The sequence below is a fragment of the Solanum verrucosum genome, unplaced genomic scaffold (assembly GCF_900185275.1).
Source record: "Solanum verrucosum unplaced genomic scaffold, falcon-dt-bn FXZP01000120.1, whole genome shotgun sequence".
NCBI lineage: Eukaryota > Viridiplantae > Streptophyta > Magnoliopsida > Solanales > Solanaceae > Solanum > Solanum verrucosum.
The window spans coordinates 1,782,444-1,854,532 of record NW_026020714.1 but is presented as its reverse complement, the minus strand read 5'-3'; the positions used below and the strand labels follow the sequence as shown (position 1 = coordinate 1,854,532).

The following is a 72,089-nucleotide window of genomic DNA, read 5'->3' as shown; positions in this document are numbered from 1 at the left end:
GTGAATATTCTATAAGAGTATTAATAAGTGTATACTCCTAGACAACAACTTTTTACGCCAATAAATCAAAAAGAGTTCGATTAGTTAGGATAAAAATACATTGATTGGTGTATAGAATTTGACAAATATTTCAAGTCAAAAACCCTTTAAAGTTTTGATTGGTGGGATAAGAGTATTACTAGGTGTATAGACCTTGACCTAAAGGTAAAGATTCACAATTAATTTGTAACATCCGACAATTTGAAGTGGCTTTGAAGGAGCTTGAAATTTGGAAATAGTCATTTTTGGAAAAATTTAAAAATCTGGAAATTTGGCTAAGTGTGGAAATCAGTGAGTTTTTGGCCAACTTTGAGCAGTCATAACTCCTAGGTCAGGATGATCCAGGAGTAGTTCCAGTTATGTTTAGAAATCCCTTGGAACGATCTTTTCAACTCCACTGATTTACTCAATTCCGAGTTCTTATGAGCGAGTTATGCCCTTTAGAAGTTGGGCAGTTGGAAGGGAAATCCGTCCGGAAATTTAAGGGCATTTTGGTCTTTTCACAAATCATTTCTTTTGAGCTCATATTGTTGTATTAGTCTGATCTTTGGATCATTTTGTCCCATTTTGAAAGAGAAAGAGTTAGGGTTCTTGAGAGTGAAGAAGAGAAGAAGGAGAAGAAGAAGAAAGAGGAGAAAGGAGATCAACAAGTTTCCGTCGTGGATTATCGTCGGGGGTGATCCCTAATAGGTATGTGAGTTCTTTGTGTGGGTTGATCCTTTCCCCCACACACCAAGCTCATTTTATGAATTGAGAAAAGATTGGAATTGTTGTTGAAGTTGTTAGTTGTTGGTTGTGTTGTTGAAATCTATCGTATGTTGAGGGAATTATGATTCTAAGAGTTATGGCCCTTTTGTAGTTAATTCACCATCAATTCGCAGCAAATTCTGGGCTATCGATCCTCATCTACGGGCGTGACCTACGGACCGTAGATCGATTGACGGCCCGTACTGGTCAACCGTCAATCGGGACAGAAGTTGGGTTTTTGGGGCATCGATCTACGGGCACGACCTACGGTCCGTAACCTGACCTACGGACCGTAGGTCAACACTTGGTCATTTTTATCTGAATTCTGGGGAAGTCTCTAACGCGATCTACGGACCTGCAGGACGGACCGTAAGTCCATCTACGGTCGTCGATGGCGTCCGTAGGTGCCATCTGTGTCACCAGAAATCTGAAGTCTCAGCCAAGTTTCCCCATTTCTTTTCTCCCTTTCTCATGCACGTTCCAAAGTATTATACTTATGTTGTATAGTTGTTTCCGAGACTCCAAAGTACGTCTAAGCATTCAAGAATTCCTCCATAACATGTGATCGAACACCTTGAATTCATAATCCCGTTTCAAGGAAAGATAGTTTCCAAGTCAAGTGAAGTTAGAAGTCAAGTAAAAGAGTATAGAGTTTCAAGTCGAGTAAGAGTCTCAGTTTCAAGTTAAGTCATGAGTTAAAGTTGAGTTCTCTTTTTAAAGGTTATTAGGGAACTAAGTATTCCCAAAGGAGTTTATAAATGTTGTTACATTTGAGTAAGAGGGGAACCATGTTTTCTTGTTTTCCAAAAGAGCCTTTGGGCTAAGTTTTGAGTAATTATCTCAACTAAAGAAAGATGTGTTTAAAGACAATTATGGCCAAAGTATTTTTGGGAGTAGTATTGAGCACCGAATTGGGGACACGAGTTCTGATTTACTCAACTCTCCATAAGAACCATGCGCCAACATGGGATTTCTCGGATCATACTTTTTAGATGATCACGAAAGTTAAGCTAGTGGATCCACTAAGTAAAGTTAGCTTCCTATATCACGGCAAGGTATAGGATGGTCCTTGGGCAACGCGAGGTAAAGCGTTGTATCATCACTAGGGCTCATAGTGGTGGTTGTCGGTTAAAGAACCTCCACATAAGTTATATCACTTTTATATAAGTACAGTTGAGTTGTTATTGTTTTATCATTAACAAGCTAAGTTGTTTATACTGTTTTACAAGCTTTATATTGCATGCGTCTTATTGCTTTAAATATTGAGTTCAGTTAGTCATGAGTCGTAGAGAGCCGAGGTAAGTGTTCACTTGTATTTCCTTTCAAGCTTAAATTGTGTTTTGGCTTTCCCGCTCGCATACTCGTACATTCCACGTACTGATGTCAGTTGGCCTGCATCGTTTGATGATGCAGATTCAGGTACCCCAGATCAGCATCCGACACGTCGTTGATCTAGCTGAGCACTCCAGAGTTAGTGGTGAGCCTCCTTGCATTCCGGAGGACTCAATTATTTTGTGTTCTTAGTTTTTGTCTTATTAGGATGTTGCGGGGTCTGTCCCAACATCCATCTCAGTATTTTAGAGGCCTCATAGACAGACAGTCAGTCAGCTAGTTTTGAGACCTTATCTATGTATATATGTAAATATTCTATTTTGAGATTCGGGTTGCCTTATGGCCATATTTTATACGTTAAGTTGTTTTGTAATATTTCATTGCATTGAGTTATTCCGTTGAGTTAGGTTTCCGCTGAGTTAAGAAAGCCAGGCCAAGGGTTCGCTTGGGGCCAGAAATGGTCTCCGGGTGCCGGTCCCGCCCAGGGTGTAGGCTCGGGGCGTGACATAATTTTTTTGATTAGTTAGGACAAGAGTATTGCTTGGCGTATAGACTATAGACCTTGACAAAAATTATTTCAAGTCAAAAGTTCATTTTTTTATTAGTTAGAATAAAATTATTATTTGGTTTATGCACCTGATTGTATACTAACTTGATGATGATCAAACTAATATTATAACTTCTAATAAATTTACATATTCCTACGTCAATGCACAGAGTCATTCCAACAAAAGTTCAAATAAAATCTACAACAAAAAATTTCTATCACAAAAGTGGCTCCCATATATCTATGCTCTAATAACAGTGACTCACATATATTCCTACCATTATAAAAGTGGATCACATATACATTTTCATCAAATGGAAGTGAAAAAAATAATTTTATTTAATTTTTTTATTTTTAATGTTTGGGCAAAGAGGCAAATATACCCCTCAACTTGGGATTTAGAGCAAATATACTCCTCGTTAAAAAGTGATACATATATACCTCCATCTACTAACAAATGGTGCATATATACCTTCACTGTCTAATAAATGGTACACATTTATCCTTTTAATTAACAGACTGAAATTTTTTTTTAAAAATCTCAAAATTGGTTTCTCAATCAAATTTATTGTTGTGGATCATAAATGCAAATTCAAAGGTGTGATCTTTCATCAATACATACCTATGAATTAATTAATGTACTTATCATCCATCGACGAATGTAGTGGATGAATGAACCACAAATTAAACAAAGAAAAATCTACTACTTTAGATGTCGAATCAACTTTCCATATTTCTCATGATTTAGTCAAACGATCATATTATGACAAATCAACAACTTCAATAGCTGGCCCACGGAGAAAAGAAAAGTCTAAGAATATTAATTGGTGCATAGAGACCACATCAACAACATTTTTCTTAGTTAAAAAATTCATACAAATTTGATTAGCTCTTAAATTAAAATATCAAATCCAACTTTTAACAAAAGAATGAGATTTTGTTCCAATTAAAATATCAAGCTCAACTCAAAACAGATAATATTACACCATGTAATTAAAAAAAAAATTGCACATAATTTCATGTGAAAGCAATGTCAAGTTAAGTCCCATCACATGTAAAATATCTTTGTTTTGTTAGCTTAGCAACCCTCCACACACACCACACAATTTTCCCTTTTCTATTACCAAAAAAATAAGGGAAAATGCATAAGTACCCCTCCAGCATATGCCCAAAATTTCTGAGACACACCTAACATTTACTAAGGTCCTATACCTCCCCGAACTTATTTTATATATAATTTTCTACCCCTTTTCGACCTACGTGGCACTATCTTGTGGACCCAGCGCATGTTGACAAATTTTTCAAGGATAGTGTCACGTAGGCCCAAAAGGGGTAGAAAATTATATATAAAATAAGTTTGGGGGGGAGGGGGGGGGGGTAATAGGACCTTAGTAAATGTTAGGTGTGTCTCAGGAATTTGGGTATAGGCTGGGGGTACTTATGCATTTTCCCAAAAAATAAAAAAAGTTGGATGGCTACATAGACGATACACATTATTGATTGGTTAGGATAAAAGTGTTGGTTGGTGTATAGGCCTTAATTTCCAAGTAAAAAATGCCAACTTCTTTTTTTCTGATAATCTAGAATAGAATTTGTTAATTTAAAAAATTCTTTATATTTTTAGCGTGTTCTGTTTTATTGTCAAATATTTGTACATCAATATGAATATCAACCAAAATTATAGGACTGAATTAGAATAAGTTCGATAACTGAATTTACGGAATGCATACACACACATATGTAATTGCTTTGATTATCTATACCTTAGTAATCAAACAGAAGCATTTCTGTTTTACTGAAATGCTATTAAGGTAGTATGTTCCCAGAGTTTTCTCTCTCTTGAATTATCTCGTACAATAAGATAAGAGGTAAGAAGCAAGAAAAACTGTTTATGTATAGAAACCTTTTCTGTTCCAATGCACGTAATGGGAAAAATCTGATATCGATTTCGGATTCTAATTGTTTGAAGCAATGTCACATGAATTCGGACTTGATCTACAATGAAACATTATGGTTGTGTGGTTGATCCACTACAGGAAGCTTATGACTTCATAAAGAATTGAAGATGCCTTTTTTTTTAAGCTGATGCTACTGTCTTGGGTGCTTGTAGACTTGGTGGAGCTATTGAGTTGGGAAATGAAGTAGCACAACTATTGCTTCAGTTGCAACAGAATCATTTGATTCAGCTTTACCAATAGGAAATAATTATTTAATCAATTTCTATTTTTCTGAGCGAGAGTACAATAGTATTCATTGGTTGGAATAAGAGTGTTACTTGGTGAATAGAACTTGACCTAAAAGTCTATTCACAAAACTTTTGATTGGTTAGGATAAGTGTATTGCTTGGTGTATAGACCAATGAATACTATTCTACTAAAAAATTATTGGTTAGAAGAAAAGTGTTATTGTTTATGCACAAAATTTTTAAATTTATTTTCTTGATTTTTAATTTTAGGGCAAAGGGGCAAATATACCCCTCAACTTTACGATCTAGAGCAGATACACCCCTCGTTAAAAAGTAATGCATATATACCTTTGTCGTCTAACAAATGGTGTATATATACCCTCGTCGTCTAATAGGTGGTGTACAATTACCCTTTTTATTAACAGACTGCAATAAAAAATGCTTAAAACTGGTTTTTAAATTTCAAAATGCCACGTGGTTTAAAAAATTAGCTCATTCAATTTTTATGCACCCAAACCCGACCCAATTTTAAAAAAAAAAACTCAATTCTTCATCTATTCAGACCCGATTAAACTTTTTTATGAGTGAGTAGAAATGGAATTGAGCTTTTTTCATTTGGGTTGGGTCAAGAGGTATAAGAGGTGAGATAATTTTTGAAAGCCACGTGATATTTTTTAAATTTAATATATATATATATATATACACACACACACATGTTAAAGAAAGGGATAAATGTTCACAATTTGTTAGACGACATGGGTATATATGCATCACTTTTTTAATAAATGGTATATATGCTCTAAAATCGCAAAGTTGAAGGGTATATTAGCCTCCTTTCTCTTGATTTTTTAAATAATTATGTAGGGCTATTTATGATCCTTCTCACACGTGATTTTTTTTTACTTATTTCATTTTTTATTGTATAAATATGAGAAATAAAAAGAAAGAAGTGTGAATGGAAAAAAAAGTAAAAGTAAGAAAAATATTTAAAACCATTTTTCGGCTATATTGTAATTTATTTTTTGTATCTATAAAAAAATTGGGGCATCTATGATAAATTTACAAGAAAGTTTGTTAAAAAATATATTTACCATCAAAATAACAAATTCAAATTAGTTGTTGAATCAAAAAAAAAAAAAATAAAAAAAAAAAAAAAAAGAAAGAAATGTGTGAGAAGGACCAAATATACCCCTACAAGAATACTTTTTTATCTAAAAATTTAAAAAATAATTTAAAATTAATTTTTTCACTTCCGTCAAAGGAAGATGGTAAATATGAGTTATTTGTGTAACAGTAGGGGTATATATGAGTCACTTTTATAACGAGTGATATATAAAATCTAAATGATATATCAGGTCCTTTTCCCTTTAATAAATTTAAATTTTAGAAAAAAAAAAAAGAATTGTCTATAAGAGCGGATGGTGACATATGGGCCTAGACAAAAACAATTAAGTTGAATTTTTTTTTTTAAAAAAAAACTTGTTTAGTTAGGATAAGAGTGTTAACGGATATAAAGACCTTGACTTATAGGTAAATAATAAATCTAGTCAAAAATCACTTTAAATTTTGGTGGAACTGATTTAAGTCCAAAAACACAAATACCGTGAAACACGAATGTGATGTATGAACGTAATATTGATGAACCACAAATTACGCAAAGAAAAATCTATTATTATTGCTTTGAGTAGTCAATTCTGAGGAGCCCACCTAGTCACTTTCACTCAAATTTTAAATTTTTAACTTTATATTCTCAAGTCAATGCACGAGTCATTGCACAAGAATCCAAATGATTGTTAAAAAATATCAAAAGTTTCAAATTATTAAGTCAAGTCATCACATAGAAAGTTCAAATGAAAGGTACTACACAAAATCATATCACTTGTAATAATGCAATTTTCTTTGATACCTTGTATCAGTCTAAACCGTCACAATCCCAAGTCTCTACAAATAGTCTTGACACAATTATTACGCACTGTTAATCTTATTTATCAAATAGTACTACATATAACTATCCAACACAATGCAGAAAAAATCACCCTTTGAATATTATCTCAACAGTAGGAAACAATTATCAAATAAATTTATATTCTTAAAGGAGAAAGAAAAGTGAAGGTAGCCTTGGAACCACAATAAAATTGTCTTTATTGTGAACCTCAAATTAAGCAAGGAAAAATCTACTACAGCTAATCAAGTCCAAGTTGCTCATCTAGTCACTTTCAGTCAACTTTTGAGTTGTCAATTACGTATCACAATTTTTTGTGAATTGTCATTTAATAATCTTTTTTTAGACTATTATGAAAACAGTTGTAATAACTCAATTTTGTTTGATACATTATCAGTCGTAATCACAAGTCTCTACAAGTAGTTCAGACCCACATTGTTATGCATTATTAATCTCATTTGTCAAATTTGTACTATCAAACATAATGCAGAAAAATTCACCTTGAGAATATTATGTCGAACAGTAAGAAATAGTTATTAGATCAATTAAAGTCTTAGAGAAAGAAAAGTGAGGGGAGCTTTGGAACAACACTTAAGTGTCTCTGTGTGACGTCTAGGTCATGTGTTTAGAATTTTTAGACCCTACAAACGCGGGATGCTTTGTGCACCGGGTAGCAGGGCCGACTCAACAACATTGGGGGCCTAAAGCGAAACTTAAGAGAGGGGCCTAATATCTTTTTTCGTCATATATAATTTTATTTAAAATCTCGTTTTCTAGCTATTTTAGATGCGAAGTCATTAGGTACTGTTTTATAATCAATTTGTTTTTTAATAATTCCTTTTCAAATAATAATATAGCTAATTCATTCAATATCTCTTGAGACATTGTTGATCTTAAAGAAGATTTAATCAATTATAATTTCAAAAAAAACTTCTTTCATCTAAGGCAACGGTTACAGGAACTGTTAACATTATACTATAAGCAATATGTGTATTTGGAAAAGAATCAAGTCTTTTTATTTGATTGAATATTTTCTTTAGATTATTATCTTCTACTTGTATTATTTCACTTAACTCTTTTAATTCAAAAAATAAATCTATACCATCAATATCAGAATAACTATTATGTGTTAAAGAAAGTTCAAGGTTAAGACAATATTTTTAAATTCTCATCACTAAATAAGAAACTAAAAATATTTTCATATGCTTCAATTGGTTCAAATATATTTTGAAGTGAAAAAATAGTTTGATCTACTCTACATAATCAACTCTAAAAGATTCTTCAAGGGACTTTGTGATTTCGCTATCCATATTATCAAATTGTTTCTTACAAAATTCAGATTTATTTTCATCTCATATGCAATTTTCTTAGTAGAAATCATAACACTCATAGTGTGTATATATATATGTGTGTGTGTGTGTGTGTTTGTGTGTGTATAAAAGAAAAACATATATAAGTAATTGTTTTTTTAAAATGGGGGCCCCAAAATATATGGGGCTCCAAGCGATGACTTTAGTGGCCTAGGGGTTAAGACAACCCTGCCGGGTAGCCTCTTCTTTTTTAAAAGGAGAAAGAAAAGTCTATAAGAGTAATAATCAGTGTATAAACTTTGACAAAATATCAGTAACCATCCAAGTAAGAAATAATTATTTTATCAATTTAAATTCTCAAAGAAAAAAGAAGAAGAGAAGAAAGAGTCTATAAGAGTATTAATTGGTGTATAGACTTTGTCAAAAAAGTTTAATTAGTAAAAGAAAAAAAAGAGTAATATATTGGTGCATAGACCATGAGAAAAAAACATTTCAAGTTAAAATTCCAAAACAATAGTAATAAGTTAGGATAGAAGTGTTGGTTAGTGTATAGACCTTTAATTTCCAAGTAAAAAATGCCAACTTTTTTTTTTCTTTTTTGATAATCTAGAATGAGATTTTATAATTTTAGTGTGTTCTTTTAATTTTGGAGATAAAATAAAGTATGAGTCACGACAGAATGCTTCGATGTTATGTTTTTTGAGTGTACAAATAAAGTCCGGCATAAGCAGTTGATAAGAAGATATGTTAAGAGTGGTGATTGCAAAGGAACCTCATGTATTTATTAAAACGTTCACGAAAACTTGATGAAATATCATAAACTAGAAAAGGCAAAAGGCTTTAAGTTGCTTCTCTTGAAACCTGCAATTTCCAAAAATGAATTAAGTAAATATTTGAGGTAATAAACACTTATTACAATTAAACTAACAAGAGAAATCTCAAGTCAATGCACAAGTCATTGCACAAGAATGACTTGAGAATATTAGCTTTAACAATCATCTAATCAATCTAAATTAGGAAAAGCCACAAGTATCCCCTGAATTATGACAGAAATTTAAAGACACGCTCTATATTTACAGGGTTTCTATTACCCCCTCCCCCCCCCCCCCCACTTTTTTCCTCTATATCTTTTTGCACCTTATGTGTTGACGTTGAGCCGCAACTCAATTCAATTAGTTGCAGTGTTATACACGCGACACGACATGTATATATGTTTTTTTTTTTAAAATAGTATTTTTATTTCTTTGCCTGATATATAAAATAAGTTAATATACATACTATGTTTTTTATTTTTCTTTGCCTTGTATTTGAAACTTTCTCAAACACACGTAATTGTTTTTTTCTTTTTCATTTTTTTACCTTCTTTCATTGGTTTCTATTTATTTTATTTTCAGTGTCTTTGCTTTGAATTTGATTTCAAATTTAACACTAAATTTTTTATATTTAATATAAGTTAATTTTGGACAGATACCAAAAACTGAAGGAAATCAAATAAAACATAAAAAGAATAAAGCGTTAAAAATAAATGCCACTTTTTTTCAAAAATAAAATAAAATACATGTAATTGAGAATATCAACTTTAACAATAGGAAACAATTATTTAATTAATTTAAATTCTTCTCAAAGCCACCGTCGAATAGTATTAATTAGTGTAGATGTCTTGACAAAAACTTCTCAAGCCAATAAATCAAAAAGAGTTTGATTAATTAGGATAAGAATATATTGATTGATGTATATAGACCTTGACAATATAATTTTAAGTAAAAAATATTTTAAAATTCTTGATTGGTTGGGATAAGAGTGTTGTATGGTGTATAGAACTTGACCTAAAGGTAAAGATTCCTAAAACTTTTGATTAGCTAGGATAAGAGTATTTCTTGGTATATAGACCTTGAAAAAAAAATATCAAGTCAAAAATCATTTTTTATTTGATTAGTTTGAATATATATATGAGTGTTATTTAGTTTATACACTTGATTGAATATTGATTTAACTATGATCTAACTTATATTCTAATAGTACTTGTAATGAATTTACATATTCCCAAATTAATGCACGAGTCATTGCAATGAAAAGTTCAAATAAAAGCTACAAAAGAAAAAAACTATCACTTATAATGCATTTCTTTGATATTTTAGTAGACGAAAATTTCACAATTTTCAAGTCTCTGCAGGTAGTCCTGGTCCAATTATTACACATTATTAGTCTTACCAAAGTATCATACAATACTACATAATGTAGTATAAATGCATCGTGGAGATTAACTTTAATTTAATGGTAGTCAAGTAGAAGAAGAAAAGTCTGTAACAGTATATAGTGATGTATGGGCCTTGACAAAACAATTGATTTGAAAATTCAAAAACAAAGTTTGTTTTTATATTCTACTATATTATAAAAGAGAGTTTATGTCCAAGTATAATATATAATATTCAAGATTGAGACTTTTCCCAATCTTGAATATTATATATTATACTTGTGGGACTTTTAAAATTCTATTGTATACCCAAGTATAATATATAATATTTCTATTTATTTTATATATATTATTATATTATATTATATTATTTTCTACTATATTATAAAAGAGAGTTTAGGCCCAAGTATAATATATAATATTTAAGATTAGGACTTTTTCCAATCTTCAATATTATATATTATACTTGTGGGACTTTTAAAAGCTTTTATAATATAGTAATATATATATATATATATATATATGTCACAAATGGAAAAGTCCCAATCAAGGAAATGGAAAAGCCCCAATATATCATTTACAAATGACTTAAAAAGCATTAAAAATTACAATAATTACCAACTTAAAATATTTAAAAGCTATATAATAAAATAGGTTGACTCTCAGAATTCTATCAGGCTCAAATATATTGCGACAGAAAAAATAACACATATCATTTTAAAATTACCAAAAAAGTATTATAAATAATAATAATAATCAACTTAAAATATATATCTTTCTACTATATTATAAAAGGGAGTTTAGGCCCAAATATATATATATATATATATATATATATATATATATATATATATTGTCACAAATGGAAAAGTCTCAATCAAGGAAATGGAAAAGTCCCAATATATCATTTACAAATGACTTAAAAAGCATTAAAAATTACAATAATTACCAATTTAAAATATTTAAAAGCTATATAATAAAATAGGTTGACTCTCAGAATTCTATCAGGCTCACATATATTGGGACATAAAAATAGTCCCAATATATCATTTACAAATGACTTAAAAAGCATTAAAAATTACAATAATTACCAATTTAAAATATTTAAAAGCTATATAATAAAATAGGTTGACTCTCAGAATTCTATCAGGCTCACATATATTGGGACAGAAAAAATAACACATATCATTTTAAAATTACCAAAAAAGTATTATAAATAATAATAATTAACAACTTAAAATATCTTAAAGACATTTTAAAAGGGTTAATTTTGTAATTTTATCCATATCACATAAATTAGGACAAAGTGACCAGTAATGTACGTTATTTCAAAGTTACATAAAAATATTATAAATCACAATAATTAATAACTTAAAATATTTTTTTTAAAATATGAAAATTTGGATGACTCTCCAAATTTCATTTGTGTCACATAAATTGAGACAACAAAAATAACATATATTGGGTCCATTTTAATTTATTTGTCTTATTTTTTTTATATTTAAAAATTACGTAAAAATACTATAAATCATGATAATTGACAACATAAAATATGTTTTGAAAATAATACAAAAAATTCCACTGATTCTTGAAGTTAATCTATCGTAAAAATACTATAAATCATGATAATTGACAACATAAGATATTTACAAAATGTTGTATGCGGATAGCCTTATTATGCCATAAATAGCGTCAAAGAAAGTACATGTTTGTGATAAAAAAAACTTATTCCTTTATCCAGGCAAACAATCGCTTCAAAAACTCGGTTATTAGCCCCAAAACATACCATTTATATTATTGGGTCCGTGCATAGCACGGGCAACATTATCTAGTATATTATTTTATTTTATTTTATTTTATTATTATTATTATTTATATATTAGAAGAGAGAGTTTAAAGTTTTTCAACATGTCAGTTTTTGGGTATTAAATAAAAGCTTGAGGGTATTAAAGTCTTTACAAAGTTTTATTAAATAAAGTTGCTTAGTAGAGTTATTTTTTATGCTTTATTAATTGGACTCCATCAAGAGCTCTAAAAAAAGCCCATCCTTTTACCATTTAATTACAAAGCATGCCCCTTTAATTCCATGGAAGCGGAAGATAGGATGGTCCCATTAGTCTTTATAGAGTATTTTTAAATTTGTTTGGTGAATAGAAGCACACTATTTTTATGTATTGGCCATAAGTTAAATATTATTTTGTGTGTTAATTTTATTTATTCATTATTAAAAGATAGATTTTATTTTAACTTGTTATTATTAAAATGCAAAGTGAGGACAATAATTTTCTTATATTTTATTATTAATTACTTTTTTAAATTATTTTTCAACACCTAATATTAAATATTAATTAATAGGAGTATTTTGTGAAAAAAATAGTCATGTTAATCATTATTTTCTTATTCTTAATAGATAAACATGACAAATAAAATTGAACAAGAGAATATATACTTCAAAGTTATATTGAGAAAGTAATTTGTGGAAATAAATAAATAATGAGGAGAACTAGTAATACGATGAAAATGTTATTCTCCAATTTGTTGGGAGTTTTTTGTGAAATCAATTCATATCAATTAATTATAATTAATAACATATATAATTTTTTTTAATTTAAATCTTATATTAAAATATTTGCTCTTACACTTGTTAATTTTAGCAAATTAAGTAAAAAAATATTTTCGTATAATATATCTTTTTTATTAAATAGTTATATGAAATACTAATGGTCAATTTTATTAATATTTTATAATTTATTTTTATAAAATACAAATCTATCTAACCTATAGTTTTAATTAAAGAAACCTAATAATTGATCTGGTTCAATTCAATGTGGTCATTATTTTAGTTTCTGGAATTTGACTATTTGAAAAACATCTTTCGCAAATGCATACTATACTCCTAAATAATTAGGAATTTAGATTTATTTAGAACATTAGTAATATATATTAGAGAAAATTGTATGAAATAGCAAACTGTTAATTTAAATTAAATGTTATAGCCATAGTTTATTTTAATTGTAATTCGCAGCAAACATTCCATTTTTTGTCATCTGATTCGGTATACAATCAGCCATTTTCGGTATACAATTAACCATTTTATACATTTCGGTATAAAATGTATAAAATGCATTTGTGTTTGTATAAAGTGAGAGAAAAGTGTATATACAAATACAAATACAAATACATATATTTTCGTCCTATACACTTATAATTATACAAATATAGATCTTATTATACAAATTACAATGTATAAATGAATCTATACAAAACTGAACAATTTATATAAAATTGAATGTTTCTAGCGAATTATACAAATCAAAAGCTCCATAGCAAACATAAAATTTGCTAGGGAACGCAATTATGCAAACTATAGCTATAACATACAAATATAATTTTTATGCTTGCTATATGTGAAGGTTGCTCATATATTAATGTTCCATTTTTTCTAGTATAGTTAAGATAAGAGTGTTAGTTGTGTATGCACCTTGACTTGAAAGGTAAAAAAGAAATTCAATAAAAAAATCACTTCAATTTTTGGTGGGACTAATTCATTAAGTTCAGATAGACAAATACTGTAAGCCATCAATAAATGTGATGGATTGAATGTAATTTTAATGAGGTATATTGTGAACCGCAAATTAAGCAAAGAAAAATCCACTATTGTTGCTTTGGAGTAATCGATTATGAGGAGGTCACCTTGTCACTTTCAGTCAAATTTTGAGTTGCCAACTTTATATTCTCAAGTCAATGGACAAGTCGGTATAGTCCATTTTTGCAGTAAAACTTTCAAAACTTGTAACTTGGTAGAGAAGAAATCAAGAAATCTTTACTTGTTTTGTTGTTCAATGATTTTGATGAGGTATGTATAACACAAATTAAGCAAAGAAATTTACTAGGGAAAAAGAGAAAATATATCCCTCAACTCTGTGATTTAGAGTGGCTATATCTTTCATTAAAAATGAGGTGCATATATACTCACGCCATTTAATTAATAAATCTTTATACTTCTTTTCTTCTGGCTCACAACCTAACAAATAGTGAAGGGGATAAAAATCATCATTTAGGTTGGAAAGAAATCTTATGTCTCTTATACCGGCGTTTATAATTGTAGCAGATTGCATAGATAATGATTCCCAAATGCAAAATAAACCATTAACGCAATTCAAACGAGAATCTACAGGGATATTGAAGGGGAGTTCATCAAAACTATCCATTTGAACAAGGTCAAAAGCAGAGGTTTGTCCATCTTCCTTTTGCTAATCAACAGTGTAACAAACTCCTCCTGCTCCATGGATTAGGAATTTTGTCACACCAGAATAGGTCATAGAACGACAATTATGGATATCCACAAAATTTGAATTGAATACAAGAGAATTACAGGATCTAGAAATGTACACGCATTAGCAACTTAATAGAAAGCCATGAGAATATTTCAAACAGTATTTCGTGAGGAATTGATACTTTTTTCCGACAAAATTCATCTTCTTACTGACGGCTAAACTTTTGCCTCTCCATTTCATTATAACATTCGAATTAGGATTGCAAAAAAAAAATTGTACGTTTTTAATTTGGATGTTTGTTTTAAAATCCCAAACACAGTATTGCAGTAATTTTCTTGACATTTAAAATAAATAATTTATTTCAAGATTATTTTTCTCACCGTTTATACTAAAATGACAGATAAGTTATCCCCGGCAAAGTCCATTTATATAAATTAACAATGGAGAGAGTGTTTATAAATAAATAAATGAATGTTGGAGCTCCTAGAATCAGCTACTTAGACTAATTGGGAAACTAGGAAGGTGGTATGGATTGGGGTTTTTTCTCTGTATTTGACAAAGCTAACTAATTGGGATTTGCAATTCTCATTTGGATGATTAATAAAATAAGTTAATTGTCTAAAATGAAATAATCATTATATATTACTTCAAAGTTAGATTGCAATTTTACCCTTTAGCTTAAAAATTATTCCTTTTACATTTTATGTTTAAATAATAAAGACAGAATTAAGCACATTCATTTTCTGTACAAAATTTGGACATTTACTCTTAGTTATTATAACATAACTAACGTTTACCATCGTATTACATTATAACACAATAGAATCACGCAACACACGTTACTAGTGTGCTTCCTGCTTGCGAGAAAAACAAAAGAAGGACAAGGTTCAGTTCAGATTTGATTGTTTGTCGCATGTGAACAAATGCCGTAAAAAATATGTGCGAATTTTAAAAAGTTGAGTCATTATCAGTAATGAAATAATAATTAATAGTCAGTCTTTTCCACTACCTAAATATGAATATACATGTAGAATACATAGTATAATTTATAATATTTTTGTATCCCAACAAAATTGATGTAATGTCTGATATTGAGTGTATATAAGTTGAATATTATATTTTAGATTTGATTAAATGAAGGTAATAATTATTCATAGGGAAAAATCTTTTTGGCCAGAAAATTTGGTTAGAATTTGGCCAGAATGATATTTTATCTATTATTTAAATTAATTGAAGTACTAGTGGTCGAATTTGAAATTTCAAAGTAACATTAATAAAATTAATTTGGTAAAATAATTATTTAATTAATATTTTTTGTAAGAAGAGTGCAAAATATAAACTAGACTAATTAATATAGAAGCATGAAGTGAGTAATTCAAAACTTCCTATCAAAGAGTACTACCATATGCAACAAGGAGTACCAGAGAGTACAATGAATAGTTCCAATATTTTGACTTCATCATTATTGTAATTTTCATATCTTCTGTTTATCTAATTAATTATGTCCCTTTTTTTCTTTATTTTCAATTTATGGATCATCTCTAATTAATTTTGGAAGATTATAATTAATAAGATTAATGGAAGCTTGTTTATTTTTCACCATAACTTAAAAGCCATTTTTCTTTTCCTTTTGTTTTCTTATCTCTCAAACATAATATATTTGACTAGTCTTTGGGCACGTGCTTCGCACATGTATCCTATATCCATTGTCACACAAATTTGTAGAGAGGTGAGCAAAATACAACAAAGAAAAAAAGTAAATTGTTGTAGAGAAAAAGGAAAAAAATCAAATGACTTCACATTTTGGTATTACTTCTGTAAAGTGAAAATTAAAGATATGCACAAATGTTATTGTAATAATAGAAATTCAAAGGACGAATTGATAACGTTGAAAATGTGAAAGATGACAATTATTAATTGGGAAGTGCTAAATGGCCAAAAAATTACAAAAAACTATAATATTTTTTTAATTTTAAAAGAGAAAATAGTCAAAAGCCCCCTCAACCTATTAGTCAATTTTCAACTACACACTTATTCTATACGGGGGTCCCATTACCCCCTGAACTATTTAAATATGGAATAATCACCTCCCTAAAAAGGCATAACCAGTTTTATGTCAAAGTTGTGCAGCACACGCGATGAATCACTGTACATTCATTTTTTTATTCTTTTCTTTTTTCCTTGTAAATTATAAGCCTAATCAAACTAATAATTTAATAATCTCCTGTAAAATTATATGAAGTATCCATCCTAGAAATTGAAATTTACAAAAAATGCTTTCAAATAGAGATTGTTTTTCCAAAATACTAATGATTTCTTTAGAGAATAATAAGAGAAAATGATGAAAAAATCTCTACACCAAATTAAAGAAGAAGAACAACTCCATAGCTAGTCTACATAAACTTTCAATTTGAAATCCAACCCAAAAACAAAATTTCCCAAATAAGTATTCACAAATGTGGGAGTGAAAACAAATTTGGTAAGAATGAAATTAGAAAGTGAAATTTCAAATTCACCATTGTTGGTTCATTGTGGTTTGACTTCTTTTTATTTATTTATTTTGCTGAAATTATGAGGGAATTAAGAAAAAACTTGAACTCCATTTTTGAGCTTCATATATGAAAGTTTCTTATGAGTTAGGTGATTGACGTTGTTACTAAAAACAGTTGATATATGATTAACTAAGCATAAATCAATAGCTATAAACTGATTTGGAGCTCCTAGAGATGAAATTTAGATGACGGCCACCATTGAAGGACTTTGAGAAAAACTTGAAGAAATCATGAAATGGGTATAACAATTTTGTGATATAAGAAAAGGGAAAGAATTAAAAAAAAAAATTGAATTACTTATATAATCTCCAATGAGATACCGCCACATGGATTATTTAGTTCAATTTTAGTCATTTTATGTCTTTTTGTTGAACCCTTACGCGCCTACAAGAGGTGTATTCACCTTCTTGGACAAGTTAGCGTTTAGGGGTCACAAAATATCGAAAATAAAAAGTTCAGGGGGGTAATAGGACCCCCGTGAAGTATAAGTGTGTAGTTGAGAATTGACTAATAGTTTAGGGGGGCATTTGACTATTTTCTCATTTTAAAATAAATAGATGTTTTTTCCATTTTTAGTTAAAAAGTATTAAAGTTAAAAGGGTAAAAATGTTTAAAAAGGTAAAATAACATAGATAAAATATCATTCTGGCCAAAAAAAAAATTCCAATTTAAAAATAATTAATATAAGACAATGATACGATGTAAAATTAATTAACTATGTACACTCTAGATTCTTCAAATTTCTGGTTCTTATTTGCATCTTTTTTTCTCATTCTTTAGTAATTCAATCATACTGAACAAAGGAAGAATTTTTTTTTAATCATCATGATGTTTTACTTTAATCAAACATAATTAGATTGAGATATACTCATACAAAGTTGTGGAATAAACAACCTCATAAGACAAAAAACAATCAAAATTTAGGACTTAACATAGGAAAAATCAATTTTATCACAAATTCAAGAAAAATAAAAAAGTGAGTACAAACAATGCTAAACGAAGAAGAACCACATATCAGTTAGAGATGGTTCGTAAATTCAGAACCAAGAAAATAGATTAAATGAGAAAATGAGATTTGAATAGAATCAAACTCACCTTCGCATAATTTGAGTACTTTAGTACGAGACTTAATGAGCAAAAATAAATTGAATAAAATGAGAAAGTGAATCAGTATCCTCTTCGTCGTGTTTATATTCTCTTGGACGTTGAATTATTCACTTAATAATTAGATTGAATGAAGAAGCACAATAGGGTTTCCCTTACTGGTTCGAATGCCTCTTTTTGGATACCAAAATATTCTCTAAAAAAATTGAATTGAAATGATGAAGTGAATGAGGGTATCTCCTGTTTTATAGTCTACTCTTGGAAACTGAGTTATTCCCTTAAAACCTCATATGTTCAATTTTGACAATTCAAATTTGCTACTTATCAATAAAGACGAGAATGACTTCTAAATTTCAACGATATAGACTATTCGAGTTTTAAATCAACTAGTTCCTGGACACGTGTGTTGCACGTGAGTCCTTAGTTTTTTTTTATAGATCTATTAGAACAGTTAAAATTAGGGGTGGGCATTCAATAGATCTATTAGAACTGAACCAACATTCTCTACGTTACGTTCAAAGATTAGAACCTCTCTCTTGAACCATCATCTGTTAGACTCTTTTTGAATCAATGTAACGTTAAGTTCACTTTCATCATCTCGAGTCATATGACTGAAAATGAGTGTTGATGTGTAAATGTTGAAACTGATTCTGTCTACTTTCTTCATAACCAATAAGAGCAGTTCAGCTGATACCACTGCCCTGTAGTGACATCAAACTTCCATCTCGATTACTATTAAGAATATGATCGCTTGCAATTGAGTTCTGCATATGTATCTGATTCACAACGATAGTCCCGTTGTAATTTAAAATGAAACGCCCAGTTGGTTCATTGACAAAGTTGGTATTCAATTTTTTTTCTTATAACAACAAACAATCCAGAATCAAACTTCAACTACTCTCTCTGTATAATATATCATTACTAGTACATAAGTACATAAGTCGATATTATGCCAATCTACTTTGTTCAACTGATGATTTGTTTCTCGTGGCCTCTGATTTCTCCTTCGGTACTTTGTTTTTGTTAAGCAAGTTCTTCAAACATGTTGGCTTATCAGGATACTCTATTGGGTGATGAGCTTCTCTCAGATTCGTTGAAATATTCTCGTGGCTTCCCGTCAAGTCGTTAATGTGCCTCAATTGCATTTCCACCTTCTGTATATATCTTGTATCGGAATCAGATTTTGTGGATATCCTGCAATTTTCATAAAAGAAAGAATTTAAAGTTAAGAGCTTTAAGGATGAAGGAGGTGAGCAAATTCATTGATAATTAAATATCAAATTGAATACCTGAAGGTAACAAACTAATATCTTTTCTTGTGCTTTTTCATTCTTGTAATAATTATGTGTTCCAATTTTACATCCATCCTCGAAAACCATTCTGGATATTGAGTTGACAACATTATGTATATTATGGACAGTCCAATAACAAGTCCACAACCATAACCCATGAGAACTGCTTTCAAACTTATAATTGTTGAATCTCCTTAATTCTTCTTCTTCTTCTTGATCTAGCCCAAATGGAGTTGTTGCTTGTGGTACCCCATCACCACCACCACAATCATTTGAGAGTGGCGATCCACGTAACCCATCATTCCCTTGGTATGAACTATGCTCAAACGTATCAAATTGTTTTCCTTTGGGGATGCATCCAACAAGATGATTGTGAGAGAGATTTTAGACTGCAAGAAATGTGAGGGATGCAAGTTGTTGTGGAATTCCTCCGCTGATTTTGTTTGATGAGAGATCCAATGATTCAAGTACATATAATTGGTGCAGTGATGCAGGTATATCACCTTCCAAGCGATTATGAGATAAGTTCAGCGTGCGAAGCCCAACGAGATCTCCAATAATGCTTGGGATATGACCTTCAAATCTGTTGTTAGAGAGATTTATGATTATGTTTGTAGTTAAAACTTGAGGAAGTTCAAGCACCAGTCCCTTTGTTGTCACTATCAAGGAATTTGTGTAATAATAAGAATTTATAGCACCTACATACTCTCGGGTTCCACTATTCTCACCAATTATTTTCATGGCTTCAAGATTCTCAAAAAGGCTCACCGGTAAATCTCCACTAAATCTATTGGATGAGAGATCTATGACTATAATTTGAGCAAACAAGTTGTCAGTCCTTGAATCTTTTATGGGGCCATAGAACTTATTTGATCTCAAGTTCAAAATCTTCAAATAAGGTAGGGCTCCCGACCATTTAGGAAATGTGTCTTTCAATTCATTTTTACCTAAATCAAGAACTTCTAAATATTTGCAATTGATCAAAGATTGCGGGAATTTCCCCTCTAGCTTATTCCCGTCAAGTTTAATGACCTCAAGTTGGTTTCCTATACTAAAAGTTGTATTAATTGTCCCGCTAAGACTATTGTTGCTTAAATCTAAAACTAAACGTTCACTCATTTCACCCAAACATAGTGGGATTGTTCCCCCCAAATTATTGCTGCCCAAATATAACATTCGTAATGTTTTCAGATTGCAGATGGTTGAAGCAATCTGTCCACTGAGATTAGTGTACGAAAGGAGAAGATAATATAGATCACGCTGGTTTAGGAGTGACTTTGGAATAGGACCTTGCAGGTGATTTTGTCTTACAACAACTCGATCTAATGTTTTAGACTTGAACTCCTAAATGTTTCCACTGAAATGGTTATCACTCAAGTCTAACCATTTAGGTGAAGGGAGGGAGAATATCCAGGAAGGTATAGTCCCATTCAAGAGGTTTGATGACAAGTAAAGACGTTGTAGGTTTTGCATACCACTTACATTAGAAGGAATCGGACCAGTTAGGAAATTGAATGAAAACACTAATGATTCCAGTTGCGACATCTGCTAAAGGATAAAAACTCAAGTTGGCCATCAAAGTTGTTATTTCTAAGTGATAACGACCTGAGCTTTCCAAATCTAAAGAAATCAGAAATTGATCCTTCAAGATGGTTATCTCCAAGGAACAATTCCTCTATGTTGGTGAGATTCCGTAGAGGTTTAGGAATAGAGCCTAAGAGATTACAAGAAGCTATTCTCAATGTACGCAGTGAAGTTAGATGACCAAATGATTCAGGTATCCTACCAGTAGCATTCACACTACTGATATTTAACTTCGTTAGTGATGCACTGCTATTCCATTTGGATGTGGGAAACCTAACAGTGAGCTGGGGATTGCCCGATAAATCAAGAGATTCCAAGTTGGAAAGGTGGAAAACTCCTTCGGGCAATATCCCGTATATCTACGTGTTTGAAAGTTCTAGATTAGTTAAATAAGAAGAGAAATTCAAAGGAATGGTGGAAGAGATATTCACAGATCTAAGGTGGAGCTCTCTTAATCGGGTCAAGTTCTTAAGGAGCAGTTCAAAATTGTGGGTTTCGAATCTTAATAGACTACTCTATATACTAAGAACTTGTAATTTAGAAAGATGAGAGATTTCTGCTGGGATTAGGCCTGTAAAACTTGAATACGACAAATCAAGATGCGTCAAACTAGAAAGCTCACCAAATTTAGGTGAAATGAGCGATCCAGAAAAATCATTATAAGACAAATCAAGCTTTTTGAGATTGGATAGTTTAAAGAGGCTACTGTTGGAATGAAACTTGCCTCGAAGTTGGCTGCTACTGAGATCAAGCTCAATCACTTGTCCTGTCGTCTCGTCACACTTGACTCCATCCCATGAACAACAATCTGTGCTCCTATTCCATTTAACTGTTTTAGGATCGTAATCACTAGAAGAAGCATCAAAATTTATAGTAAACGTGTTGTTGAATTGAAGAAGAGCAAGGGCTTGATCATTGGGGCACAAATGAGGTAAAGATGAGGAGAAAACAAGTTGACAGAGAAATGCGTATAGCAGAAACAATGCAAGTTTTCCAATGCCCATTTTCGCGCCTCAAAATATATATCAAAAGTATTAAGTTTTCCAATTCTTGCTTTGTGTCTCTATTCAATAATTTGTTGGGTTTTAAAGGTGTGAACAGGAAATGAAGGGTTGTGACTCTCCTAAAGAGTTGTAACTATGCCGAAGGGTTGTGACCTTTATGAAAGATTGTGTCCTTTCTAAGGGGTTGTGACTGTTTGAAAGGTTATGCCTTTTCCAAAGTGTTGTGACCTTTCTGAAAGACTGTTTTCTTTTTGAAAGGTTGTTTTATTTCCAAAGGTTATGACCTTTACCCTTTGTTGGCTATAAATAGAGAGGTTTTCTCTCATTTTTCTGCATCGAATTCTTCCCTTCTTTTGCATACATTTCTTACAAAACAAAATCGATCGATCGTGTCTGTGTGTGTGATTCGTTGCTGTCATTTTGAGTTCGTTGAAATTGTCGAAGTTTGAGGTACCACTACTTCTTTAATGGTTAATCCATTTTATCTTAGGAGAAATTAATCTGCAACCTCGGGTAGTTGAGGGGATTAAATTTCTTAAGGACACACAGTGGGTTTTGTGGACTCGGATAGTTCTTTGTGTTTTTCTTTTCATGTTTTATTATTTCTAGTTTTCTAATGTGAATACAGGAGATAACAAGCTTAAGAAATTTAATCCTGGTATTTTCTATGGTAAGGAAATTATTTCTATTTTCTGTGTTCTTTTTATGGGGAGAGAAAAAGAAGAAAAAGAGAATTATTTTATCAAATGATAAAAGAGATTTGGGATGAATTAGTACTACTTTAATATGTTCGAGTATATTTTTTGTAGTAAGTTTTCCTTGGATGGGTAAGATTATTTTTATTTTCTTCCCAAGTGCATTCAAGCATTGCACCCCTTCAGTTTTCTTTTCAATGAGAAAAGTTATTTTGTGCATAAAGGCTAAGATGAACACTTTAATGTTTTCCCTATATTCTTGGTTTTATATAACTATGAGAAGAAGTAAATGAATAAATGTTGTCTCCTAACAATATTTGAACATGAGTTTAGTTTCTTGTTGAAATTAAATGTCTTCTTGAGGAAAATAGGAATGTGATGGAAACTGAGAAAAGAAAAAAAAAATTAGCAAGAAAAGTGACTTGCATGGAATTATTGTTGACAGATAGAATATGATTCAATGAGAGTAAAAATCAGGTTCTATCTTTATTTTCCTTGATTATTATTTTCTTTTTCTATCCTTTATAAGTTATGAAATTTATTTCATAAATGTTAGGATAGATGATCATTATGTGATGATCTCATAATATATCTTTATTATTATTAATATGTATTCTGTTTAGAGGAGGAAAAATAAAACTTTTGTAGTTTTCTACTCTATGTGAAATTTGATTGTGTTTGACTTTTGGAGATTTTTTTTTCTCCTTTGATTTGAAGAATATAAGAACTTCACGAACAAATCAGATTGTGCATTGGTTTGAAGAATATAGAAACTTTACCAATTTGTTAAATACTCTGTTTGAATGAATATTTTGACTTGAAGAGTACAAAATCTTTGTCAGGAAATTAAGGCTAAATGATTGAAAAAAATAAAATCTTCATCATTAGCTCGAAACAGTGTTGTATTTAAGGTTTCTGGAGATTAAAACCTTTTTGGTTTACTACTTTGTTTGAATGTGAAACTGATTCAAAGAATATTAAAACTTCATTAGAATTCAAGGTTCAGTCGGTTAACGATTAGAAGAATATAAAAACTTCATCGTTAAACTAGAAACAAGTTGTATAAAGATTGAATCTTTATTGTTAGTATTCTAAATACTAAGTGGTTTGTCTAGTTGTGACAAAAAGGAAAAAAAATAAATACTAGTGACATAAAATTAGTGGTTTTTGTGCCTGCAATGGGTGTTTATATGGATTAAATCTCCAAAAGAAGGCTTCGTGTTGCCAATGTGTAAGCATGAGAAAAAATATGTGGAAAATAATTTGAAATACTTGAAAAATATTTTTGAGAACATATTGAAAATGTGGGGGGCTCTTTACTTGTAATAAAGACAAAATTAGACTTACTATCTAATTTAAATTTGAAAGTACAAGATATGAAATTTAATGACATACTTGTATTATATTAGACCCACAAAATTCTTGGAGTATATTTGATATTGTGGACGTTGAGTCTCTATTGACTAGTATAAAACCACAAAACTATATTACTCGTTCAAAAGAATTGTATTTTTTGATGAAAAAGTTTCACTTAAAATATTGTGATTTTTCATGAAAAGATATGTCTATTAAAATAATTTTTTTTTTGTATAGACATGAACATTGGTGAAAAATGATCTGTTATGTTTGTTTTGTAAAACAAACATTTGGGTCATATTGCGCTTATTGGACCGATGAGACTATGATCATGGGTAATTCTATAACAAATTGAATGTTATGGAAAGGTCCTCTAAAAAGGACATATGACAAGGTGTTGACACTAAACCAATGTCTGTATTGGAGAAATTTATAAAAAGTAAAGAACAAAATATTTGTGGGAAAATGTTACCTCACAGAAGGTCTTTTATTGTATGTTCATTGGATATGCTACAAATGGTAAAGCATGTCGATTTATGGTTCATAAGTCCGAACCGTCGGATAGTCAAGTGAAGGGTCTAAACGACCTTGGAAAGAACCAAAGGAGAATGTACTTAATAAAGATATTCGGAGGCGTAGTAAATGTCAATGGACAAATTACTTCCTACGAGTTTGATTTTGTAACATTTCTTCTTGAAAATAAGTCTCATTTATTCTAAAAGTTATGTCCTTTGTGGACTCATTCTCTTTGAGAAAAGTCTGTCAATAGTAAGATAGATTCAATCTTGAGCAACCCATACTTGAGAGTTGGTTGATCTTCCTCCAGGAAATAAACTTTTGGATTCAAAGTGGATCTACAAAAGGAAAAGAAAGTTGATGAAACTATTGACAAATACAAAGACAGACTTGTTGTCATAGGCTTTAGGCAATAAGAAAGCCTTGTTTGACATATAATAGCACTAACTAGGATTGCATCAATTCAGATGTTAATTGCGCTAGTTGTGAAATATGGCCTTCAAATTCATTAAAATAGATGTGAAAACATTTTTTAAAATGGAAAATTGGAGGAAGAAATTTACATGGAACAATTCGAGGGTTTGTGGTTCCTACTTCCTAGTAAAGAAAAGAAAGTCTGTAAACTTGTTAAGTCACTTTGTGGACTAAAAACAAGCCCAAATAATGACATGTGAAGTTTGACCAAACTATGTCGGCAAATGAATTCAAGATTAATGAATGTGATAAATGCTTTTACATTAAAGACACTCCAAATCACAAGGTCATTGTTTGTTTTTATGTTGATGACATGTTGATCATCAAAAGAGACATTTCTGATGTAAATGCTACTAAGCATATGCTAGAAAGTAACTTCGATATGAAAGACATTAACGTTACTGATGTGATTGAGAAGGTACTTAACACGTTCAAGTATTTGTATTGAGAAGTATGATATATATCATAAAGTCTACACGATCAGATATAGCATGTGCTATTAGTAAACTGAGTCGGTTCACGAGTAATCTCAATTAAACTCATTAGATGACAATGAAAAGAGTTTTGGAGTATTTAAAACATACTTAAAAATTATTGCTTTGCATTATAACTAATATTCAACAGTATTGGAAGAATATAGTGATTCAAATTGAATCACCAGGTCAAATGAAGTAAAATTCACAAGTGAATTTGTATTTACTCTTGGTGGAGGAACAGTCTCTTGGAAATCTTCCAAACAAAAATGTATCGCTCGCTCTACTATGAAATCTAAGTTTATCACTCTAGATAAGGCCAGTGAAGAAGTTGAATGACTCCAAAATTTCTTGAAATATTTTTGGCCCAAACCTTTTAGCTCCAGTATGCATACACTGTGAGAGTTAATTTGCAATAGGTAAGGCATGGCGCATGATATATAACGGAAAGTCTCGTCATATATGGCGTAGACATAATATCATTAGAGAACTACTCTCTAGTGGAATTATCATAATTGACTATGTAAAATCAAAGGATAATGTGTCGGATCCACTTATAAAAGGCCTAACTAGAGAGAGAGTTGATAGATTATCAAAGGGAATGGGACTATGGCCGAGAACAAGTCATTGTGGCGGTAACTCTACCTAGAAGACTGAAGATCCAAGATCTAGGTTCAAGGAGATCAAACAAAGTCATTGATGACGGTTCATCATTGTCAAAATATTTTTTATGGTCCATTCTCATGATAAGACAATGTTCAGTAACAAGGATAAAGACATTAGGACTTTTTAATGATTTCTAAGTTTGATACTTGGTATATCAAATGGTGTATCTACGGGATAACACATTTAGAAATCACTTATGTAAGTGTGAAGTGTAAGCCGCTTCAAGGAGAATTCGGTAAGGCCAGTTCTCTACGCACTTATAAACCGAGACGTGTTCATAGCTGAAACGAACAAAACAATGAGAACCAAAAATAGTTCAAGGGTTGATTGTGTGACTGATGTTGTCTAGGTATACAGCAAAGCTCGACGGTTCAAAAATATCAAATCTATCGATTGACCGAGTATATCCAATATATGTTCACTATGGAAAGTTCAAAGGGAAACCCACTTATCCAGAGGCAATCAATCCTTAATTACGAATCAAACAGTTTTTCATGCATATGTTTAAATAATAGCCATTCCCTATTCATGTGGGGGATTGTTGGGTTTTAAAGGTGTGAACAGGAAAAGAAGGGTTGTGACTCTCCTAAAGAGTTGTAACTATGCCGAAGGGTTGTGACCTTTATGAAAGGTTGTGTCCTTTCTAAAGGATTGTGACTGTTTGAAAGGTTATGCATTTTCCAAAGTGTTGTGACCTTTTGAAAGACTGTTTTCTTTTTGACAGGTTGTATTCTTTCCAAAGGGTTATGACCTTTACCCTTTGTTGGCTATAAATATAAGGGTTTTCTCTCATTTTCTGCATCGAATTCTTCTCTTCTTTTGCATACATTTCTTACAAAACAAAATCGATCGATCGTGTCTCTGTGTGTGATTCATTGCTGTCATTTTGAGTTCGTTGAAATTATCGAAGTTTGAGGTACCACTACTTCTTTAATGGTTAATCCATTTTATCTTAGGAGAAATTAATCTACAACCTCGGATACTTGAGGGGATTAAATTTCTTAAGGACACACAGTGGATTTTGTGGACTCGGATAGTTCTTTGTGTTTTTCTTTTCATCTTTTATTATTTCTGATTTGCTAATCTGAATACAGGAGATAGCATAATTTTGATGAGGTTTATATAGCACAATTCAAAAGACAATTTACTATTGCTAGAAAATTAACTGGTGTATAGAGACCACGTCACCAACATTTCTAAGTCAAAAATTCAAGTTTGATTAGCTCTTAAATACAACAATAATAGCAGCAATGTACATGTAAGCATTTCACCTTGGCAAATGCAAGAAAGGACTTTGATAGATGATAAAAGAAATCAACTTTAGCTCATATTTGTGATCCTATTTGTTTGCATAGTAGTTAATGTTTGGTGAATGGTGATGGTTGGAGTCACAGTAGTTCAACTATGTTAATCCCAAAGTATTATCCCATGTATCTGCCGCTTACTTCATTCTATTAGCTAAAATTTCATTCACCACTTAACAAAATAAATTGCTTATGTGTGTACATCTTTTATTGGGCTGTACACCACACAGGCAAACTCGGGTATCGGGAGTGCATGCAAGGTGTTTGATGAAATTCCTGAACCATGTGTTGTCTCGTATAATGTGATGCTTGGTGCTTGTGGGGAAAATGGGGATATGAGCTTGGGTTTTTGATGTTTTCTCGCATGCCTTATAGAGATGTTTATTCATGGACTAGTATGATTCATGGGTACATGAAGAACGGGTGCTCTGAGGTTGCTGTAGTTTTTTCGAGAATATTATGGTACAACAGGATGTGAAGTGTGGTTTATTGAAGCCAAATGAGGCTACTTTTGTTAGTAGTTTTCTTCTTGCACGTTTTTGGATTTTGGTGTGGCGTTATATCTAGGGAGGCAAGTACATGGTAAGGAATGAGGGGTTGAGTGTCTTCATGACAACTGCGTTGATCGCATTTTATGGGAAGATGGGTTGTTTGGTATATGCTTTGAAGGTATTTAATGTGATGGTTAGCAAGCAGGTTTGCATTGGAATGCTATGATTTCTTTCCTAGCTTTGAATGGTAGGGAGAAGCAAATGGGCTGCAACCACATGAGTTACCTTCATGGCAGTTCTATCAGCTTGTGTGAGTACCAGGCTTGTCAATTTCGGTTTTCAATTGGTTGAATCAGTGTCATGTGAATTCGGAGTTGTAGCTAAGATGCAACATTATGGCTTCATGAAGAAGATGCCTTTTGAAGCTGATGCTACTGTCTTGGGGCTCTGATGGGTGCATGTAGACTTCATGGAGCCATTGAGTTGGGAAACGGAGTAGCTCAACTATTGCTTAAATCGCAACCGAATCATTCAGGGCGATATGTGCACTCTCAAGCATTTATGCTGGCGCAGAGAGGTGGAATCCCACTGTTTCCTTAAGAAAAGCAATGTTAGATGCTGGAATACAGAAGGTTCTGGCCCACAGTTTTATTTAATATAGCTGATAACTGTAGCAGCTTTTATTTGCAAAATTGTCGATGAGCCTGCTTGGTGGTGAAATCTGGACTCATCAAAATCAGCTAAAAGGGTCCTTCATATTGGTTTTGCACAGAGATTGAAGCACTGCTTAAAGAAAGCTGATGTCATAGCTTGACAGATCAAGGAGGATACATTTTTTGTGAAAATGCACAGCAAACCTGGTTCCAAAGTCTGCTTGGCTAGGTAATTCTTTTTGTTTTCTCATCATTTTTCTGAATCTTTTTATTTACCCTGAGAAGTGATGGAGCGGTTTGCTAGTTAATTAATCTGAACAATAGATGATCATGAAAAACATTGTTTAAAGGCAAGTTGTTCTGTTTATTTCCTTCCTGAGTGAAGTGTCAAATCCATATGGGTTTCAATCATTAGCAATTCTATCATTCAATTGTGTGTTCATGTCTAATCTTAGTTTAGGCTTTAAACACTATTGCATGTATCTCTATGCAAGTTATTGTTAGGGACTGAGGCGTAGTTGTATAATAGGGATATCCAGGTCAGCTTGTGTTCTGCTCGATTAATTCAATCGGTACCGTCTACCTTCCACCATATTGGATAACCTTACCATCCGAGACTTAGGGAAGAGTTCTTCCAGTATCACCTCTTCTAGGATTCTAACTTTGGTTTCCGAGGTTGTTTCTCCAACTTTTTAACTGCTAAGATAGCAGACTGCAACTTTGGTCCATGGTTTCCTGATGTTTCTTCAACCTTTTGATGAAAAACGATCATGAGTCTGTACACAATTATATTTGAACACTGTAGCTAGTAACTACAGATTTTTATTTTTGTGAACTTAAAGTGAGGTGTTCAATGTTTGTGTGATGATGTCATGTGACATAGTTCAGAGAAATAGAAATCAATGGGGCTTCAAGTGCCTGCGATAAGAGCTTGAAGGACTTCTACCCACTCTAACAATGTAATTACGAAAAAGATAAGATAATAACTTCATAAATTTTATGAACTGACTTGCGGGTGAGACCAATAACTCAACTAATAGCTAGGATGAACTCAAGCTAACAGTCTCCATGTAATAAACAATAAAAAAGAAGATGAAAAGAAAACAAATATGGATGAGTCCCAAAGGAAGAAAAATCATGTCTTTATTCATAGGATACCAACACTACATAAGCATCACCGATTATGAATGGTAAAGGCTTATATTTGCTTCACCGCAACATATTAGGCTTGAATCCTGCAATTTTTAAAAAAGAAGACTAAAAGTCAAGATCTTCAAGGATGAAGGAAATAGAAAATTCATTGCTATATAAAAATTAATCTTTTGAAGGAAAATGATCAAGTTAATACCTGGAGGTTACATATCCTTTTTTGTATTTCTTCATTCTTGTAAGAATTTTGTGTTCCAATTCTACATCCATCCTCGAAAACCACACTGGATATCGAGTTGACAACATTATGTATATTACGGACAGTCCAATAACAAGTCCACAACTGTAACCCATGAGAACCGCCTGCCAACTTATCATTGATGAATCTCCATCTTCTTCTTCTTCTTCTTCTTCTTGATCTAGCCCAAATGGAGTTGTTGCTTGTGGTACCCCTTCATCACTGCCACAATCTTTTGAGAGTGGCAATCCACGTAACCCATCATTCCCTTGGTATGAACTATTCTCAAACGTATCAAATTGTTTTCCTTTCGGAATGCATCCAACAAGATGATTGTGAGAGAGATTTAGGACTTCAAGTGATGTGAGGGATGCAAGTTGTTGTGGAATTTCTCCGCCGATTTTGTTGGATGAGAGATCCAATGATTCAAGTACAGATAAATGTTGCATTGATGCTGGTATATGACCTTTCAAGTTATTATGAGACAAGTTCAACGTACGAAGTCCAATTAGATCTCCAATAATACTTGGGATAGAACCTTCAAATCTATTCATTGAGAGATCGATAATTATGTCCGTAGTCAAAACTTGAGGAAGTTCAAGATCCAGTCCCTTTGTTGTCACTATCAAAGAATTTGTGTATAAAGTAGAATATGTTTCTGCTACATACTCTGGGGTTCCACTATTCTCACCAATCATTTTCATGGCTTGAAAATTCTCAAAAAGGCTCACAGGTAAATCTCCACTGAATCCATTGGATGAGAGATCTATTACTAGAATTTTAGCAAACAAGTTCTCAGTCCTTGAATCATTTATAGGGCCATGCAGCTTATTTGATCTCAAGTTTAAAATCTGCAAATCAGGTAGGGCTCCCAACCATTTTGGAAATGTGTCATTCAACTCATTATTACCTAAATCAAAGAGTTGCAAATATTTGCAATTGATCAAAGATCGTGGGACTTTCCCCTCTAGCTTATTCCCATCCATTTTAATGACTCTGAGTTGGTTCCCATTACTAAAAGTTGTATTAATTGTCCCACTAAGACTGTTGTTGCTTAAATCCAAAACCCAAAGTTCACTCATCTCACCCAAACATTGTGGTATTGTTCCGTCCAAATTACAACTTCCCAAATTTAGCACACCCAAATTCAGATCGCAGATGGCTGAATCAATATGTCCACTGAGATTATTTTGAGAAAGAATAAGATAATACAGTCCCTGCTGGTTTAGGAATGACTTTGGAATAGGACCTTCCAGCTGATTTTGTTTTACAGAAATGGAAAACAATGTTTGGGATTTGAACTCCTGAATCTTTCCACTGAAATGGTTATCACTCAAGTCTAAATCAAATAGTGAAGGGAGGGAGAATATCCAGGATGGTATAGTCCCGTTTAAGTAGTTTGATGACAAGCTGAGTGATTGTAGGTTTTGCAGTCCACTAACGCCCGATGGAATTGGACCAGTTAGGTAATTGGACGAAAAGTCTAACGTTTCAAGTTGTGTCCAGCTTCTGTTAAAGGGTAAGTACTCAAGTTGGAGATCAAAGTTGTTATTTCTAAGTGAGAGCTCCCTGAGCTTTCCAAATCTCAAGAACGGAGAAATTGGTCCTTCAAGATGATTATTATGAAGGTCCAAAACCTCTATGTTGGTGAGATTCCATAAAGGATTAAGAATGGGCCCCGAGAGATTGGAAGAACTCATCACTAAGTCAACCAATGAAGTTAGATGGCTAAATAATTCAGGTATCTTACCAATGAAATTCACACCACTCAGATATAACTCCATGAGTGATGCACTGGTATTCCATTTGGTCGTGGGAAATCTAACTGTGAGCTGGGGATTGTTTGTTAAATCCAGAGATTCTAAGTTGGAAAGGTGGAAAACCCTTTTGGGCAATATCCCACGTAACTGTGTGTATGGAAGCCATAGAGTTGTTAAATAAGAAGAGAAATTTAGAGGAAAGGTGGAAGAGATGTTCACAAAGTTAAGGTCGAGCTCTCTTAATTGGGTCAAGTTTTTCAAGAACAATTCAAAATTGTTAGGTCCGAATCTAACCCCATAATCACTCCGGATACGAAGAACCCGTAATTTAGAAAGGTGAGAGATTTCTGCTGGGATTAGACCTGTAAAACTTGTAAGAAGCAAATCAAGATGCGTCAAATTAGAAAACTCACCAAATTTAGGTGAAATGAGCGACCCAGAAAAATCATTATAAGACAAATCAAGCCTTTTGAGATTGGAGAGTTGAAAGAGGCTACTATTGAAATGAAACTTGCCTTGAAGTTTGCTGCAAGTGAGGTTGAGCTCAATCACTTGTCCTGTCATCTCATCACAATGAACTCCATCCCAAGAGCAACAATCTGTGCTCTTGTTCCATGAAAGAGTTTTTGGATATGACTGAATCCATTGGCCTCCTATGCCGATACAATAATCAGAAACATTAGGATCTATTGTAAACATGTGTTTGAATTGTAGAAGAGAAAGAGCTTGATTTTTGGGGCATAAATGAGGTGAGGATGAGGACAAAACAAGTTGAAAGAGAAAGGGATATATCATAAAAAATACAAGGTTTACGTAGCTCATTTCTGCACTAAAATGTTCAAAACTAATTAAGTTGATAAAGAAGAAATCAAGAAATGTTTGATCTGTGTCTATATTCAACAATTTTGATGAGGTATATATAGCATAAATTAAGCAAAGAAATTTATTATACACATTTAATAACACAATTCCAGGAAGGTCACACAATTCAAGGCACATTCTCAAGTCAATTCAAATGAAAATCCCAACACTTGTAATAACACATGCATTTTGTCTAAACAACCAAAGCAGAAACTGTTTCTCTTCTTTTTTTTCCAACTTCTCTCTGGATACACATGTAAGCATTTCACCTTGTGTTTTCTGGCAAATTCAACTTTTAACAACAAATAAAAATATTACTAATTTGTATCCAAAGAATACTGAAAGTGATGAAGTAGATAAATCTGCAGGTATGAGCTGCATATGATAACAGCGACTGAATACCTTGATGTTATGTCGGTTGGATGTATGAACAAAGTTTCACATTAGAAGTTGATAAGAAAAAGAAGATATGAGGCATTTAGGAGGAAACTGTGCAAGTTTTTCCCAAAGCCGACTAAATCACACCATTTTAAGAATTTTGTGCAATTGATGTCGGTCTATTTTCACAATTCGTCTTATTAATTGGTTTGGATTTGCACTTCTTGTGATTTTAAGGTCTTACTTTCTGTCCCAAGTTGATAATTAGTATCCTTTTATTTAAGTAGTGTCGACTTTTTTAAGCAAAAGAAGGTGTATGCCATGTCTTAATTTATTTCCCATGATCAAGTTCTTCGAAGTATGAAAGCCATTTTTAAATTTTCGAAGTAAATTCAGATGTCAATGTGTTTTACTCTTCTTGAAATTGTACAGAAGAAGTTGAAGTTGAGTCCGAATCTCCTTTGAATTAAAAATATGCCAAGTTATTAAAAATAGCAAAAACTATACAATATGTGCTAATATGTTTAACCATACATAATTGATTATAAACTGATATGTATGTGAAGTAGTATTTGGAATTCGACAATAGCCAGATAAAAATAAATTTTGCTAGGCACATTTAAGTGTTGTTTTGGAGTAATCAATTCCAGGAAGGTCACCCAGTCATTTTCAGTCAATTTTAGACTATTTAAAATTACACATTCACATTCAATGTGTCACACAATATGTAAAGACTATTTAATCTTTCTCAAGTCATTGCACTGTAAGTCAAATCACATTCTCAAGTCAATTCAAGAAAGATTCAAATGAAAGTCCCAATACTTGTAATAACACATGTATTTGTTCTGATACAAATGAAATTATGCTGAGCTTATTTGTCTACTTTGGGAATTAATTTGTATCCAGGGAATACTGAAAGTGAACAAGATAGTAAATTCTGTTAATTACTTTTCCATATTCATATTTCCACAATTTTGGAACTGGAGGAAGTGATGAAGCGGAGTGTTGTTTTGGTGATAAATCTGCAGGTATGAGCTGCATATGATAACCGTAACGGAATACCTCATGTTATGTTGGTTGGGTATATGAACAATGTCTCGCATTAGAAGTTAATAAGAAAAAGAAGATGTGTATAAAGTGAAGTGATACTCTTAATGATTGGAGACATTTGGAAGAAAACTGTGCATGTATTGCCCAAAGACAACGATATCACACTATTTTAAGAGTTTCTTCATTAAGAATTTTGTGCAATTGATGTCGGTTTATTTTAACAATTTGTCTTGTAAATTGGTTTAGATCTGCAGTTCTGGTGATCGCCCTTATTTTGGGGTGGTCTTTAATTATTATCCCTCAATCAATGGACTTTAATTTTTACCCCTGCTTATCATTTAATGGAAGTTTGTGGGTCAAAGTACCCTTAACTATGACCTAGTTTCATAAGAGAACTTTTTCCTTTGTCCGGCATAAGTTGTGTAGTATCTAATTCACAAGGCAAAAGTTTAGATAACATAGGTTTTGTAGGGATAAGTTATGCCTTGCGTATTCTGTTTCAAAAGGAGCTCAATTCAAATGTAAAGAAAATATTATGTTGGAAAATTAGAAACTAGTACTTCAACATGTTGCATAAGCAAGAAGCTTATTATTATCTGAAAAGAAGCAGAAATCATCATCAATTTGATTCGAGCTCTGCTATTAGTGTCCTAAATATTATCCTTATAGTACGAGGCTTTGCATGTATTTTTAACCATTTTCTGTAACACAGGTATTTGATGCGATGGAGCAGGTTTGCACATGGAATGCTATGACTTCTTCCAGCTTGTGCGTGTGCCAAGCTTGTCGAATTCAGGTTCTAATTGTTTGAAGCAATGTCACATGAATTCGGACTTGATCTACTACAATGAAATATTATGGTTGTGTGGTTGATCCACTACAGGAAGCTTACGACTTCATAAAGAAGATGCCTTTTTTTTTGAAGCTGATGCTACCGTCTTGGGTGCTTGTAGACTTGGTGGAGCTATTGAGTTGGGAAATGGTGCAACTCTCAAGCATTTATGTTGGCACAGAGAGGTGGGAAAAAGCAATGTTAGATCCTGAAATGTGATATCTGGTTTCACCACTGCTAGGATTTAAACCTTAGTATTCAAGGTTATGTTGTTTCCCCAACTTTTTAACTCTATTGTATTCAAGTTATTATATATTGATCAATATCGAGGAATACTTTTTCTATTTCAAAGTACACGAGAATTTGGAGTTGTTTTAGTATTTTTAATGTGCTTTCTATTGTTATTCCAGTTTTCTAGCAAATCGTCTCAAGTTTTCTACTGTTATTCCTGTTTTCTCGCAAATCGTCTCAAGTTTTCTACTGTTATTCCAGTTTCCCTTTTGATCTCTTTGCATTCTATGAAATTCTATTGTTTTTCCTTGCAATTGAATTTGTTGAGTCACAACAGAAGAAAACTGGAACATATAAAATGTAACAAACACTTTACGAAACATCACAAACTATGAAATTAAAAGCTTTTATTCTCATCCCAGCAATGCAGTGGACTTGAATCCTGCAAATTGAAGTGAAAAAGTTGCTCACATATATTTCTACCGTTATAAAAGTGGCTCACACATACCTTTTCAACAAATTGAAGTGAAAAAAAGTATTTAATTTATTTTTTTATTTTTTATTTTAGGGCAAAAAACAAATATACCCCTCAATTTTGCGATTTAGAGCATATATACTCCTCATTAAAAAGTGATGCATATATACCTAATACCTCCATCGGCTAACAAATGGTGCATATAAACAGATACACCCTCGTTGTCTAATAAATGATATACATTTAACCCTTTTCATTAACAAACTGATTTTTCTTTAAAAAATAATCTTAAAATTCGTTTTTTGGGTCAAATTTATTGTTGTGGATCATAAATGCATATTCAAAGGTGTGATCTTTCTTCAATACTTACCTATGAATTAATTAATGTTATCATCCACCGGCGGATGTGAAAGATGAATGAACCACAAATTAAGCAAAGAAAAATCTACAACTTTGGAGTAATCAAATTCCAAGAAGCACACCTACTAACTTTCTGTCAAATTTTAAGTTGTCAATTACATATCCTCCTTCACATTCTTAGGTGAAATTCTACTGAAAGAACTTTTTTAGACTATTAAATCTACCGTCTAATATAAAAAATTTATATTAGAAGAATACCATAATTATGATAATAATTAAAACAAATTATGTGTGCATATAAATGGATAATAAAAAATTCTTTAAAATGGTTAAAATGGCATCTTATTATTTCTTAGAAATTTAGCTTGAAATAAAATTTTCAATTTCAACAAAATTTAATTAAAAAATCATTTAGATTAGTTGGGTGACTTTCTAAATAGTTGAGTAACTTTTGAGTTATAAAACTACGCTCAATGATTTTCTAAGTGTAATTCTTAACTTTTTAAGTCAAAAGCTATAAGCCCATCCAAACATACTCTAACTCTCTTCTGTTAGAAAATAATAGAACTTACCGGACACTTTAGCTTTTGAGTGATTGAAATAATACAAGTTTGATTAGTTCTTAAATACAAAAGTAATACAAGTTTGATTAGCTTTTGGTTGGTGAATGGTGATGGTTGGAGTCATAGTGGTTCTAACTATGTTTATTTAATGTGTGTATATATATATATATATATATATATATATATATATATACTAGGTAAATTACCCATGCTTTGCACGGGATTGAACTATTTCATTAAGCTTGCATATGATCTTTCAATAATATTCATATTCTCAATACAAACACTACATTGTCAAAAACATTTGAGGTTAAGGCAAAGCGTTCCTCCAAAATCTTAAATGCTATATTTTTTAATTTTTTGTTATAGAAAAATTATGAGTCATAGAGAGATTTTAATTGTAAAAAAGAAGTCTAAGAAAATCTCCAAAGAAATAGTTGGTCAAAAGTAATAAAATTTGCTAAATTCCGAAAAGTAAGTGGAATTTCACGTCCATACAACATAATTAACTAAACTCAAATGGAAGACCTTCAACTCCTTTCTTATGAACCTCAATCAATATGTTTTTATTAAAGTATGACGTATCATATACATGTTAAAAATGACCCTAAAATTGTTATTATCATAAATGTTTTTCCTCATTGTCTCAGAGTAGTCATTACTATTGCTTAGGTTTCATATCACCGGCCCCAACTTATTTTGGTCTAAATGAAACTGTTCACAACTGGATATTCTAAATCAAATTTTGACACATAACATCTTAAAATCTCATAGAATAATTTTGTGAGCATTTGAACTCAGAAATATCCACAAATAATAATAAAGACAACCTTACTTTGAAGAAAAAAGCATATTGCTTAACATATTTTTCAAAAAGATAGTGTATCGAGTTGTATCCAAGTTTACAGTTCACAAATTTAATTGAAATAATCCAAAAGAAAGAGTTCCTACTTCTTTATTTAAAAAAAAAAAAAAGTTTATCAAAATAAAGAGTCATCACTACAGTAAAAATGATCTTTAATGACAATTAATAGCTTAATTGTCGCTAAATATATATTTTCAGAGGCAATTGGTACTCTCTATAAATATCCCTAAAGTTTATAGCAACATTGAATCTAATGACAATTAATTAATGTCAGTAACGCCTCTAGCACTTTTCGTTAATGTTCATATTTATTGCTGATAAAAATTATTTTTGTTATAGTGTATTCTGGACATTTGTTTGTTTCAAGAAAACTTGATCTCTTATTATGCCCAAAAAGAAGAGACGAAGAAATATGACAAATTACTTAACTTGCGACAAAAGAAGTGGCCTAATTGTGCCTATACTAATATTCTAGGAAGAGTGCAATGATATAAAAATTGTTTGTACCTAAGAAAAAACAATCAAAATAGTATATTAACTGTGGCAAAGCAAGAAAGCAATTTGTTTTGTAACTTCATCATTGGTTCCGTATTAGTTATCACATACTTGTTGTTGTTGTATGCTATAAAATATAGCACAACCCACAAGAAATTTTCCCACAAAGTAAATGAAAAACCCTACAGAAAGGGACAAAAGAGAAGGTAAATTTTCAATCATCCTCACTGAAATTTTTAACAGAGTTTAGAAAAAAAACCAAAATAGCAAATAAAAATTGCAATAGATACATAAATCACTATGATTTACAGTAAAAGATTAAGCTTCATTTAATATGAGAAAGAAAACTTCGAGGAATGAAATACACTTCATAAGAAGTTTAATTAATGTACTTGAATTCGACTCCCCTATAGCAAAAAAACCTACAAATAGTAGTGGTAGAAATAAAAGTTTTGTTAAAGAACCAAATATAATGAATTCAACCATTTCAAAAACGTTAGGAGTTGTTGAATGAGAGGTGCAAGAGTAGTAATGTCGCATTGCAATCAAAATCAATATTCTTTGTTTATACGAAGAAACCTGTAGAAAGGGACAAAAGAGAAGATCAATTTTCAATCATCTTTGCTGAAAATTTTAACAGAGTTAAAAAAAAAAAGTCACCAAAATAACAAAAAGAAATTGTCATAATTACATGAATCACTAAGCTTCATGAAATAGGAGGACAAAAACTTTGAGGAATGAAACAAACTTCATAAGAAGTTTAATTAATGTATTTGAATTCGACTACCCTACAGCGGAAAAACACCTACAAATAATTGTGGCAGGAAATCCCTCTATTTATAGCAACAAAGGGTAGTGTGAACAAATATTTATTGTACCTTATCGGAAAGGTCACAACTCTTTGGAAAAGTTACAACCCTTCGGAAAGGTCACAACCTTTCATAAAAGTCACAATTTTTCATAAAAGTCGCAACTCTTCATAAAAGTCACAACTTTTGATATAAAAGTCGCAGCTCTTCCTAAAAGTCACAAGTTTTCAAAAAAGTTACAATTTTTCATAAAAGTCACAACTTTTCATGAAAAGGGAAGACTAGTATTGGAAATAAATAAATTAAAAGAAAATTCTGGTTTGTGGTTGCGCCACGTAGGCGGGCCTAGGGTTCTCTTTATATATATATATATATATATATATATATATATGATATTTGATGTAGTTTTAGAGGGTTGTGTCACATACAACTCACTCGTGAATCTTTTACGCTCTTGCAAGTTCAAGTAAGTCATTTCAAACTAGATCGCTAAGGGAATGAAGAAAGACACGCGAATTTTTAAGAAGATTGTTAGGGGTCATTTGATTTGAATACAAGTTACGCTGGAATTGATTTTTCATATTCAAATTTATATTCATTGCATAATTTTTAAGATTAAGTTGTTTGTTTATAAAGGGATAGGGCACAAGTACCCCTTAGACTATAACCGAAATTTCAGAGACACACCTAAACTTAACTAGGGTCCTATTACCCCTGGACACATTTTTTTCGTATTTTTGTGCACCTTTTGTGCTGACGAGTGATGTGGTACCGTCAACCACCCAAGTTGGTTGTGTTTGTACACACTCACCTGCCACGTGTGTGTGTGTGTATATATATATTTAATTATTTAAAAAATAAAACTAATTTATTTTTAAAAAAAAATATTCTTATTTTCTTTATCTTGTATTTAAATTAAGTCAATACATATTTTTTTTACCTTGTATCGAAATATTTTAATTTAGAATTAATATTTTCACTTCCATTAGAGAAAAAAAGTATATATGAGTCATTTGAGTAACCGTAGGGGTATATATGATCCACATTTATAATGAGGGGTAAATAAAATCTAAATAATAAAGTTGAGGGGTATATAAAATTATCCTTTTCTCTTCAACGAATTTAAGTTTTGAGAGCAAAAAAGAAAAGTCTTGTAAGAGTAGGTGTTGATGTTTTGGCCTTGACGAAACGATTAAGTTGAAAATTCAATAAGAAAAAACTTATTTAGTTAGGATAACAGTGTTAACTTGTGTAAAGACCTTGACTTGAAGGCTTTAATTTGCTTCTCTTGAAACCTGCAATTTCCAAAAATGAATTAAGTAAATATTTGAGGTAATAAACACTTATTACAATTAAACTAATAAGAGAAATCTCAAGTCAATGCACAAGTCATTGCACAAGAATGACTTGAGAATATTAGCTTTAACAATTGGGGACAATTATCCAATCAATCTAAATTAGGAAAAGCCACAAATACCCCTTGAATTATGACCAAAATTTAAAGACACGCGCTATATTTACAGGGTTTCTATTACCCCTATCCCCCCCCCCCCTAAAAAAAAAAAAAAAAACTTTTTTGCTCTATATTTTTGCACCTTATATGTTGACGTTGAGCCGCAACTCAATTCAATTAGTTGCAGTGTTATACACGTGACACCACATGTACGTATATATGCTTTTTTTCAAAAAGAATATTATTTTTATTTTCTTTGCCTGATATATAAAGTAAGTTAATATACATACTATGTTTTTTTTTTTATTTTACCTTGTATTTAAAACTTTCTCAAACACGCGTAATTTTTTTTCTTTTCATTTGTATTTAAAATTTTCTCAAACACATGTATCCATGACTATATTTCCAGCTGTGAGGGAATCGTGCTTCATGAACAACCTTTTCCCTTTTCCTTCTACTTTTAAATACGCAATTTTTTTAAATGGATCACGAAAACGCCGATTCTCATTGTGCGTAAAACTAGCCAACTCTGTTCAAATGATTGTCCATCAACAACATAAGGCAATTTATTTTTCATATCCTTGGATCACCAGAAAGTTGAACTATAACAACAAACATTCAGGAATTGTAATTCAACTACTTACAGAATCTGTACTTACGTGATGTATGGGCATTGACAAAAACAGTTAGGCCTAAAATTCAAAAAAAAAAAAAGAGAAGTTTGTTTAGATAGAATAAGAGTGTTAACTGGTGTATAGACATCAACTTAAAAGGTAAAAAAAGAAATTCATTGATAATCAGTTCAATTTTGATGAGGTATATAGTGAACCACAAATTAAGCAAAGAAAAATCTACTACAGCTAATCAATTCCAAGAAGCTTACTAGTCAACTTTTGAGTCGTCAATTACGTATCACATTTTTTGGTGAAATTCCATTGAATAATCTTTTTTAGACTATTATGAAAACAATTGTAATAATACAATTTTGTTTGATACATTATCAGTCTTAAAACGTCATAATCCCAGGTCTCTACAAGTAGTTCAGACCCACATTGTTATGCATTATAATCTCATTTGTCAAATTAGTACTATCAGACATATTGCAGAAAAATTCACCTTGAGAATATTATGTCTAATAGTAAGAAATAGTTATTAAATTTCTATACCCCTACAAGAATACTTTTTTATCTATAAGTTTTAAAAAATAATTTAAATTTAATTTTTTCACTTCCGGTAAAGAAAAAGGGTATATATGAGTTATTTGTGTAAAAATAGGGGTATATATGAGTCACTTTTATAACGAGTGATATATAAAATCTAAATGATACAATTAAAGGGTATATCAAGTTATTTTTCCTTTAATCAATATTTAGATAAGAGTGTTAACAACTATAAAGACCTTGACTTAAAGTTAAATAATAAATCTAGTCACAAATCACTTTAAATTTTGGTGGAAATGATTTAAGTCCAGAAAGACAAATACGGTGAAACACCAATGAATGTGATGTATGGATGTAATTTTGATGAACCACAAATTAAGAAAAGAAAAATCTACTATTGTCACTTTGAGTAGTCAATTCTGAGGAGCCCACCTAGTCACTTTTAGTCAAATTTTGAATTACCAACTTTATATTCTCAAGTCATTGCACAAGAATCCAAATGATTGTTGAAAAATATCAAAAGTTCCAAATTATTAAGTCAAGTCATCACATAGAAAGTTCAATTGAAAGATACTACACAAAATCATATAACTTGTAATAATACAATTTTTTTTTGATACCTTATGGGTTTAAAACGTCACAATTCCAAGTCTATGCAAGTAGTCGTGACACAATTATTACGCATTGTTAATCTTATTTATCAAATAGTACTACACATAACTATCTAACACAATACAGAAAAAATCACCCTGTGAATATTATCTCAACAGTAGGAAACAATTATCAAAATCAATTTATATTCTTAAAGGAGAAAGAAAAGTGAAAGGGAGCTTTAGAACCACTGTAAGTTGCTCTATGTGAACTATAGGTCAAGCGTTAGCTGTAGACTGATTTGTTATGATAAAATTGTTATTTGGTTTATGCATCTGATTGTATATTAACTTGATGATGATCAAACTTATACTCTAATAGTTCTAATAAATTTACATATTCTCAAGTTAATGCACGAGTATATACCCTCGTTACCTAATAAATGGTATACATTTACCCTTTTCATTAATAGACTGAATTTTTTTATTAAAAAAAATCTAGTTTGTTTTTTCAGTCAAATTATTGTTGTGGATCATATATGCATTTTCAAAGGTGTGATTTTTGTCAATACATACCTATGAATTAATTAATGTTATCATCCACCAACGGATGTGGCAGATGAATGAACCACAAATTAAACAAAGAAAAATCTACTACTTCTTCTTTGGAGTAGTCAATTCCTAGAAGCACACCAACTAACTTTCATTCAAATTTTAAGTTGTCAATTAAATATCCCACATTACCATTTTTGGGTGAAATTCTACTGGAAGAACTTTTTTTGGCTATTAAAATCTACCGTCTAATATAAACATTTATATTAGAAGAATACCATAACTATGATAATATTTAAAACAAATTATGTGTGCATATAAATTAGATAATAGGGAAAAGGGTCAAAAATACCCTTCAACTTTGTTTTATTGATTAACTATGCCCTTACCGTTAAAATGAAGTTATTTTTACCCCTGTCGTTACCAAACTTGTCATATATACCCCTCTTTTAACGGAAAACCCCAAATCAGAATAAATTACCTGAAAATGAAAAAAATACCATCATCCCCATTCTAACCGGCACCCGACCCAACACACAAGTAACCCAAACAATTAGCCTTTTTCAATCTATCATCAGACTCATTTAATTAATCTGTATTTTGAGAATTAGCCATTAATGGTGGATCACTCGAAGAAGAAGACCCTTTGATGAATCTGTATTTTGAGAATCAGCCATTAATGGCGGATCACTCAAACAAGAAGACCCAAGTTCAAATTTTACAGAAATAACCTTTTCCACATTTGCATTTTTAGCCTTTTCCAACTTCTCCTGCAACTCAAATTTCATAGATTGATAAACCTCAGAAGCTTCTTCAGCAGTATTAAAAGTACCCAACCAAATTGTTTTCTTGCTAAATGGGTCTCTAATCTCAGTAGCAATTTTCTGATTTTCTTTTTCGAACCATAGGAGGCAATTTACCAGAAGATTGATCAAAACTTAAAGGGCTTCTGTTTTTTTTTTTGTGAAAAACGAATCTTTACATTCGATGAATCCGAGGTCTGACAATCCACCATTAATAGCGAATTTCCAGATTTTGCATAAATATCCTGTTTCTGAAATTTTCTTTTTCGAACCCTAGGAGGAGGCAATTTACCAGAAAATTGATAAAAATTTAATGGGTTTTTGCTGTTTAGTAAAAAAGATTGATTCTTTACCTTCTTTTTTTTTTGAATAATCTCATGAACAATAATCTTTGGTCCTTTTTCCTGTTTTTTATCATCTGAAGATGACTCTGTAGCATTTGGGTCTGAAATTTTTACTCTTATTTTCCGCTGGATTTCAATTACTTCTTGAAGAAAGAAGCGCGATGTAACCTGTTTACTGTGAAAATTTTTGGTACCATTACCGGTAGTGGTAGATTCTAATGAAGATATTTGCCTGGTTCTAATGAAGATCAATTATGTTAAAGTAAGGAAATTGAATCAACAATCTGATGAATCCACAAGAATATATGTTGTTGCAAATGTATGAAGTTTTTAAGGAGTAAAGAGATGAAAATATTTTTTTTATTCAGCAAGGAAGAAGATGGAGAAGAAATTGATTTTGGGATTTAATTTGATATGACTTTTGTTTTGTTGGTTGGATTCGAATGTGGGTCAAAATGATCAAATCAGGTAATTTCAATTGAAATTGGATGTTTTTTGTCAATTTAGGGTTTTCCGTTAAAAGAGGGGTACATATGACAAGTTTGGTAACGGTAGGGGTAAAAATAACTTCATTTTAACGGTAAGGGCATAGTCAACCAATAAAACAAAGTTGAGGGGTATTTTTGACCCTTTTCCCTAGATAATACAAACACATGCACGCACACGCACATTTACTTAGTTGAAAAAAATTATAATACTGGTTTTTTTAATTTAAAAAATATCACGTGGCATTCAGAAATTATCTCGCCTCTTTTTCATACCTCTAGACTCGACCCAAATGAGAAAAAAAAACCCAATTTCTTTTCTACTCAATCATAAAATGAGTTTGGATCGGGTTTGAATAAATGAAGAATTGTGTGTTATATTTAAAATTTGGTCGGGTTTGGGTGCATGAAAATGAATAAGGTAATTTTTAAGCCACGTGGTCTTTTTGAATTTTTAAAACCACTTTAAAGAATTTGTTTTTTAATTCAGTATGTTAATGAAACCACTGGAAGTGTTGAAGTTGTTAGTTGTTTGATGTTGTTGGTGGTGTTGTTGAAATTATTGTTCGTTGTGAGACATGATTGGGTCGTATATTTTCGTTGAAATCCTATTGTATGTTGAGGGAATTACGATTCTTAGAGTTATGACCCTTGAGAGTTGATTCACCATCAATTTGCAGCAATTTCTGGGCTGTCGATCCCCATCTACGGGACTGACCTACGGACCGTAGATCGATCGACGGTCCGTACTGGTCAACCGTCGATCGGAACAGAAGTTGGGTTTTTGGGGCATCGATCTACGGTCACGACCTACGACCCGTGGTCTGACCTACGGACCGTAAGTCAGGACCGTAGGTCAACACTTAGTCATTTTTCTTAAATGAATTCTGGGGAAAATCTCTGACGCGATCTACGGACCTGCAGAACGGACCGTAAGTCCATCTACGGTCCGTCGATGGCGTCCGTAAGTGCCACTTGTGTCACCAGAAAATCTGAAGTCTCAGCCAAGTTTCCCCATTCCTTTTCTCACTTTCTCAAGCAAGTTCCAAAGTATTATACCTATGATTTATAGTTGTTTCCGACACTCCAAAGTACGTCTAAGCGTTCAAGGATCCCTCCTTAACATGTGATCGAATACCTTGAATTCATAATTCCGATTCAAGGAAAGATAGTTCCAGGTCAAGTGAGGTCAGAAGTCATGAAAAAGAGTCTCAAGTTTCAGGTCGAGTAAGAGTCTCAGTTTCAAGTTAAGTCATGAGTTTAAAGTTGAGTTCGTTTCTCAAAGTTATTAGGGAACTATGTATTCCCAAAGAAGTTTTAAAGAAATGTCTTTACATTTGAATAAGGTTGGAAACTGAGATTTCCAAAGGGGCCTTCGGGCTAGTTTTTGAGTAATTATCTCATATCAGCAGGAATAAATATGTTTTAAAAACATAAGAGCCAGTACATTTTTGGGAGTAGTATCGAGCACCGAATTGGGGGAGCGTTCAAAGAACCCATAGCCCCCATAGAACCATGTTAGCCACCATGGGTAGAAAAAGGATCATGTTTTTTAGATTAATCCTTTTCAGATTAGACTAGTGGATCCATTAGGCAGTTCAGGTCTTGTACCTTTGGCCGGGTATAAGATGCTCTGGCAGCGTGAGGTCGATCGCTGTATCATCACTATAGCTCTTATGTGATGGTGTCGGTTAGAGAAACTCCCACAGCAGTTATTGTATTTTCATACACAGAGATTATTGTATTTTTATATACATCAGTTCATTGTATTTCTATATACATTTCAGGCTTATTGTATCTTTGTATACACACAGAGTTTATAACATGTTTTAAACAGTCTTTCTTTATATCGCACTTGTTTTGAATTGCCTTATATTGAAAGAAGTCAGTCAGGTTGAGTTGAGTTGAGCCAGGTAAGTTGTTTAGTTTCTTTCAGATTTCCTTCTAGCCTTTGTTGCTTAGTTTTCCACCTTGCATACTCGTACATTTCATGTACTGATGCCAGTTGGCCTGCATCGTTTGATGATGCAGATTCAGGTACCCCGGATCAACATCCTATACGTCGTTGATCCAGCTGAGCACTCCAGAGTCAGTGGTGAGCCTCCTTGCATTCCGGAGGACTCAATTATTTTGTGTTCTTAGTTTTTGTTTTATTAGGATGTTGCGGGGTCTGTCCCAACATCCATCTCAGTATTTTAGAGGCTTCATAGACAGACAGTCAGTCAGCTGGTTTTGAGTCTCTTATCTATGTATATATGTAAATATCCTATTTTGAGATTTGGGTTGCCTTATGGCCATAATTTTTATAAGTTAAGTTGTTTTGCAATATTGCATTGCTTTGGACTATTCTGTGAGTTAGGTTTCCGCTGAGTTAAGAAAGCCAGGCCAAGGGTTCGCTTGGGGCCAGAAATAGTCTCCGGGTGCCGGTCCCGCCCAGGGTGTAGGCTCGGGGCGTGACATAAATGTACACCATTTAGTGGAGATGGGTATATATTCACCATTTGTTAGATGACAGGGGTATATATGCACCATTTTGTTTTAACGAGAGGTATATCTGCTCTAAAATCACAAAGTTGAGAGGTATATTTGCCCCTTTGCCCTTAGTTTTAGAAAAAAATATGTAGGGGTATTTATGAATTATGATACTTCTCTCACATGATTGTTTTAACTTACTTTATTTTTTCTTTCATTCTTTTGTGTAAAAATATGAGAAATAAAGAAAGAACTGTGAATGGAAAAAAGAGAAAAAATTAAATGGAAAAAAATAAATTTTTTGTGGCTATATATTGTAATTTATTTTTTGTATCTATAATTTTTTTTGGGGGTATCTATGATAAATTTTACAAGAAATTTTATTCAAAATAAATATTACCAATAAATAATAATTCAAATTAGTCGTTGAATCAAAAAAGTAAAAAAACTGTGTGAGAAGGATCAAATATACCACGTAATGAATATTCATTTATTTTTACAAAAAAATTAAAAAATTGAGGAAAAAAGTATAGATGAGTTAGTTGTTTAACATTATAAGTATATATGAGCCACTTTTATAACGAGTGATATATAAGATCTAAATAATAAAATTGAGGGGTATATCAGACCTTTTTCCCTTTAATCAATTTAAATTTTTAGAGAAAAAAAAGAGAATAGTCTATAAGAGTAGATGGTGATATATGGGCCTTGACAAAACAATTAAGTTAAAAATTGAAAAAGCTTGTTTAGTTAGGATAAGAGTGTTAATTGGTGCAAAGACCTTGACTTAAAGGTAAATAATAAATTCAGTCGAAAATCGCTTCAAATTTTGTTGGAACTGATTTAAGTCCAGACATGAAAATACAATGAACCATCAACGGATGTAATCGATGAATGTAATTTTGATGAGGTATATTGTGAACCATAAATTAAGCAAAGAAAAGTCTACTATTGTTACTTTGGAGCAATCAATTCTGTGGAGCCCACCTAGTCACTTTCACTTAAATTTTGAATTGGCAACTTTATATTCTCAAGTCAGTGCACGAGTCATTCCACAAGAATCCAAATGATTGCAGAAAATATCAAAAGTTCCAAATCACTAACGTTGTTTTTGATAAAATCACTTTGTGGACACCAGAAATTTCGACTTGGACAGCCACACAGGTGATAACATTTACATGTAAAATATAAAAGATCTCATATCTCTATGGATTGCAACTCTGCAACTACACAACTCTGCTTTGTCCATCGTGATTCTTTTGAAATGGTTGCGCACATTTCCAACTAGGAGGGAATTGCGCTTCATGAACAACCTTTTCCCTTTTCCTTCTACTTTTAAATAAGGGAATGCAAATCTGTAATTTTTTTAAATTGATCACGAAAACGCCTATCTCATTGGGCGTAAAACTAGCCAACTTTGTTCAACATAAGGCACAAGTTTAAGTTTAACATGCTTAGTTAGTAAGTACTTCATCGTCACAATCAATGAATAATTCCCACAATATTTATTTCCTAGCTCAAGATCGTTACTAAGAACTGAACCAACATTCTCTATGTCACGTTCAGGCATCTGAATTCAAAACGATACTACCGTTGTAATTTAAAACGAAACGTCCGATGATTCACTGACAAATTTAGTATTAAATTTATTTTTCTTATCCTTGGATCGCCAGAAAGTTGAACTACAACAGCAAACTTATCACATTCAGGAATTGTAATTCAACTACTTACAAAATCTGTTCTTACAGAGTTACAGAGTACTATATAAGAGTATAAAGTGATGTATACGCCTTAACAAAAACATTTAAGCCTAAAATTCAAAAAAAAAAAAAAAGTTTGTTTAGTTAGAATAAGAGTGTTAACTGGTGTATTGACATCGACCTAAAAGGTAAAAAAAGAAATTCATTTGATAATCAGTTCAAATTTTGGTGGGATTAAGTCCAGATAGACGAATATTGTGAACCACCAACGGATGTGATAGATTGAATGTAATTATTATAAGGTATATTGTGAACCACAAATTAAGCAAAGAAAAATCTGTTACATCTAATCAATTCCAAGAAGCTCATCTAGTCACTATCAGTCAACTTTTGAGTTGTCAATTACGTATCACATTTTCGGGAGAAATTCCATTGAATAATCTTTTTTAGACTATTATGAAAACAGTTGTAATAATACAATTTTGTTTGATACATTATCAGTCATGAAACGTCGTCATAATCCCAAGTCTCTACAATTAGTAGTTCAGACCCACATTGTTATGCATTATTAGTCTCATTTGTCAAATTAGTACTATCAGACATAATGCAGAAAAAATCACCTTGCGAATATTATGTCTAATAGTCAGAAATAGTTATTAATTCTTAGAGAAAGAATAGTGAAGGGAGCTTTGGAACAACACTGAATTGTCTATGTGTGACGTCTAGGTCACGTGTTTAAACTTCTTAGACCCTGCAAACGCAGGATGCTTTGTGCACCGGGTAACCTCTTAGCTTCTTTTTAAAAGGAAAAAGAAAAGTCTATAAGAGTGATAATTGGTGTATAGGCTTTGGCAATAAAATCTGTAACCATCCCAATGTGTGTGAAGATCATTTAATCTAACAATAGTCAAGTAAGAAGAAGTTCTTTATCAATTTAAATTCTTAGAGAATAAAATAAGAAGAAAGAGTCTATAAGAGTATTAATTGGTGTATAGATTTTGTTAAAAACATCTCAAGTAAAAAATTCAAATATGTTAAATTAGTCAAATAAGAGTAATAACTGGTGTATAGAATTTAGAATTATTTTTTTTTCACTTTTGTTAAAGGAAAAGGGTATATACGAGTTATTTGTATAACAGTAGGGGTATATATGAGTCCCTTTTATAACGAGTGATATATAAAATCTAAATGATACAGTTGAAGGGTATATCATATCATTTTTCCTTTAATCAATTTAAATTTTAGAGAAAAAAAGAATCGTCTATTAGAGCGGATGGTGATGTATGTGCCTAGACAAAAACAATTGAGTCGAAAATTCAACAAAAAATAAATAAACTTGTTTAGTTAGGATAAGAGTGTTACCTGATGTAAAGACCTTGACTTGAAGGTAAATAATAAATCTAGTTAAAAATCACTTTAAATTTTGGTGGAACGGATTTAAGTTCAGAAGGACAACTACGGTGAAACACCAACAAATGTGATGTATGGATGTAATTATGATGAACCACAAATTACGCAAAGAAAAATCTACTGTTGTCGCTTTGAATAGTCAATTCCTAGGAGCCCACCTAATTACTTTCGCTCTAATTTTGAATTGTCAACTTTATATTCTCAAGTCAATGCACGAGTCATTGCACATGTACAAGAATCCAAATGATTGTTGAAAAATATCAAAAGTTCCAAATTATTAAGTCAAGTCATCACATAGAAAGTTTAAATGAAAGGTACTACACAAAATCATATCACTTGTAATAATACAATTTTGTTTGATACCTTATCGGTCTTAACCGTCACAATTCCAAGTCTCTGCAAGTAGTCTTGACACAATTACTACACATTGTTTGTCTTATTTATCAAATAGTACTACATATAACTATCCAACACAATGCAGAAAAAAATCACCCTGTAAATATTATCTCAACAGTAGTAAATAATATTAAATCAATTTATATTCTTAAAGGAGAAAGAAAAGTTAAAGGGAGCATTGGAACCACTATAGGTCAAGCGTTCGAGCTTTTAAAGTTTTCGTCATCTTCTTATGCTTAGTTAGTAAGTACTTTAGTCAAATTTATTATTGTGGATCTTAAATGCATATTCAAAGGTGTGATTTTTTGTCAATACATACCTATGAGTTAATTAATGTTATCATCCACCGACAGATGCAACAGATGAATGAACCACAAATTAAGCAAATAAAAATCTACTATTACTTCTTTGGAGTAATCAATTCCAAGAAGCACACCTACTAACTTTCAATCAAATTTTAAGTTGTCAATTACATATCCACATTCCTATTCTTGGGTGAAATTCTACTGAAAGAGCTTTTTTAGACTATTAAAGTCTACCGTCTATTATAAAACATTTATATTAGAAGAATACCATAATTATGATAATATTTAAAACAACTTATGTGTGCATATAAATTAGATAATAAAATTTTCTTAAAAATGGGTATCTTATTATTTCTTAGAAATTTTAATATTTTTTTAATAATTGTGTAACATAAAAAGTACCCATGAACGGAAGGAGTATCACAAATCTACAACTTCAATTGCTTCATATAATAGATGGCCCTGGGGGAAAAGAGAAGTCTGTAAGAATATTAATTGGCGTATAGAGACCACATATACAACATTTCTAAGTCAAAAATTCGTAGTTGTAATTAATTTTGGTTGGTGAATGGTGGTGGTTGAAGTCATAGTAGTTCCAATTATGTTTATTTAACTAGGCTCTGGGCATGTGCGTTGCACGTGTATCGCGTATGAAAACCAATTAAAAAAAAAATTAAAAGCATATAATAAATTATTGGGAGGACATGCATGTTCGTTATAAGTGTTTTTCGATGTTTTCAATCTATCGCCCTGTAGATAAGTCTCAAAATAGGCATGGTCAAATAAAGCTTAGCCGTCAATAATAGCAATTAACTATTATGTTTAGTTTTTGGAACACTTCTAATATATGATTATAAAATAGTTTCAGGCTTTCAACATCAATACTTAGGTTCAAAGAGAGTAAGGTTCAAACACATAATAATTGAGGACTGCTGAATTTTTCATTTTACTCCCCTGTTATGTAATTTTAACTATTTAATTATATATTTAATTTATGTTTAGAATAATTATTTTATTACATTTTAATTTAGTATAGGGGTAAAATCGTAATCCAACTTTGTACTTTGGAATTTCGTCCACTTTTAATAATATATATCTATATATATGATATATGATATGATTGTACTATTTGATTCATGCTTTAGTTTGGCTCGATGAAGAAGGCTATATAGGAGGAGTCGACAAGAACTTGAAAAATTCAGTACTAATTCTATATTTCTTTTTTATCAATATTTTCATGATTATAGTTCTAAGAAGAATGTGTACGTTGTATTTTTTCCTATCTAATTTTTTTTGTTGGTATTTCTCCTACTAGACTTCTTTAATCTGTATTCTTAATTGGGCTCAAATTAGTATTTTATTATTCATTACATGTATGTTTTCATAGAATTTTTATGTTCTAATAAATTTATAAAAATTCACATGGAATACACATATCCAAAAATTAATAACTTATATAGAAATGAATACATGAACAGTTTGTTACTTTACTAGCTATCAAACGAGCCCTAAAAGCAGGACAAAGTAGACTTTGAGTCTTTGTCCTTTTTAGGGAACCTTAGTTTCGAGCTTTGGGACCAACTTTTAATTTGGTTTAAACATATTCCAGTCAAGTCAACCCTTTAGAAATTAAAGTAAACATACATAACAACTATGGAGACATTATATTTATCTTTTTTGTTGATTTTTCCAAGTAGCTATAAGGGGCGAATTTACGTACGAAAGTGGGAGTAGTATGACATTTATACAGTAGGCTTATTTATCTAGATATATTATATTTTTCCTTTTTTTTATTCCTTCGGAAAAGGTAGCTAAAAATTTAATTCTATGTGAATTTATTTTTTTAAAAAAATCTTTCTATCCCTCTAATCTTTACTTGTTTGTTGATATTAAAGTGCATTTGGCTCTTATTTATTCTTATAGAAATATTAATTAGTGGAAATTAAGTACAATGTGTTTAAATTAAAAAGGGGTAATTGCTTATTAAAAAAATATATTTTTCTCATTTATTCAAGATAAAATTGGGTTGAGAGAATTGCAAAGAATCGTGCCAAATTTATTTTGGCCCATTGAAGTGTATTTATTTATGAAGCAAGTTTTTTTTATAAATGGAATCGAATTAACACAAAACAAAATGAACTGATTGATGCATGCCCTTATTCAATCTCCATAACTAGTGGCTACTTTATATTAAAAATAATGGTACCTGGAACCTTCAAATTCTGAATCGGTCTTCTAACTACAATGCTATGTACTGTTTCTCGTGCCACTCTTAATCACATCCAATATATACAGTAGATTAACTACAACTAACTTGTCTTGTTTGACGCATTTAAGGGGATTCAACATCTATAAGATTTGGAAAATCTTTCACACGACAAAATCCTACTCAATGGATTCAGAGCACAATCACAGAAAAACAAAGTGGATACAATCTATAATCGGCCACGACAGGTGAATGCTTAAACTGTAAAAGTGCAAGGGTGAACTCTAGCCATCTTTCACCGACCACGAGTGTCACTAGCCACTAGTCCCAACCCGTGGCCCGCTTAGGGTTGGGTTGGGTTGCTATTTTATAGGCCCTTTAATTAAAAGGGCCAGCCCATCCCAACCCATTTAACTCTCTAGCCCGTTATGGTTGGGTTGGGTTGGACTAGCCCATTTTGACAGCTCTAGTGGTGAATGAGATTTTGAAGTGAAGTTTTGGCTTGGCATTTATGCCGTTGAATCCACGATTTATGATTTTATTTATTTATTCACATGTAACCATTTCAATTCGAGTTTTGTTCTTTAATGATGTGACATCGATATAAATTATTCTAATCACTATGACGCTGTGCACATTGATTCAGCAAAAGTGTTTGATGATATACCTGAGTCAACTAAAAATTACTGTATTTTTTTCATTTTTCACAGATGTTTTTTGAGATTTTGATCTACAAGCTAGGATATTTACAAGCTAAGGTACACTGTTTACTTTTACTGAACCATATTTGTGATCAATATATGTGTAGTATTATCATTATGATTTCCTATTGCCTTTATGTTTTTGGATCCCCTAGAGAATGTGAAATCAATTGTTGTAACACTTATTCTTTGGATGGTTTTGGTGTACTGAGATTCTCATTGAATGTTACTAAAAATGTATTATCGTTCGAGGTTCTTGAGAATTAATTCAATAGTTAACAAAAATTTACATAAGGCACAGATAAGGACTTAGGATATGTAGATTCTTCTCGAGTGTAATAGTGACATGTTGTAAATCAATGTTGACTGATGAAACCCATATACAATCAGGTTCACAGTTTTTTGCTTAAGAAAACTCCTTGACATTGTCAACGGGGTTCTTGAGAATTAATTCAATAGCTATCATACATGCTTTGTGAAGTTCAATGAGGTCATTTGTTTGCTTAACTAGGACCAACTATGGTTTATGCACAAAGGTGGAGTTACAAGTTTGACTAACATAATGAAGTCCAATTTCTGAATTCACAGTGTAGGACTAGAGCAACTAAATGCAGGGTCGATAAAAATGACAATTGTGCCTCAATCTCAAGCAAGTTAGAGTCAACTATACAAATGCTCACTTTCCATCAAAGTCTTGAAAGAAAAATTTTCAAAGTATCAACTACCAACAAGTACAAGTGTAGCTAAATGTAGGATTACCTAAAAGAAAACCAGATATTCTTACTTGCACCTCTTGATTAGGGACGACCAGACTACGTAAATTAGTGTAATTAGTGAGAATGTTGAACAAAACCTATAGCAATCTCAGAATCTCTTGCCCCATCCATTGACCTTTGATTGATGTTAGCAGATCCAATTATAATGCATGCGTCAACAACTTCAAGAAAGAACAAAAGAAGCAAACATTAGTTTGATCAAAATGATCAATAGAGATAAAATTGGTACTCCCTTCGTTTCTATTTGTTTATCTGGTTTCTGATTTGACACCGAGTTTAAGAAAGTAAACAAGACTTGAATCTTGTGGTCTTAGGCTAAAGATGTGTAGAATGTACCACTTAACATGTCGTGGAAAATTAGAATTGAAGAGTTGTCAGAAAAGGAAGAGACATTCTTTGTGAAACAGATTAAAAAGGAAAGTAAGACAAAAAAAATTAAAATTGTTTACTCACCGATCATCATTTTTGAATGAACGTAAATCATAAAGCGCCTGAATTCTTGAGCACTTGCATAATTAGTATCAGGAACTGGTTTTTGAGGAGGTTTGTATTCTTTAGGCTTTTTGACTTCGCGGTTTCCAAGACAGAAGAATGTCAAGTACTCTCTAGGATAAGCAATAGTATTTCCCTTGGTCTTAATGGCATTGCATATGTCTATGTACATCATTTCCAGTGTCCTTTTTGCTAGTCTAGAATTGCCTGAACAGAATCACTTTCTGGTATACCTTCTGGCCACATCGGAAGAACAATGTAGACCGTAAATCTCTCCTCTGCTTGAATCTTGCTCACAATCTTGAGTGAGATCTCCTTTGGGATAAAGATGCAAAGCTCCGGAGCTTGATATCATTTGCAGGCTTCCAATCATAGAAACTTCCAATAAAGTATTGGTTTTCAATGTAAATGAAATTCTTAGCTCGATGAATGGCACTAATGTATGCATCGTGGATACTTTGATCAATGACGACGTTTTTTCCAGAAACAAGGCCTACCTCAAAAGCTTATTCGGGGTTTACAGGGAAGTCAGTAACAGCACCACCATCGATAGACCAAAATATTTGAACATTCCAGGTTTCTCTATCCCTTGATGTTGTAACTTTCGTTGGACGAATAATAAACTTATCAATCTCATTCATTGAGTAGATAAATCTATTTCCAATCTGCTTCCTCCACCTTTGCTCAAAATTATACAAGACATTCCACACAACGGGCCCTTCTAGCCTACAGTGAATGTCACCCCAAGGCTCTCTTGGACCACCTTTCGCGATTGAAGAGCCTGGACAGCTAGGCTGATAGAAATCTTGCTTATGTACTGTGTCCAATGTCCTGAATAATGAGTGATCTCGAGTATCATATCGACCATCACAAAGATCAATACCACCAAGAAAACTTACTATCATACTTTTATGTGACATTCCTCTTGGAATTTCAGTGTCTACAACAATCGTCTTTTGTGATGAGTAAACATTGTACCAACTTGAAACCCCTGAATCATTGTCTTTCCACTATCAACATTACGCAAACATAAACAACAGTGGACATCTGTTTTCTTAAAATAATCTGTGCTTTCTTGATCATGAGTTGACCAATTCTCTTTTTAATACCTCATCTGAAGTTATATTATCCCAAACTAGCAATAGAACATTAACTCCTTCACTTGCTTTCTTTTTCAGGAGCTCCTCGAGAGTAAGTTCTCCGCCTACCTTTGGCCTTTTTGGATTTCTTATCAAGGTAATTTTTGTGTACACTGACCAGCCGGCTATATAAATCATATGCTTTACATTGTTGATTGCATCAAAAATGTCTTCCCAACATCTCTGAGATTCGAAAAGTCCTTGTGACTTGAGATAATTTCTGATATCGTCTGAAATGTCTGCATCGGAGTTAAGTGTAACTTGACACCCCTGTCTGTCCTTGAAAAACGTATACAGGACTCCTCCAAATGCAGGGAAGGTAATGCCTCTAGACCAATTTGTTAGGACCAAAATAAACAGGTGTAATGCGGAAGCTAGCAAAGCAAACCTTGAAAGACCACGAGTAAGAAGACAAACGAGAAACACACCATAAGAGACAAATTTAACGTGGTTCGGTCAATCGACCTACTTCCACAAAGGAGATGAGCAATCCACTATAAATATGAGAGTACAAAATATAGAGAGAAACAACCTCTACCAATTCCCTCGGAACACATGGGAGGTTCACACAAGTGATAACGTATCAAGCTTGTGTCCCACAAATTCTCCCCTAACCAAAACTCTCAAAGCCCTTAAGACTACATTGTGAATGCTGATTAAGTTAGAAGGAACAAGCCTATAGTTATAGAGTCCTAAAACCTTTCCAACAAGAAAAGGACTACTCAAAATATTAAAACCTTTTCCTAAAAGGAAAACTTATTTATGGTAAGAAATCAGGGCAAATAAACCCCAACACAATTACTCTCTTGCTTTACGCATTACTGTCTTTTAATTTGTCATTCACCTTTTCTCTGTTTCTCCTGTTTGCTGCAATAACTCACTATAGGCTTTTCCATGGAACTTGCTTAAACCATAGCTATTATTTGGTTATGCACTACTTCATTTGATCTGTTCCTTCGAACTTTTGACAGGAAATATTTCATTTTCTCCATGCTTCCTTCCTCCCTTTTGTGTTTTCTTTATTTGGTTTTTGAGTACATAGTTCTGTTTCTTTGATTTCTATTGCCACTAAAGCTCCTTTCATTTCTCATATGTGATTGAAATTGATATTTGTGATAGTACTTTGCATGAGCCATTGTCTATCATTTCTAATTTTTCCAATTAACTACCACTACTCTGCTATATGTTATGCTAATAAATGTTGAATCAAAACGAGTGATATTTTAATTGAAAAAATCATTTTATTTATTCAAGGAACTAAAGAAGATCATATATTTCATGTTTAACAAAATTTGGCAGCTACATATTCTCCTCTGCTGCTGACTTTCCTTTATCGGATATTTTTGAAATGTCAATACTTATTTACTTGTGAGAAGTTTAGGTCCAAAATTAGATTATGAAAAATCAAGATCTTGTATTACAAATTTAGTAAGACGTACTCTGAATCTAGCCCAGTATGAAAAGAAAAAAATATTTTCTAACCTATCTGGTGTTCAATACAGATTACTTCGCTTGAATGATGTATATATAATATTTTTTACTATTTTATTCTTTCTAAATTTATGTACGACCAGACAATTCTAACATGGTTGTCTCTTGGTTGGAGTAAGACAACCAACTAGATGCAAGAAGACTGGCAACAAAGTATTCTCAGTTGCTATTAGCAACGAAAGTTAGCTTCAGAGCAATGTAGTAGAGTTGTGCTCTTTCTACTTGTATCTTTACTGTGTTGTTTATTGTCAATTTGATAGAATTTTATTCCATGTAAATTAGTTCAATCACAATTTTCACTATCATTTACCTAAGCTCTTTCTAAGTGATTAAACATAAAGTAAGGGTTTATTAACATTGAAATCTTTCAAAATTATATTTAAAAAATAACATCAAAATCAAGTATGTCGGGCCCGTGCATGGCCGATCTAGTATATATATATATATGTTAAAGAAAGGGATAAATGTGCACAATTTGTTAGACACCAATGGTATATATACATTCACTTTTTTAATAAATGGTATATCTGCTCTAAAATTGCAAAGTTGAGGGGTATATTAGCCACTTTTTCATTGATTTTTTAAATAATTATGTAGGGTTATTTATGATCCTTCTCACACATGAGTTTTTTGACTTATTTCATTCTTTATTGTAAAAATATGAGAAATAAAAAGAAAGATGTGTGAATGGAAAAAAAGTAAGAAAAATATTTAAAACCATTTTTTGGTTGTATTGTAATTTATTTTTGTATCTATAAAAAAAATTGGGGCATCTATGATAAATTTACAAGAAAGTTCCTTAAAAAATATATTTACCATCAAAATAATAAATTCAAATTAGTTGTTGAATCAAAAAAGTAAACTAAAAAAAAAAAAAAAGAAAGAAATGTGTGAGAAGGACCAAATATCCCCTACAAGAATACTTTTTTATCTAAAAAAATTTTAAAATAATTTAAAATTAATTTTTTTCATTTCCATTAAAGGAAAAGGGTATATATGAGTTATTTGTGTAACAATAGGGGTATATATGAGTCACTTTTATAATGAGTGATATATGAAATCTAAATGATACAGTTGAAGGGTATATCAAGATATTTTTCCATCAATTTTTAGATAAGAGTGTTAACTGATATAAAGACCTTGACTTAAAGGTAAATAATAAATCTAGTCAAAAATCACTTAAATTTTGGTGGAAATGATTTAAGTCTAGAAAGACAAATACGGTGAAACACCAACGAATGTGATGTATGGATGTAATTTTGATGAACCACAAATTACGCAAAGAAAAATCTACTATTGTTACTTTGAGTAGTCAATTCTGAGGAGCCCACCTAGTCATTTTTAGTCAAATTTTGATGCAACATCCGGCAATGTGAAATAGTTGAAGAGGCTTAGAATTGGAAATTTTCATTTTTGGAAAGAATTTTAAAAATCTGGAAAATTGGCTATGGGAAAAAGTGAGTTTTTGGCCAACTTTGAAAAGCCATAAATACTATCTCAGGATGATTTAGGTGTAGTTCCAGTTATGGTTGCGAAGCTCATGGAATGATCTTTCCAACGCCACCAAGTTTTCTCGATTCTGAGTTTGTATGAGTGAGTTATGTCCTTTGGAAGTTGGGAAGTTGGCAGGGAAGTGAAGTCCGTCCGGAAATTTTAAGGGCATTTTGGTCTTTTCACTAACCAATTCTTTTGGGTTATATGGTTGTGTTAGGCTGATTTATGGATCATTTGGTCTCATTTTAAAAGAGTGAGAGTGAGAGTTAGGGTTCTTGAGGGAAGAGGAGAAGAAGAGGAGAAGAAGAGGAGAAAAGAGAAGAAGAAGCTAAGATTCGTCAAGATTGTCGTGGATTTCGTCGGGGGTGATCCCTATTAAGGTATGTGAGTTCTTAGTGTTGGGTTGATCCTTTCCCCCACACACCAAACTCATTTTTTTATTATTGAGAAAAGATTGATTAGGTTTGTTGAAGTTGTTGGTTGTATTTGTTGAAGTTGTTGGTTGTGATTGTGTTGAAGTTCTTGTTGATTTTGGGCATGTTTCCGGTTGTGTTGTGAGTTGAAATCTATTGTATGTTGAGGTATTTATGATTCTAAGTGTTTGGGGCAGGAAACCTTGAAGTCAAGGAGGTTTAGAGTTGGAAAAATGAAGGAGAAGAGTCGGATTTTTGGGGGAAAAGGCTGGGGCGTCGCGCCAGCCAGCGCGCCCCAACAGGGGTTCTGATGTTTTACCCCTGGCGTGGCACGTCTCTCAGAGCGCCAGCAGTCCCTTTCTGAGCTTCAAGGGCTGGCGCTCCGCGCCATGCAGAGCGCCAAGGACGCCAAGTTCCCCCATTCTTTTCACACTTTCTCATGCATGTTCCTAGGTATTATACCTATGTTTCATAGTTGTTTTCGACACTCCAAAGTACGTCTAAACGTCAAGAACTCATCCATAACATGTGATCAAACACCTTGAATTCATAATTCCAATTCAAGGAAAGCTAGTTTCCAAGTTAAGTGAAGTTAGAGCCAAGCTTAGAAGTTAAGAAGTAAGTCCAAGCAAGTCTCTAAAGCTTTTCAAAAGTCGTTATTAAACGTTTTAACTTCATTTTAAGGCTCAAGAGTTCCAAGTTAAGTATAGAGTTTCAAGTCAAGCAAAGAGGATAGAGTTTCAAGTTGAGTAAAGAGTAAAGAGCATACAGTTTCAAGTCGAGCAAAGAGTATAGAGTTTCAAGTTAAGTAAAGAGTAAAGAGCATACAGTTTCAAGTCGAGTAAAGAGTATCGAGTTTCAAGTTAAGTAAAGAGTAAAGAGCATACAGTTTCAAGTCGAGTAAAGAGTATCGAGTTTCAAGTGAAGTCAAGAGTTTTCAGTTAAGTCAAGAGTCAAGAGTTGAGTTCATTTCTCAAAAGTAATTAGGGAACTAAGTATTTCCCAAAGAAGTTTATAAGTGTTTTCACATTTAAGTTGAGAGGAAACTGAGATTTCCAAAAGAGTTTTGAGAAGTTTGAGCACTATCTCTTTTAAAAAAGAAAAGATGAGTTTTGCGAAACAGTTTCTAAAACATGATTAGTATGACAAATCGAGTATGTCATCAATGTTTAAACAGTATGGTCTCTAGATTACCATCAATGTTTAAGCAGTATGAATATCCCGAGTCATCAATGATCATATTAAAAATATGGTTTTGAGATGTTCTTTTTAGAAAGAGTTTTCAAGAGCCTTTGGGCTAAGTTTTTGAGTAATTATCTCAAATTAACAGGAAGACATATGTTTTAAAAACATAAGAGCCAGTACATTTTTGGGAGTAGTATCGAGCACCGAATTGGGGGAGCGTTCAAAGAACCCACAGCCCCCATAGAACCATGTTAGCCACCATGGGTAGAAAAGGATCATACTTTTTAGATGAATCCTTTCCCAGATAGACTAGTGGATCCATTAGGCAGCTCAGGTCTTATACCTTGGGCCGGGTATAGGATTCTCTGGCAGCGTGAGGTCGATCGTTGTATCATCACTATAGCTCTTATGTGATGGTTATCGGTTAGAGAACTCCCACAGTAGAAAGAGTTTGGTTCCTCGATAAGTTCTGCTTAGTATGGATGGGGGTATGGGACTTCATTCATGCATTGCACAAGTAGACTTTGAGAGGAAGCATGGTATTTTCATGATATTATAAATATGATTTTTACGCCATGTCTTAAATAGTTTTACAGAGCTTTATATAGTGCATGTGTCTTATTGCTTTATATTGAGTTCAGTTATTCATGAGTTGAACAGAGCCAAGGTAAGTTCTCTTTTGTATCCCTTTCAAACTTAAGTTGTTGTTTAGCGGTCCAGCTCGCATACTCGTACATTCCATGTACTGATGCCAGTTGGCCTGCATCTTTTGACGATGCAGACGCAGGTACCCAGGATCAGCATCCAGCACACCGTTGATCCAGTTGAGCACTCCAGAGTCAGTGGTGCGCCTCTTTGCTTTTCGGAGGACTCGGTTATTTGTGTTCTTAAGTTTTGTTTTATTAGGAAGTTGCGGGGTCTATCCCAACATCCATCTCAGTATTTTAGAGGCTTCATAGACAGTCAGTTAGTTTTGAGTCTCTCATCTATGTATATATGTAAATATTCTATTTTGAGACTCGAGTTGCCTTTTTGGCTAGATTTGTATCATTTAAGTTGTCTTATGACCTTCCATTGCATTGAGTTATTCTGTTGAGTTAGGTTTCCGCTGAGTTAAGAAAGCCAGGCCAAGGTTTCGCTTGGGGCCAGCAATGGTCTCCGAGTGCCGGTCCCGCCCAGGGTGTAGGCTCGGGGCGTGACATTTGAATTGCCAACTTTATATTCTCAAGTCAATGCACGAGTCATTGCACAAAAATCCAAATAATTGTTGAAAAATATATATCAAAAGTTTCAAATTATTAAGTCAAGTCATCACATAGAAAGTTTAATTGAAAGGTACTACAAAAAATCATATCACTTGTAATACTAGAATTTTGTTTGAGACCTTATCGGTCTAAAACGTCACAATCCCGAGTCTCTTGCAAGTAGTCTTGACACAATTATTACTCATTGTTAATCTTATTTATCAAATAGTACTACATATAGCTATCCAACACAATGTAGAAAAAATCATCCTATGAATATTATCTCAGCAGTAGGAAAAAATTATCAAAATCAATTTATATTCTTAAAGGAGGAAGAAAAGTGAAAGGAAGCTTTAGAACCACGGTAAAGTTGGTTCTATATGAACTATAGGCCAAACGTTCGAGCTGTAAACTGAATTGTTATGATAAAATTGTTATTTGGTTTATGATCTGATGGTATATTAACTTGATAATGATCAAACTTATACTCTAATAGTTCTAATAAATTTACATATTCCCAATTCAATGCACGAGTTATTTCGAGGAAAACTTCAAATAAAAGCTACAACAGAAAAATTCTATCACAAAACTGACTCATATATATCTCTACTATAATAAAAGTGACTCACATATATTCCTACCGTTATAAATGTCGCTCACATATATCTTCTTATTAAATGGAAGTGAAAAAAATAATTTTAATTTATTTTTTTGATTTTTAATTTTGGGGCAAAGTGGCAAATATACCGCTCAACTTTGCAATTTAGAGCAGATATACTCCTTGTTAAAAAGTGATGCATATATACCTCCATTGGCTAACAAATGGTGCATATATACCCTCATTACCTAATAAATGGTATATATTTACCCTTTTCATTAATAGACTGATTTTTTTAATAAAAAAAATCTAGTTGATTTTTCAATCAAATTTATTGTTGTGGATCATAAATGTATTTTTAAAGGTGTGATTTTTGTCAATACATACCTATGAATTAATTAATGTAGTCATTCATAGACGGATGTGGCGGATGAATAAACCACAAATTAAGCAAAGAAAAATCTGCTACTTCTTCTTTGGAGTAATCAATTCCAAGAAGCACACCAACTAACTTTCAGTCAAATTTTATGTTGTCAATTACATATTCTAAATTACCATTTTTGGGTGAAATTCTACTGGAAGAACTTTTTTTGACTATTAAAATCTACCGTCTAATATAAACATTTATATTAGAAGAATATCGTAATTATGATAATATTTAAAACAAATTATGTGTGCATATAAATTAGATAATACAAACACACGCACCCATGCGCACACATGCGCGCATTTACTTAGTTGAAAAAAAAGTATTATTCTGGTTTTTTTAATTTAAAAAATATCACTTGGCTTTCAAAAATTATCTCGCCTCTTTTTCATACCTCTAGACTCGACCCAAATGAGAAAAAAAAAACCAATTCCTTTTCTACTCAGTCATAAAATGAGTTTGGATCGGGTCTGAATATATGAAGAATTGTGTTTTTAATTTAAAATTTGACCAGGTCTGGGTGCATAAAAATGAATGAGATAATTTTTAAGCCACGTGGTCTTTTTGAAATTTTAAAACCAGTTTAAAAAAATTGTTTTTTAATTCAGTCTGTTAATGAAAAGGGTAAATGTACACCATTTAGTAGAGATGGGTATATATGCACCATGTGTTAGATGATAGGGGTATATATATATGCACCATTTTTTTTTAATGAGGGGTATATCTGTTCTAAAATCACAAAGTTGAGAGGTATATTTGCCCATTTGCCCTCAGTTTTAGAAAAAAATATGTAGGGGTATTTATGATACTTCTCTCACATGATTGTTTTAACTTACTTTATTTTTTCTTTCATTCTTTTGTGTAAAAATATGAGAAATAAAGAAAGAATTGTGATTGGAAAAAAGAGAAAAAATAAAATAAAATAATTAATATTTTTTTTTTGTGGCTATATTGTAATTTATTTTTTGTATCTATAATTTTTTTGGGGATATCTCTGATAAATTTTACAAGAAAATTAGTTCGAAAATAAATATTACCAATAAAATAATAATTCAAATTAGTCGTTGAATAAAAAGAAAGTTTAAAAAAATGTGTGAGAAGGATCAAATATACCAAGTCATGAATATGTTTTTTTTTTACAAAAAAATTAAAAAATTAATTTTTCACTTCCGTTAGAGGAAAAAAATATAGATGAGTTAGTTGTTTAACAGTATAAGTATATCTGAGCCACTTTTATAACGAGTGGTATATAAGATCTAAATAAAATAGTTGAGGGGTATATCAAACCTTTTTTCCTTTAATCAATTTAAATATTTAGAGAAAAAAAAAGAACAATCGATAAGAGTAGATGGTGATATATAAACAGTTAAGTTGAAAATTCAAAAAGCTTGTTTAGTTAGGATAAGAGTGTTAATTGGTGCAAAGACCTTGACTTAAAGGTAAATAATAAATTTATTCGAAAATCTCTTCAAATTTTGATGGAACTATTTAAGTCCAGACATGCAAATACGATGAACCGTCAACGGATGTAATTTTGATGAGGTATATTGTGAACCATAACTTAAGCAAAGAAAAGTTTACTATTGTTACTTTGGAGCAATCAATTCTGAGGAGCTCACCTAGTCACTTTCAGTCAAATTTTGAATTGTCAACTTTATATTCTCAAGTCAGTGCACGAGTCCACAAGAATCCAAATGATTGCAGAAAAATATCAAAAGTTCCAAAATCACTAACGATGTTTTTGTATCAATAAAATGACTTTGTGAACACCAGAAATTTCGACTTGGACAGCCACGCAGGTGATAACATTTACTTGTAAAACATAAAAGATCTCATATCTCTATGGATTGCAACTCTGCTTTGTCCATCGTGATTCTTTTGAAATGGTTGCACACATTTCAGCTGTATCCATGACAATATTTCTAACTGTGAGGGAATCACGCTTCATGCAAATCAGTAATTTTTTAAAATGGATCACGAAAATGCCTATTCTCGTTGTGCGTAAAAGTAGCCAACTTTGTTCATATTTATTTCATGGCTCAAGATCGTTACTAAGTACTGAACCAACATTCTCTACGTCACGTTCAGGCATCTGAATTCAAAATGATACTACTTTTGTAATATAAAACGAAACGCCCAGTTGATGCACTAACAAATTTAGTATGCAATTTATTTTTCATATCCTTGGATCACCAGAAAGTTGAACTATAACAGCAAACATTCAGGAATTGTAATTAAACTACTTACAGAATCTGTACTCAGAGAGTTACAGAGTATAAAGTGATGTATGGGCCTTGACAAAAACATTTAAGCCTAAAATTCAAAAAAAAATGTTTGTTTAGTTAGAATAAGAGTGTTAATTGGTGTATAGACATCGACTTAAAAGGTAAAAAAAAATAAAGAAATTCATTTGATAATCAGTTCAAATTTTGGTGGGACCGATTCATTATGTCCAATGGATTGAATGTAATTTTGATGAGGTATATAGTGAACCACAAATTAAGCAAAGAAAATTCTACTACAGCTAATCAATTCCAAGAAGCTCATTTAGTCACTTTCAGTCAACTTTTGAGTTGTCAATTACGTATCACATTTTCTAATGAAATTCTATTGAATAGTCTTTTTTAGACTATTATGAATACAATTACAGTTGTAATAATACAATTTTGTTTGATACATCATAATCCCAAGTCTCTACAATTAGTATTTCAGACCCACATTGTTATGCATTTTTAGTCTCATTTGTCAAATTTGTACTATCAGACATAATGCAGAAAAAATCACCTTGAGAATATTATGTGTAACAGTAAGAAATAGTTAAATCAATTAAAATCTTAGAGAAAGAAAAGTTAAGGGAGCTTTGGAACAACATTTAAGTGTCTCTGTGTGACGTCTAGGTCATGTGTTTAAAGCTCTTAGACCCTGCAAATGCAGGATGCTTTGTGCACCGAGTAACCTCTTCTATTTAATTTAAAAGAAAAAAAGAAAAGTCTATAAGAGTGATAATCGGTGTATAGGCTTTGGCAATAAAATATGTAACCATCCCAATGTGTGTGAAGATCATTTAATCTAACAATAGTCAAGTAAGAAGTAGTTATTTGTCAATTTAAATTCTTAGAGAAAAAAATAAGAAGAAAGAATCTATAAGAGTATTAATTGGTGTATAAACTTTGTTAAAAACATCTCAAGTCTAAAATTCAAATATGTTTAATTAGTTAAATAAGAGTAAAAATTGGTGTATAGATCATTTCAAGTCAAAATTTCAAAACAATATTGATTGGTTAGGATAAAAGTGTTGGTTGGTTTATAGGCCTTAACTTCCAAGTCAAAAATGCCAACTTTGTTTTCTGATAATCTAGAATGGGATTTGTTAATTTTAAAAAAAATCTTTATATGTTTAGTGTGTTCTGTTTTATTGTCAAATATATGTACATCAATATAAATATCAACCGAAATTATAGGACTGAACTAGAAAAAAAACATCAAACTGGACCTATGGAATGCATACACACACACACACACACATATATATATATATATATATATATATAATTGTTTCGATTATCTATACCTTAGTATTCAAACAGAAAGTGATGCATATATACCTTTGTCGTCTAACAAATGATGCATATATACCCTTGTCATCTAATAGGTGATGTACAATTACCCTTTTTATTAACACATTAAAATAAACTTAAAACTCGTTTTAAAATTCCAAAAATGCCATGTGGCTTAAAATTACTCAATTCAATTAGTTGCAGTGTTATACACGCGACACCACATGTATATATGTTTTTTTTTAAAATATTATTTTAATTTTCTTTGCCTGATATATAAAGTAAGTTAATATACATACTATGTTTTTTATTTTTCTTTGCCCTGTATTTAAAACTTTCTCAAACACGCGTAATTTTTTTTTCTTTTTCATTTTTTACCTTCTTTCATTGGTTGCTATTTATTTTATTTTCAATGTCTTTGCTTTGAATTTGATTTCAAATTTAACTCCAAATTTCTGATATATAATATAAGTTAATTTTGGGCAGATGTCAAAGACAGAAGGAAATAAAAAGATTAAAGCGTTAAAAATAAATAACACTTTTTAAAAAAACAAAATTACATGTAATTGAGAATATCAGCTTTAACAATAGGAAACAATTATTTAATTAATTTAAATTCTTCTCAAAGTCACCGTCGAATAGTATTAACTAGAAGGGGATGGCCCGTGCTAACATAGTAAGCCTGTTGTAAACAGAGTATTGATGAAACTTATTTCAACTATATAAGCCACAATTTGCAATGAAGCAACTTATTCAAGTTATGAATGATTTAGTTAAAAGGGATGATCTAGTAAGTTAGAAACAAAAGAAAAAAGAAGTATTCTAGCAATTGCAATGTGTCCCGGGAACATCAACTCTTCAACTCCTTCATTGCTCATATTTCCTTTTCAGTGCCTGGACGTTGATATTTGTTGTTCCTGCAAATTATTGAAAAGGAACACAGCAAAAATAGTTGGGCCATGTTCCTTTTAAGATATCAACTTCACTATTTACACAAATTGCATATTTATATCAAGATGGCAAAATCAGAAGATTTTAGATACAAGTTAAGTAGTTCTCTTATGTTTAAAGGTTGAAGTTAAAATGTAAGTAGGCAAATTGAGATAAGTCAGGTATTATAGATGTTAGAGAAAATAGATTGGCAATGTCAAATTAATAATAATGGAAAATGTACAATAATGCGAAGATCAATATGCCATACGGAAAATGTAATGGAAAGAGCAGGCTTACTTGTTTGAGAAATGGTCAGAGGATTGTATACTTTTTCCTTTGTTTAAGTTATCTTGGGGTTGAGTTGATCGAACTTGATGACTGGCAGCTAGCAAACAAAATACAAAATATATTTACAGACAGACTCGGTCAGTACACATTGGCAGATGGAACACATTGACAACATTAAGTTAATAAAAGAGGATCAGGTAGATGGGATAGATCAGAAGATGCCGGGAGATGTGCGGCAACCTTTTATTCCTTCATTTTATAAACAATAGGCACCAATGCTGAAACTCCATCCAGTGCAACTGCTGCTATTATATCTATTATTTTATCTGATGAACCTGATAAGACACTTATAAAAAAATAATTGATACGCTTAGTTGGTGCAGTCTTTCCATGAACATATTGATTTGAGAGCAAAGAGGAATTTTTTCAGATATAACACGCCTACAACTCAATGTTCAACATATATAGCTTTATCCACCATGAAACAATATAAATACTTACAACAAATCATATGATTTCTCATAAACAAAAACAAATCGCATTATTGATGAAAAATAAATAAATAGTAGTACCTCTTGACTGCTAGCAGAATTATACCATTAGCTTGATTATCATAAATGTTATAGAAAGATAAAGCAGTGAACTGTAGTTAGTGTCCACACTAATACAAACTTGATTTATAAAATTCGAGAAAGTCATATTTTCAAAACAAAAAGAAGTTCAAACTTAAACATGAAAATGTGTAAATGACTAAATGTTAATAAAATGCTATCTACAACACCCTCCACAACTTTAACCATCCAAAACTTATCATCCATTTGTTTGTTTGCTTGTTCTTTTCTCTTATAATTTTTTTTTTGTTTTTGTTTTTTGGAATATTGTAAGATATATTATCTTACCAAACTTCATTTTACCAATTTCTACCGTTATAAGAAGCCACTCATTGTTTTTCGATATGTACTCTGCAGTATTAAAATGAATTTTCACACTCAGGAGTTGCACCGGTCATGATGACTTTCAATCCAAAGGTCAACGAAAAGAGTAGTACACTTTCATCAGTGAAAAATTTCAAAAATCACAAGCTAAACAATTAAAGAGTATAGCAGAACTTCACTTGTGCAGAAGCTAGATTAAAGAAAACAGTACCTGAAATAATAGCAATATCATTCCTAAATTTCTCAAACGTCTTTCCATAATCTTTAGAAAGGAAGCATTTCAAAGATTCTAAGACAATTTCTCATAGTTTTTTGTTTCTGCTGTCGCTACAATCTGCCCAAAAAAACATTAACCCAAAATCAAATGCCATGTTCTTTCCTTCAATATCATCAAACAATCCACATGCAAAGGCAAGTACCGAAAAATTCATCGTACCAGAAACCATTTAGATTGAAGCAGAGGAAACTATTCATTCATTAACTTAAGCTAATCTTACAATGGTTTCATTGTCGATCTCCGAAAGAAAAATTGCTGATGTGATTCCATCTGGTGGTTGAAAGGTACCCAGTGAAGATCCTATAAAGAATTATATAAAGAAAATTGGGAAAAAGTACTCTGTTTTCAGAAATCACCAGAGAGCAATTGAAACAATAGGTGCATTACTCTATTTTCAAAACTACTCATGCATGAAGCAATAACGTCTAATTGAGTTAACAAATGTCAGAGTATTCACATAAGTGTAATAAGATTATTGTAAAATCTTTACCTGGGTTATCAAGGGACATGCCATGTTCCTTCATCTGAGACGGCAATGTAGGACTTTTCACAGTCGATGATACCGTCTTCATTCTTTGGAGGTGTGTTGATGTCTTCTCAAATTTCCACTTCCACATATGAAGTGGAACTCCAGGATCAATTGGAATGGAGAACAGTAAAATTTCATAACTTGGTGCTCGAAATCTAAATCGATGGTTCAACACTATCTAATAACATATAAGAACAAAGGAATTATATTACTGTGTAGAATAAAGAATCATGTATTTTGTAAATGCACCAAAGGAGAAGATACAAGGATAACTATTAAAGCTATATTGTGCTGGTCCAATCAGCTGATTAAACAATGTACAGTAATGTCTGTAAAAAAATTCCTAATAGTATTTTTTTAAGAAGTAAAATTTCATTCCTCACCTAACAATAGAGTCAGTCACCCATAATACCGTCAAGCAACTTCAATTCCTTGCTTCTTTATTCCCACTGAACTTGAAAATGTCCTTAGCTGCATTTGGAGAACTATTAATAGTGAGAAAGAGACCTTTATGCTCTTCTTTTTTATTATTTTTCTTCGAATTCAACACATCTTCTAAAAGTTTTAGTTAAAAGAGAGAAAGAGAAAGGAAAAACAGATTTATATTAAGATAAACCATTTGATTAATAGGTTAAACTGAATAACAATATCAATTCACGAGTGGAATATCACATCGACAACATTTTATTTTATTTTTGTAAGTATACACAGACAATATTCACAACAATTTTTCTTATAAGGAGTAATAAATTTTGCATTGATAATTGAGCAGAAAATAACCATATACACATGTTAATAACACAAACTGAATGCAGCTTAAACATACCATCCCTAGAGGGTAATAGAACATATTTTACTTCCTTCATTTCAATTTATTTGTATCACTTTTCTTTTTAGTACGTTTAAAAGAATGTCTTTTTACCTTTTTAGCAACTCTTTATTTCTAACTTTTCACATGACATGTTAAAGACCACAAGATCAAAAGGGCATTTTGGCACATCCTATATATTTTTAGTTTAAGACCATAAAATTCAAGAATCTTTATGACTTATAAAAACATACGTAAAACATGCCTTTCTCCTTTAACATGATGCAATTAGGCAATGAAAAACACACAAAAAATCATATAACATGCATATAAGAGATTCTTCTCATAAAACATCAGCTTCTAAAATATAGCTATTAAATAATAAAGCAAGCTTTTAAATTCAAAAGTAAATATCAAGATTAACATATTAAACAAAAACCATCACAAAATTTTGAAAATTGGAAGCAGAGAAGAGCAAATATTATCATACCAAAGATTTTGGAAGTTGCTCCTAGTCTAAGTAAATGACAAAGAATGATGAACAGAGATAGCCATATGTGTATCTCCTCTAAGTAGCAAATAGAACATGTATTACTTATGGTACAAGTATTTACCTTTAATTTCTCTATATAGAGAAGAATGAAGGACATAAATTGCCATGGACTCTCCCGGTGCTTTAATCCCAGAATCCTTCTTAGTGTTCTTTGAGTAACAACCTTCCTCAACCTAGACAGCAGATTCTCTTGAAAGTTTGATCCAGAGATCAAAGAAAAATAGCAATGGACATAAAAACTAAAAAATATACTACGGCATAAAAAAGATATATTGTGAGAGATTGATATTTACCTGCAAGTGCTTTTACTAAATTATCTTCTGCCTCTCTAAGCTCAATTTTCAATTTCCCAAGATTTGCAGCCATGCTGAAAAGCATCAAAGCAAAAAAACACTTAATTAGTAAGATTTATCATGAAAATGGGCACCCAAAAAAATTGATTCTTTTTTAAAATAGAGTTCAATTCAACCCCAAATAGAAAATACCCTTCAAAGACGGATACTTTTAAGAATCTCTGTAAATGGAAAAGTTTGACATATTAAATTTCATCATATACAGATGTGCTGGCAGTAAAACTTAGACCAAATCATTAGAAAAAGAGAACACTATGGGTATGAAGAAATCCCAAATGTAGTATTTTCAATTTACCCTGGAATTGAAGGGTTTCTTGAGCTTGGAGGTTGGTTGAATCCTAAGATTTTCCAAAAGAGATAGTGCCTGCATCTGTTTTTGGTTACAATATTAGGTTTTTTATTGTAAAAATAACTAAATTTAACTTAAGGGAATCAATATGGAAGAACTTAAAAGTAATATAAAATTGAAATTTTTCTGCTCAATTTTCAACAATGCCAAAGAAATTTTAAGTTTTTAACAGCTGGACTTGTTCAAACACGTGATGGTGTTAGATATGTAAGCATAAGATAAATGTAAAGAATCATAACCATAATACAAAACCCAAAAAGTATACAGTTACAGGATGCTATTATAATGTGACTCCTATTATGTGCAATCATGTTATGACAACATCATCTAAAAAGGAAAAATTTCTATATTTTCCTTGGTCACATGATAAGTCAAATGTATTGGTGAGATAATTAAAGAAACTAAGCTTATGAAATATCTTGTTTTCACCTATAGCCTCTTCCGTATATAATGTTGCTACATCTTCCCCCGCCTACTCCACATCCTCCAAAGGGACCCGAATCTGGAGAATAGACTCAATTACTTAAGAACTTGCCTATAGCCTATCCAACTTTGATAATGATTTCGTTTGCTGCACTCCTATTACATTGTCAAAGTGGTGCATCAACAATGGTTTTCTTTGGGGGAAGTAAGCGGCAAGAGCTACTAATTTGAGAGACATTTAAGCGAGTGGAAGATAGCACCTTAAGTTAATGTGCAGGTTTGTTGAAACTAATTGCAGAGCCAAACAACTGTAGTCGTAACAGAGAAGTGTGTCTTGTTGTCTAGATATAGAGATTCCTATTACTAAAAACATGAATATTGATATTTGGCTAGTGTTCTTGCGTAGAGTTTTACGTATTTGTAATGAATTTGTATCTCATATATC

The 72,089-nt window shown here is 31.8% G+C and overlaps 2 protein-coding genes and 3 pseudogenes across 2 annotated transcripts; 1 reads left to right on the top strand and 4 right to left on the bottom strand.

Annotated features, from left to right (window-relative positions):
* Positions 1-21,044: 21,044 nt before the first annotated feature.
* On the bottom strand, positions 21,045-22,109 carry LOC125812523 (receptor-like protein Cf-9). Its single transcript, XM_049491994.1, has 2 exons — positions 21,636-22,109; positions 21,045-21,464 (listed from the first exon to the last, which is right to left on the bottom strand). Exons 1-2 carry the CDS (start codon positions 22,107-22,109, stop codon positions 21,045-21,047), a joined length of 894 nt encoding a protein of 297 aa, XP_049347951.1.
* A 5,669-nt stretch (positions 22,110-27,778) lies between these two features.
* Positions 27,779-28,740, top strand: LOC125812522 (putative pentatricopeptide repeat-containing protein At1g10330; annotated as a pseudogene).
* A 646-nt stretch (positions 28,741-29,386) lies between these two features.
* Positions 29,387-32,706, bottom strand: LOC125812520 (receptor-like protein Cf-9 homolog). The gene is made up of 2 exons (XM_049491993.1): positions 30,086-32,706; positions 29,387-29,513 (listed from the first exon to the last, which is right to left on the bottom strand). The coding sequence occupies exons 1-2, from the start codon at positions 32,704-32,706 to the stop codon at positions 29,387-29,389; spliced, it is 2,748 nt and encodes a 915-aa protein (XP_049347950.1).
* A 10,365-nt stretch (positions 32,707-43,071) lies between these two features.
* On the bottom strand, positions 43,072-45,339 carry LOC125812519 (ethylene-responsive transcription factor ERF118-like; annotated as a pseudogene).
* An 8,871-nt stretch (positions 45,340-54,210) lies between these two features.
* Positions 54,211-56,683, bottom strand: LOC125812518 (phospholipase D alpha 1-like; annotated as a pseudogene).
* Positions 56,684-72,089: the final 15,406 nt, after the last annotated feature.

What these genes read in the sequence shown, in the direction of transcription:
- LOC125812523 (XM_049491994.1), bottom strand. Translation starts at nt 22,109, where the DNA reads ATGGGCATTGGAAAACTTGCATTGTTTCTGCTATACGCATTTCTCTGT. An exon ending in CTCATCTTTCTAAATTACAA is followed by an intron (nt 21,465 to 21,635) that starts GTTCTTAGTATA and finishes TCAAACACGTAG; the next exon opens with ATATACGGGATATTGCCCGA.
- LOC125812520 (XM_049491993.1), bottom strand. Translation starts at nt 32,706, where the DNA reads ATGAGCTACGTAAACCTTGTATTTTTTATGATATATCCCTTTCTCTTT. An exon ending in AAAGGATATGTAACCTCCAG is followed by an intron (nt 29,514 to 30,085) that starts GTATTAACTTGA and finishes AATTGTGTACAG; the next exon opens with ACTCATGATCGTTTTTCATC.